This window comes from Desmodus rotundus, chromosome 6 (genome assembly GCF_022682495.2).
Source record: "Desmodus rotundus isolate HL8 chromosome 6, HLdesRot8A.1, whole genome shotgun sequence".
Classification (NCBI taxonomy): Eukaryota; Metazoa; Chordata; class Mammalia; order Chiroptera; family Phyllostomidae; genus Desmodus; species Desmodus rotundus.
Genome location: NC_071392.1, coordinates 29,532,513 through 29,604,601, shown reverse-complemented (window position 1 = coordinate 29,604,601; position 72,089 = coordinate 29,532,513). Strand labels below are relative to the sequence as shown.

Below are 72,089 nucleotides of genomic sequence, written 5' to 3'. Positions count from 1 at the left end.
AGAAGGAGAGAGAAGTAAAGGCTGACAGACAATCTGACTGCTCAAACAGGCAATGGGCCCAGATAGTCAACAGAATTAGACTAGGTCAATGGTTCTCACACTTGAGTGTGCTCCCGAATTGCTTGGAAGGCTTGTGAAAACAAACAGTTTGCCGGGCCCCACCCCTTGGGGCTCTGGTGTGTCAGAAGGTCTAGGAAGAGGAGCAGAATTTCTATTTCCAGCAGGGTTCCTAAGCGAGGCTGACTCTGCTGACTTAGGGACCACACTTCGGGATACTGGGCTAGGCTGTCCCGCTGCCGTGCTCTAGAGAATCCGGCCTCCAGTCCGACTTTTTAAAGATCTTTTCTTTTTTAAGGTTGGCTACTAGCAAAACACAGGGTCTAACTTTGCTTCTGAACGTGTTTTGGCCTGAAATAGTCAAGCTATTAAATACACAAGAGTGAAATACACAAGAGTGCCAACTCAATGCTAATTGATCACGTAAACCTCTGTCTTCTTTCAGGCCACATTAACCAGGAATTGGAAGCCTCAGAACCGAAAACTAAGAGGAAGGATCATGAACTTGTGTCCTAAAATCAGTCTTCTTTAAGTTGAAAACCTAGGTGGCTCCCACTCCTATTCCTCCAGCTTCCCCATCAGAGTGGAGAAGCACTGACTTATAATTTGCAAAACCTTTCCACTTGATTTTTCAAGAGCAATTGGTGAATTTACAAATAATGGTTCCGTTCATCAATCTGTCTATGGAGGCTGAGAAAATATTACCCTCAATGTACAGATAAAAGAAGAGCCTCGAAAAGACTCTTGTCTCATTTCTGTTCCTACCAAGATTTTAATAATTTTCAAAAAAAGATTAATGTTCCAGCTCCAGAAGTTTCCCTTAACACATATGATACAAACAATATTAAACTGAACATTAAATTCACACAAATAATTTAAAACAAACAGCCACATAATTGAAGTCTGTTAAAAACAGCCTGTCAGCTCAGTTTACTTCTCTATTGGTAAATTACGGATTCTGCTTGAATATTCATCTTATACAACTGATTAAATTTCTCTTTTTTTTATCTGTGTTCTTAGAATGAACTTTATATGAAGTGGCTTCCAGCTACAGATTCAGCAAATGAAGAGAAAATAAACTCCATTTTTCTGGTTTCCTTCAAGTGCAGGAAGAGAAAATCCCAAGAACTGTACTTTCTATTGAATTGAGAAGAGATGTGTAATAAGGAAAGAATTTTGCTCGACAATAGCATCAGTGCCACATAGCTGACCTGCTGGAGCCCAGCCCGGCTGCGCCCACAGCCCTCCCCTCCAGACAGAAGCCAGCGTGGCCAAATGGAGGGGCCTGAGAGAGCGTTTGCGCAGCCTCTGTCTGAGAAACCAGCCATTCCCTTCTAGAGCAGAATTTATGTGTTTATAAAACTTTGGCTGGTGTGCTCTCTCTCTCTCTCCTTTTCTCTCTCTCTGTTGCTCTCTCTCCCCCTCCCCAAATCCTATCTTTTAAATCAGTTTTGTGGCTATCACGTGAGCAATTTAATGTATTGGGTCCACCCAGGCTATACTTGGATTCAAATGAAAAATAAGTTGTTTTTATTTCCATGGGGACTTAATTTTACTCCAGAGATGAGGGTTATACACTCATACTATCTTCATGAGAGGGAGAGAGCAAGAAGGAGAGAGACGGAGACCAAGACACCAAGAGAGAGACAGAGAGAAAGAGAGAGAGAGGCCATTCTGAGACCAACATTTCCACCGTTCCCTCCTGATTGCTGTTTAAAGCACTTATTCTGACTCGGAGAAAATGTAATAGATAGTTCCTTAATGTGTTTAAGTTAAGGACCTCATGAATCATGTGGATTTCTCCACAACCTAAGTGGTTATTATGCTGACCCAAGGGCGTGCCATTCTGTGGACACTTCATCTTTGTGTCCCTGTTTATTCGGAGCGAGCAAGCTCAGCTCTGTAAGACACTGATTAGAGGGACAATAGAAGCTGTTATCTACTGGACGTTGCATACAGCAAAAAGCTCCAACTAGAGTTCACATAATTGAAGATGCCGAGCTTTCAGGCTTGATTGAGATTTTGGTTTGCAGCTTCCAATTCTAGCTCAGGCTCTCAATAAAACCAAGACTGCTCTTTATCCCAAACTATTCCTTTCAGGAACAACGCTCTAACCATGAATCTTGGAGACTGCATACCAGTTGTTGCACTTAAAATCTCCTTTTTAACTACAACAATCTCATTTTTGGTCCTCTCCAAATAGAAGAACAAAATCTGCCTCCCTTGCTCACCACTGGATTTCAACTTTGCAAAGGTTTTGCTAAGTGGAGAGGCGGTGGGGGATGGTGATAGCTGTGAGTTAGTACTGCTGAGGGAAGGGCTGTGCTTCTGACCAGCTGTTATACATCAAGAACAGACAGGCAGAATTCTGTAACCCTTTCCTGGCCCGCTAGCACAAGACAAAAGCCAGACTTCGCGTTTGGATAAAGATTTTGCTGTGAAAACATGCACGCAGCGTACCATCTCTTTCCCACGGAGGTGGAGGTTAGGGAAACAACAATCTGAAATGGATAAAGGAAAAGGCTGCAGTTGGACCTGCCCTTGGTCAAGTCTCAGAAGACTATTCAGATGTGCTGCCCTTAAGGGTTAAGTACAGGGTGCCTCCCAGGAAATGACAAATGGTTCCACAAAGTTGAGCTCACTCCCCTGCCCCCAATATCCAGACTTCCAGACTTCAAATAGTTAGAAAGAGTGTTTGGTTTGAAATAATTCCTGAGGTTTAGTTTGCCTCACAAACCACATTCTTTTCACCCTCCTCCCCCAGCCCAGTTTAAAAAGGAAAAGAAAAAAAAATGAGGAAAAGGAAAATAGCTTGGAGTTCTGATGATAGACTTGCTTAAAATTGTCCACGTTGCTTGCTAAGGCAAAAAAAAAAATCTATCTAAAGTATATGATTTCTTCCATAGCTGCTAAAATGTTTGTCTTCATTTGGAGATATTTGTTTTCTATGTTTATTTTATTACATTGAATTCTTACTGTAGTTTTTATTTTACAATTTTCCATTTTAACAACTTCATTCCATTTTCGCCCTAACTCCATGAAGACACCAACTCTTTCATGAAACCCAAGTTCCCTGGATATACCAAAACCCTTCCCATCAGTGCCTGGGAGCTTTATCTATCCTGCAGACGCCTGAGGCCCACCGTTAAAAATTCTCATTCAGTAAGTGTGGTTTGGGGCCTTAGAAAGTATAATTACTCCGCCAGTGACTTTAATGCTGGGCTTGGCTTGAAAAACACTGCTACACGGTATATGCCCACCTGCCCCCACACACACATGCACACATTACTCCCACTTAATGACTACCATCAGAGAAGGACAGTCCTCATTAAGAGTTCTGTTTGTTACTCTCTTGCAAAGGATATCCTATTTTTTCTCTATTGCTAAACTTCTTGAAAAAGTGGCCAGTCTGCCCGCAGTACTCCTGCCTCCCACTTATACTGAGTACAAACCAGTTTTCCTCCTAGTGATTCATAGATCAGTGGCCAATGACCTCTTAATCATAAAATCCAATGGTTTTCTTTAGTCTTCTGCTTCTTATACATATTTCAAATCTTAATACTTGATTATATTTCCCTACTTGATGCCCCTCCTCCTTTAGATTAAGGAGCTCTGTACTCCCTCAGGTCTCTTCCCACTTCTTTGCTCTTTCTCTAGATTTTCACGTACTTTCTGCTACAAAAATTCCCCCCAAATCTGCCCTTGGCTCTTTCGTTCTTCATTTCCACAGATTCTCCTCTGGCAAGCTTATTTAACCCCACAACTTCCACTAGCACCTCCTCACCAGGAGATTGCCACATCCTTCTCCCAATCTCTATTCCTCTCCCTTTATTGTTTGCATGATTCCATCTGGCTCTTCCACTACACTCCAAAGTAATATGTTCAAAGGGAATTAATCTTTCCTCCCAAACCCACTGCTCATCTGGTGGTCTGTGATTCTGTAAATAGTAGCTCAATGTTGATTCTTGCATCCAAATATTTCGAATTCGGTCTCCTCCTTACTGGTCCTATTGCCACACTATAAAATGCTATTGTATTCTTAATACAGGAAAGATTTTTTTGGAGAACAAGAGTATTCAGAGAAAGATTCAAAACACTCCAGATGAGACTTGAACAATCTTCCAGAGGCAGGAAGGATTTAGGTAAGTCAAAGGAGAGGTGGGATGGAAACAACAACATTGGAGTGGTCCAGACGCAGGAATAAGCATGGCTTGTGTGTGCGCCATAAGAATGTGTTTAACTACAGCCCAATGTGTTTATTATTCTCCAAGGGTGACTCCCTAATCAACGACGCTTCTAGGTAACCATACCCTTGGGTAACCCCATCCTCTTGAATCCCTGTCACCACGGAAGCTCTCTCTATGATTATAGAACGTCGTGGGAGAGTCACTGCATGACTTCCGTGGCAAAGTCGGCAGAAGTCTTGCAGCTTCTGCTTTAGTCTCTTAGAACACCCTGCAGGAGCCAAATAAGAAATTCGATCATTGTGCTAGAGATGCCACATGGAGGCACTTCTGTCATCAGTCCTGGCTGAGCCCAGCCTTTCAGTCATCTCTGCTAAGGCAAGAAATATATGAACAAAACCACCTTGGGCCAGCTGGACAATACCAGCTGCCAGCTGAACCCAGAGTGACCTCAATTAATACAAAGGGGAACACAATCATCACCGATTTAAGCTCTACTTGAATTCCTCCTTATCCATATATCAAAAATTGATTGTTTTAAGCCAAGAAGTTCTGGGCTAGTTTGTTAGGCAGCAACTTATAACCAAAGCACAAAGGCAAATTTTGTTGCGGAGTAGAAAACAAGATTAAATGTGACTGATGGTTCCCGATTGTGGAGCCTTGAAAACATCAAGCAGAGAGGCTCTCCTTGCTGATACAGGGTAATAGGGAGCCAATGAAAGTTTTGGGGCAGTAGAATTATAACTATAGCATTGTATGAAAGATAGTTTGGAAGAAATACACAAAATTCATAGACAAATGCCAAGCTCTTGGCAATTTGATATAGATGATCTAGGGTCTAAACTTGGCTTTGTCAATATTGAGAAAGTTATTAACTTGAGCTTGCTGCTAACTCAAGGGATTGTTGTGATGGCTAAATGGGTCATGTGTATGACAACACTTTGAAAACATTGTAAATACCATATAAAATACAGTATTTAGACTAGAGGCACCAGAATACATGGACAACAGGGTGGTGATTGTAGTGGGGTAGGGGTGTACAAGGCGGACAAATGGTAATGGAAAAAAATACAATAAAAATAAATTTAAAAGATAGCTAGAAAGCTGGGACAGTAGTCTGGGTATAGTGTAACACACCCATTATTTAGGATCATTGATTTGGTTCCTCTCTACCCTCATTTCAGTCACATTCTGCTAACAAGAGAGGGTGACTGAAATATGCCATACCTTTCTGAGCCCCAACAGTTTTCATCTTGCTGTGACCCTTCTTCTAGATATCTCTGTTCTTATCTACTATGTCATCCCAATTTATCTTTCAAGATTCAGCTAGGGTTTTGCTTCTTTTGTAAACTTTTGTTGGTTCTACATTCTGAGCAACTTTGATTACCTGGGACACAGTAGGGTCTTGATAAATATTCTTATTTTCTTTTTATCAACTAGAACATTAAGGATAGCTACAGAAGAAGAATCGAAATAAGTGGCATCTTGATGGGAAAAAATAGGACTTTATGATTAACTAAATTTAAACAACAAAGATTCTGGGAGAGTCAGATAATCCTGAGGTTTCAGATGTGTATGACCAGGAGAATATTATTACACAAAGAGACTCAGGAAAAACCATAAGGATTCTGAATATGATGGAGGAGTTTTGGGAAGCCTAGATGTGAGCATGTTGAATTGAGAAAATGACAAAACATTCAAATAGAAGCATCCAGAATTAGTTGCCTATATAAGGCTATCACCGAGTTCATAGAACAAGAGTCAACATTTAGTGGTAGTGATATTCCATTATCTCTTTGATTAAAGGTCTTTTCAGAGGACTAGTGTACAGAGTGAAGAGGAGGCTCATCTTTAGGGACCAAGAGAAAGAAAGGAGTTATAGAGGGAACCTGTAGTAGGTCGTTATTAATAAGACTACCAATGGTGACGTCACAGAAGCCAGCAGCAGTTGCCCGCTAGTCAGCAACAAATGGATGTGCTCCATCATCCCCAACATACAATGTGTAAATCTGAGTTCAAGTTCACAGGTCTGCCTTTCCCCTGCTTTTTCCATCTCTGTTAATGACACCACCATCCACTCAGTGTTCCAGTGGATGCTTAGGAATCATTCACAATTTTTTCCTTAACCTGATATTCTCTCAACAAATTCTATAACCTCTGCTTGAAATATACAAGTGCCCTCCTCCTTTTCCTGTCCAACCCACCACCACTACGTTATGTGATGCAACTGCTTTTTAACTGCCTGCATCCAATCCTAACTCCTTGTGATCCATCCTTCTCACTGCCAGAATCAACGTTCTAAAACACAAAGTAAAGCACAGAAATGCACTACTGAGAATCCCTCAATGATTTTCTATCCCTTACCAGATAAACCTTTATCCTCCATGACATGGATGCTGCCTACTTCTTCACTTATATTCTGATTCTTTACCATTGGCAGCCCCCGTGTTCCAGCCATGGGAAATTATATGCAGGTATTTCAAACACAACATGCCTGAAAACGGAATTCGGTATTTTTTCAAACTCAAATATACTCTTCAGCCAGGATTCTCTATCTCAGAAATGTTACCACAATGTTCTAATTCCAAGTTCTACTAACTTCATCTCTCATCTGGAAAAGTTTCTTAAAGAGTCATGTTCCACCCTGGCCAGGTGGCTCAGTTGGTTGGGAGTCATCCTGTAGCCCAAAACGTTGCGGGTTTGATCCCTGCTTGGGGTGTGTGCAAGAAGCAACGGATCGATGTTTCTCTCTCCTTCTCTCTCTCTGTCTCTGTCTCTCTGTTTCTCCTTTCCTCTCTCTCTAAAATCAATAAACATATTCTTAGGTGAGGATTAAAACATTTTTTAAAAGGTCATGTTCCACTCACCCCTCTTCAATTCATTCTCTAGACCACAGAGTTATCTTTCTAAACAAAACCTGATTATGGTTAGAGTTAGAGTTAGATTTGGAGGGTTTGGGTTAATGTTTGGGTTAAGGTTCAACACTCTTTGGTGGTTCTCACCTCTGCTGTTTCTTAGGATTGCCTTTCAAGGGCCTTACCGATTGTCCTCTGGCTTACCTGAAACATACCTCCGTGGATTCAACCTCTACCTCACTGATTCCCCTTCCTTTGCCTAAATGGCACTATTTCTTATGGGCTGAATGTTTGTGTCCCCCTCCACACTCCAAATTCAAATGTGATAGTATTAGAGGTGGGTTTGGGGGAGATAATTAGGTTTAGATGACATCATGAGGGTGAGGCTTCCATGAAGGGATTCATGTCTTTCTAGGAAGAGAAAGAGAGACTGGAGCTCTCTGCCTCTCTCTCTTTTCCATGTGATGACACGACAAGAAGGCAGCGGTCTGTAAGCCAGGAGGAGGGATGCCACCAGGAACCAGATCTGTAGGTTCTGTTGGTCTTAGATTTCCTGGGCTCCAGAACTGTGAGAATTAAATGTCTGTTGTTTAAGCCACCCAGTCCATGGTACTATGTTATGAGAGCTCAAGCTGCCTGAGATACCATTCTAGTTCTGCGTTTGTCATTTCCTCAGAGTCCTTTCCTGTGTCCCATGGCTACAGTCCGTGCCATGGACTCCTGTAACACCCCACAGATTCCCTGTCAGATGATGCAGCACGGTTTATGGTGCAGACTTGTTTCATACTTGTCTCTTCTGCTAGACTTTAAGATCAAGAGAGCAGGAACACCATCGCGTTAGAATATCAATGCCTATCACCGTGCTTGAGACACAGTAGGCACAAAATAAATGTTTAATAAATAAATAACTACTCCACCCTGCTGCTATGCCTTTGGATATTCTGGTGTATTTTCTGCAGTGACAACCTAACAAGTCCTCAATCATCAAGACTCATCTTCTCTTGGAGACCCACCTTAATATTCTCAGGCAAAGTTAGAGACTTCTGTTTTGTTTTCCACAGAAAGACCTTATCGCATTGTTTTGCTTCTCTCACACACCTCCCCCACTAAATTATGAGCAACTTGAAGGCAATTGTCATCTAAAACATTCTTCTCTTCAATGGCCATGATTCAATACATGTTTGTTGAATAAATGGATAAACGATTCACTTGAAAAGGAGGGAAGTTAAAGTAATATTTCTTCCAATATTGAAAAATAGAACATCCTAACTGTTCAGTGATTTCAGTTGTTCATTACCATATTTGAATAGTATTATAAACATACCAGAAACAATATGCTATTTTTAAAAAGAGGTATAGAAAATGAAGGTGTAAATATAGTCATTTTATATTTTACATTAGGAAAATATCTTCATTTAAGTGTGGAACCATTCTTAACAGGAATTCTTCTTGTTTACTGCAGTACATATTTTAGCCCATTTTTTATTTTTACAAACAATTTTTAAACAGTGCAGATTTTTTAATGCTCTTTGGAAAATCCATGTAAAACATTAAAGGCCACACAAAGCTGTGTCATGAGTTTCCACTATTCTTTCTTAAACAATTATTTTCCCATCTGTAATTCTTTGAATTACTACTATCATCCCTGACTGTACTCTGTACAAGTATTTTGGGGATGAAATCTATAGAAGGAAAAGATTAAAGATCTAAGAATCAGTGAACTATACTATTTCAAACCTTTGCCATTGACTGGTTCACAAGACGTTGATGGAACCACTTTGTGTCTCTGGAATGAATCCCATGAAGTGAAACTAAGGATACACTAAGTGAAATAAAGACAAATGTACAGGGATCAACAGTAGAGTGGATGAAGCCAAGAATCAAATCAATGATTTGGGACATAAGGAAACAAAAAACAATCAAGCAGAGGAACAAGAAGAAAAAAATCCTCCAAAAATTAGGATAGAGTTAAGGAGCCTCTGGGACAACTTCAAATGAACGATTCACTTCATAGCAGTGGCAGAAGGAGAAAAAAAAGAGCAAGAAATCGCAACTCTATTTGGTAAAATAATGAAAGAAAACTTCCCTGAGTTGGTGAAAGAAATAGACATGCAAGTCCAGGAAGCACACAGTCCCAAACAAGATGGATATAAAGATGTCCACACCGAGGCACATCATAATTAAAATGCCAAAGGTTAAAAATAAAGAGAGAATCTTAAAAGCAGCTAGAGAAATGCGGTTAGTTACCTACAGGGTCATTCCTGTAAGACTGTCAGCTGATTTCTCGAAAGAAACTTTGCAGGCTAGAAGGGATCGGCAAGAAATATTCAAAGCCATGACCAGCAGGAACCTATAACCAAGATTGCTCTACTCGGCAAAGACCAAAGGGTAGATAAAGAGTGTCCCAGACAAGAAAAAACTAAAGGAGTTCATTTTCACCAAACCATTATTATATGAAATGTTAAAGGGATTTATTTAAGTAAAAGAAGGGGATCAAAACTATGAATAATAAAATGGCAATAAACAGATACTTATCAACAATTGAATCTAAAAGACAAACTAAGCAAACAAGAAGAACAGAGACAGAATCATGGATACGGAGAGCATTTGATGGTTACCAGATGGCAAGGGGGTGTTGGAGAATGGGTGAAGAGGTGAGGGGATTAAGAAGTACAAATAGGTAGTTACAGAATAGCCATGGGGATGTAAAGTACAGCATAGGAAATGGAGTAGCCAAAGAATTTATATGCATGACCCATGGACATGAACAAAGGTGGGAGGATGTCCAGAGAAGAGTAGGGGGTGCTGGGGACAGGTAGCAAAGGGATAAAAGTTGGTACAACTGTAACAGCACAATCAAAACAATATTTTTAAAAAAAAGGTTTTTAACAAAGCAGTCCTTGAGACAGGGAACCACAGAATTGGTGTAGACATATTCTCAGCAAATATATATATATATATATATATATGTATATATATATGAATTCCCTAATATAAAATTATAAAGTGTAATATTGTGTCATTTAGTACATCCATGGTGTTGGTACAACTGCTACCTGATATAGAGTTCAGAACGTTTTTATTATCGTCAAAGACCCCATACCCATTAAGCAGTCAAAATCTATTGCCCCTTCCCCCCTGCCCTTTGGCCACCACAAATATATTTTCTGCCTCTGTGGATTGATCTATTCTGAGTATTTCAAATAAATGGAATGATATATTATGTGACCTTTTATGTCTGGCTTCCTTCACTTAACATACTACTGTTGAGGTTCATCCATGTTGAAACATGTATCAGTATTTAATTTCTTTCAATCACTGAATAAAATTTCATAGTATAGATATGCGGCATCACGTTTATCCATTCACTCATTTGAATTGTTTCCACCTTTTGGCCACTGGGAATAGTGCCGCTTTGAATATATCAGCTTCTTAAGGACCAGAGTTATATATCTTGATATCCTCAGTACCTGTATAAACTGGCTAATCAAAAGTCTTGAATATAGTGATATATGTTCGAGTTTTAATGAATATACAAAAACAAGCTCACACACACACAAACATCTTGCTTCTCCTATCTTTCTCATCTCAAGCAATGACATCAACATCCATTTAGTAGTCCAAGGCAGAAACTTCTCCATTTCCCATATTTAATTGATCACCAACTTCTATCCATTCTAAGTCTCAAACAGCTCTCAGATCAGCCCTCTTCCCTTTATCTTTACTGCTTTAGCCCTACATTAGGCCCTCATCATCCCTGTACTATTATGATACTTTCTACATGACTGCTCAGCCTCCAGGTCTTGGCACCGCTGCTTGGTTATCTTACTAAAATATGATTCAGATGGGGTCATTCTCCTGCGTGAAGCCATCCAGTGGTTCTGTCCATGGACTATATATTAAAGGAAGACTCCTTAAAATAGCACAAGATACCCTTCATAACTTCTCTTTAACTACCAATAGCCTTATTTCCCCACTGCTTTTTAATTATAGCCTAACTTCTAACTCTGAATACGTATTGTAAGTTCTCACTTAAAGTCTTTGATAGGTTCTTGGAAATTGCAACTTTTAAGTGAAAAGATGTAAAACAAAAGCAATTTTACCATAGACTGACTGATATAAATTAGAGTTAATCTCCTAGGGCATATTTCTGGTCACAAAAATACCAAACTTCTAAATAAAGTCCTGAAAAAAACCACAAACAAAACAAAAACTACTAATATTAAATGTTGAAGTAAATGTGAGCTATACACACATTTAAGAAAGATGAATAAAAAAAAGTACATAAATGAATTATTTTCCAACCTGTTTATTGTGGCTTCAGGGTCTCCTTTCCACTTATCTCCAATGGAACTCCTTCTGGGTTCCATTTCCATGTGAATCTGAAAAAAGCCCACAAAACAAACAAAACAAAAACAGACTCAGGGAAACAGGGAGATCAGAATGCCTTTGTTTTAATGAGCTAATGCACCATTTTCTCCTGTGAGGTAAAGGAACCCTTCCCCATTAGTGAATTGCCCCTACTTCAAATTTTGGTAAACAAGAGATTCCAGTATAGACAGATTTAGTTTTATATACCTTTTTTCCAACCACAAGAATCTTAATTTCAATATATAAGAATTATGAGTCACTCCTATTGGGAGTAATTAGAAGAAAAAAATGGGTTTTAGGAATATAAAAGTAAAGTAAAGCAGATGGCATGGCAGTAACAGAGGTTTTCGCCTTGAGGCTTTAGGCATAAGGGAATTTGAGGAGACATAAGCCAGGACCTTAAAATGGCACTCCTGCAGCTGCAAGGGCAGAGGGAAGTGACACTTGTGTAAGAGGTGCCTAATGGCATGTGCTCTGGGGAGTAATGTCTGAGACTCAGCATGCAGGAGTCAACAATTCCAAGTCATGAAGTCAGAAAGGCATTGCAAAGCTGGATGGAGAACCAGATAGAGGGGCAGAAATCCTTTCGTATGTATATGATCTTCAGCAAAGCAAATTTATGGGCACTTCACGGAAATGGCAGGGGAGAAAGGCCCTGAGATATGTCTATTGAGCAAAAGATGGTAAATGGAAAGCAATTGAACCATAACCATTATTAGTCATTTAAGACATGAAAAATGTCACTGATGCTCCCCTTATTTAGCATGCTGTCTTGACAGTTCTGCTTTAGAGATTATACAGAGGTTTAGAAGGGTTTCATTTAGTCCCTCTATCACCTTATTTTCCCCCTGAAATCTTAAGTACCTCGAACTGAAATATCTCCTTATCCTCACAATTGGGAAAGATCTACTATATTTGTGAGGCCTTCTGAGCTTGGATTCTATATCTTATCCCTCAATCTACCCCTGCATGTGCACCTGGCACATAATAGGAACACCACCATTGTTCATTGAGCATGCAATCCAATTGAGTACACAAGATATGGCTAAAAAATAAAATAAAATAAAAATAAAAATAAAAATAAAAAGATGTGGCTAGAGGAACTGGCAACACCCATCCTCTTCTCGCAGACAGAGACTCTGACAGAAAAGTGGAGACTGGGAGCAGGTACGGCAGAGATGAACGCAGCTGTAGGCAATAGCTGGAAGACAGAAGCAGGGCAAGCATGGAGCTAACCAGTGTGTGCTGGGCTGAGCCAGGACCGGCATCAGTTAGGTCCCACAAGAAGGAATGCAGGTGTTAACAACAGGTGCTGGAATACAGAGCCCCAGGGAAGTGCTACTGCAGATCCGAGCAGGCAGGTCTGCAACAGTGTCAGACAAGAACAAGGTGACATGGTGCTGAAGTTTAGCGGCAGGGCTCTGGTCTCCCTGGCATCCAGAAAGGGTGGTAAAGGGAAGCTTGCCAAGATCATGTTTCAGGCCTAGTTTCCAACATTGCACTTTGCATAGGCAGTAGTAGATTTGTTGAGTGAATGAAGGACTGAGTGAGTGCGTAAAGCCAATCATAGAGGAAAGAGGCACATGATCAAAAAAGGAACTCAGGTGCAAGAATACAGAAGTTATACTGTAAGTCTGGACACAATATTTAGATTGGATTTCAGAGATACAAAGCCCAGAAAAACAGCAGTGGCACAGAGTGAAATCCAATGAATGGCAATTAGGAAATGTTACGACTGGAGCGTCTTAAATTTATCACATACAAGGGCAGCACTGCTTCCAGGGTCTGTGCAGGACCGGGTATGCAGGCGTGCCTAGGAGGCCACAGTGGTAAAACAAGGACCCTGTAAGAAACCCAGGCAGGGACTCATGGGCGGAAACAATGACATCTCTGACTGTTTGAATCAGAGTCTCTGAATCTTGCACATTCTGAAATAGGAAGATCTGTTCTCTTACTTAGCCTCTTGGGTGCTTCAGGAGCAAAGGCCATTTTTTAGGGTTCCAGAGGCCATTTTTATTCAAGTATCAAAACGTGACATGGGAACTACAGGGAATAGAAGCATACGTCTGTAGTGCCGATATATAAATAAAGCATCCTCTGAGCTTTGGGGGCAGAGGGCAATTTCTAGGATGAGTAATGAATGGATTTGCAGTAAACCATGAATCTTTCCTGTCTCACCTGAACTGGGGAATTATATATCGGGTCCACAGAGTGGTGAATTCTGAAGTACTGTAACAGGGAGAAGTTAATTGGTCCATAGAGGAACTGAGGCTACAAGCCAGACCTCCTTAGCACTGACTTCTAACGACTGGGCCAATCACACTTTGCTTTCTTGAAAAGTTACTGTATGTCCTTTGGAACACATTTTCCTACTGTAAATGTTATGTTACCCAAATAACCTTAAATAGGTTTGGATCAACAAAAACAGATTAAAAGTCTTCCTTTGCTGTTACAAATACTGTAAATAATGACCAATGAATAGTCTTTCAGAATAGTCAGCTACCTATCCCCTTGAACAAAGGAGAATCAAGAAAAGAAGTCAACATACACATTGGAGAGAGAGCAGAAAGGGATGTAAAGGGGGCTTTTTGGAGTGAAGAATAAAGAAGGGCAGTCACTATTTTCTTACCTGGACTCTCCCACTTTTTCATATTATCGTGCTCACATCTACTCTCCATGATGTTAAATTTAGATCTATCTCAAGTTTAACCATTCCTCAATCTAAATCACCTGGAGGGCTATTAAAACACAGACTGGTGCTAACCCACAGAGAGTCTGATTTAGTTAGTCTGAGACGGGCATATGGTTTGTATTTTGAGCAAGTTCCAAAATGATGCTAGTATTACAGTTCCAGGGACCACACTTTGAGAACCACTGATCTGGAGAAAACCTTTAACTTTTCTGAGCCTCAATTTTCTCCTCTGGTAAATAATAACTAATCTTCAGAATGTTATACAGGTTAAATATTGCAAAGTATTCCCAACAAATGTTAGATGTTATTTTAATTTAAAGGAAAAAGCAAGATACTGGGAATCAGGAGATCCCCTGGTTACAGGTCTACCATAAGTTAGTTCATTACATAACTTCCTAGGGGTGTTTACTCATTTATGAAGCATATTAATTAATGAACTAAAATTTATTGAATATCTGCTGTGTACCTGACATTAGCCAGGCATAAAAAATATGACAGAAAAACAAATTGTGATTCCACACATTTACAATGATGATTTGGATGATATCTATATTGTCTTCCAACTCTAAAATTTTGTGACTCTATAATAATAAAATTAGCTTCTTCTAACTCTTTAATCACTTCATTCTTCATAAGTCTGACTTCATTAAATAAAATGTTTTTGATATATCAAGGAACAACTACGCTACTATTAGGCGAGTTGGCTAAAATACATTCACATATTATTTAAGTAAATTTCATGTATTCGTTGCCACTCTTACCTATCCATAAAAAGAAAATTCAAAGTATGTGGGTGAAATGAAAAAAATAACCAGAATTTACATTTAAGCTCCATAGTCTCCAGTGATGCCATCACAAATCAGTCTTCATTCATTTGGTAAATTCTTGTGAAGTATCTATTGTTTGGCAGGCCCTTCCCCAGCTCAGGGGTTGGAAGTGTGCATAAAATTGGTGTCATCTCTAGTATTAGAAACCTTACACTCAAGTAAAGACAGTCACTGAACAAGTGACTCCTTTAATTAATTAATCGATTACCATTGTGATAGATACTAGATATTGGGAGTACTAGGCATTTTGAAAATGCACAACAGGTGGACTTGAGCCGTTCTAGCATATCTAGGAACCGTGAGACAAATCACTTCGTCTCTCAAAGCCTCAGATTTTTACTTGCAAAACAAAACACATTGGGAATAATAAAACACACCCCACTAAAGTCCAGATGACTGTTGGAGGTTTGAGGCAATTTATGTAAAATTCCTGGCACAGTGCTTAGCATACTATGTAATAAGTAGTTATGCTGTCACACTAACTAACTGGATGATTTTTCATGCAGGTAGAGAATTGTAAAGGTCAACGTTAAATTTTTAATTATAAAGAGTTCATCAGTAATACCATTAACTTAATGTGTCAGTTTTTTTAAAAAGACAAAATACAAACTGTGTAAATTATATAAATTTGAAATATGATATCATATATAATTTCATCTTTATAATTCTTTTTCTATTGTAACCAAAGAGACTGTATCTTGATTCAACTTAATGGGTAAATCAATAAATTATTAACACCCAGAAGATTTTTTTGCAACTGAAGTAAAGTCTTCTTATTTCTTCCAGCCACTTAAAAAGAACTGAAAAATATGAGCCTAGAACCAAGCCTACCAAACTTCTAATAAGCCAGAGCAGACTTTTGGAATACATCAGGATTCTGGCGCTCACAGTTTAAGGATGGATTTGGAAGTAGCTTTTTCATCTCACAGAAAAAGCTGGATTTAATTTAAAGATGGAATTTGTTTGCTCTAATAGATCCCTCTGAAATATGGACTTTTCACAATGGAATAGTCAATTACAAGATACCACAAAGCAACTATATCCATACAATCGATATGAGTACAAGAATGCTCAAGTGGTTATTTCATATTTTTAAACTTGAAAAATGGGGCACTAAATCCCAAATTAATTCCCCAGATTAAACTGGGATTCATAAAGTAGGAGATAAATTGACTTTGTCTACACATTTTAAAGGACCTCCAAAAAAATTGATCATTCATTACCAAGTCAAAAAAAAAAAGTTGCAAGCAGTTAAGTGTTCCTTGCTTTAACACTTGAAAGCAAATGAGGAGGGGTATGATGAAAGAAACTTCAAGAAGGAAAACATTGCAATGGAAGTCTTTAAAATAAGGTAAGATTAAACATCTGCTTTGGATGGTCTCATTCTAACATGCAAAATTCTCTTCCACAGAAATCCTAACATCATCCTTAAAATAAATGCCAGCTCTCTCTTGACTTCTGTTATAGGGCCATGTGCCGAATAACAATGTTTTGGTCCACAACTGATGTTAAGCACAACATGGTCCCACGAGAGCATAATAGAAACTAGATTTAGGGTGGTGAGCATACAACAGAATGTACAGATATTAAATTATATTGTTGTACACTTGAAATTCATACATTATTCACCAATGTTACCTGAATACGTTTAATTTAAGCATAAAGGTTGTACTGGAGCTAAAAATTTCCTATCACCTAGTGACGTAGCTGTTGCAACATGTAGCACACTGCATCATGTAACATGCTTGTGGGGATGCCAGTGGAAGCAACCCTACTGCGCTGCCTGTCATAAGAAAGGACAGCGCGTGCAATCACAGCGGTAGCCTCTGTCACGGAGGTTTGTGCAAGTGCTCTCCATGACGTGCACACACAATGAAGTCGCCTAACAATGCATTTCATGGATTTGTTCGTTACTTCCCTCTTCCACCTTCTCTCAGCTGGGTTCCATTCCACTGAAACCATGCTGGCCAAGGTCACCAGTGACCTCCACGTTGATAATTTATGCCATCTTTTTAGTCTTCACTTGACCTCTCAGAAACACACAACACTATGCTTTCCTCCCCCAAACAACCTTTTCCTTGATGTGATGGCAACACATTGGTTTTCTTCCATCCACGTGGCTGCTGCTTCTTAATCGCCTTTATGAATTTTCTTCTTCTAGTCATTGCTGACAGGACAGAGGTTTTCAGGGTTTTGTTCTAGGTTTTATTGTTGTCTATTTCCATATGCACATAAAACCTAGAGGATTTCTTCCACTCGAATGACTTCAGTAATCTGATGACTCCCTTATCCATAAATCTAGGCCAAATATAAGTTTGGGGCTTCAAGCTTAAATAGCTAATGATTTATGAGGCCTATCCACTTAATTGTCTGCAAGCACCCAAAATTGAGGATACCCAGATTTGATCTGTTTTTCCTCCCCTCCCTCACCCCAAGACTTCTCCTCCTCAAACATTTCCCAGCTGGACGGACACCAATCCCTGCCACCAGCCAGTCGCTATGGCCAGAAACCTGGCCATGCTCCTCTAGTCTCTCTCTGTCAATTACCACAACCCAACTGCAGAGTCTTTTACTTCTACTTCAAAAATACCTCTAAAGCCCACCCACCTTTCTCCAACTCCACCAGCACTGCCCTAGTTCAGACCACCAAGCCACCATCGTCTGCCTTCTGAATTACTGCTGCAGTCTCTTACCTGGTTTCTGACTGCTGGGTTCCCCTTCTGATCATTTCTGTACACTGAAGCTGAAGGCATCTTTTCAAAAGCACTCACTCATTACATAACATCTGTGCTTAAAATCATCCAGACGCTCCCCATAGAATAGTTAAGAAAACAGAAACACCAGGATACAGCTTAAAAGGTGCTGTTTGATCTGGCCTCTATTAAGCCCACCAATCTCATCTCTAGTTCCTTTCTCTACTCTCCTCCATCCCTCCATAATGTCACATGCTGAAAGACTTCCATTCCTCAGAACTGCCAAATCTTCTCATGCCTCTGTGCCCAAGTCTGTCCCCATCTCTTCTAAATCCTGTTCACATGTAAGGCTTGAGCTTGTTGCATCCTCCAGGAAGCCCTTCTTGATTCCACTCACCTAAATCTAGATTAGTTGTTCACCTTGATTACTCCCATAAACACATAAGCTCTCTGTGCTCCCCATCACAGTATTCCCCACACTCTTCTCTATCCTCCAATAGGCTCTAAGCCCCCTGAGGGCAATGACCATGCCATTCACAATATGTGGTCTCATTTAAATTATTAGCAAGGACTGAATAACCTAACTGGTATAATGTAAGGCAGAAATTTCAGTGGTTTTCAAAACACTATCACAGTCAGGTCAGCCCTCAAAACTTTTCAGCTACCATCTTAATTGCCAGTGTATACCTACTTAGCAGTTGTTTGACAACCAACTCAGCTAGGGCCAGCACTAGAATGAGAGAGTAGTCATAATGCTTTTCACAGAGTTGATCCTTGGTAAGTGTTTGAAAGGAGATGTCAGTCAGATGCTTACTCTGATCAAAGAGAAGAATCAAAGCATGAGGCAATATGGCCTCTCAGTCTGTTCTGAATTCCCTTAGCAGTCAGGTACCCTGCTATTCTCTTACCAAACTTTAAAGTGTGTCCCACTTTGTCATCTGTAGGTCACAGGGAGTTGAAGAAATCATCTTTTTTGCAACAGAGAGTGATTTAGAAATAGGAACTCAGGTGTCAACTGTCTAGCAGCAAAATGTAGAAGTCTTTGATCTCTGCTTCCCTTCTTCCATCCCCCACTCTCAATCTCGACTCCCCACCCCCTCCCTGCTGCTTGCTCCTCCCACTCAGTCACCAGGCTTCCCCTACACTGACACACACCGTCACAGCCACCCAGGACACTCCCTTTAGGCTTTGGGTCAACTCTCTTCCCAGCTCCATCCCCATCCATACAAAAAGCCTCTGGCTGTTTGGAGGCACAAAATATTAAAGAGTTAATATTTAACTCTTAATAGTTGTTATAACACAAACACTTGATTTACTATCTTTCCTATAGAGTGAGGAGGAAAAGAAAGGGTCAAAAATAATGTGTAAAAACTGCTAGAACTGGGATCTGTCTCCCACTTTAAAAAGAAAAATTCCCCTTCAGTTTTCTCCATTTTCATTGTTCCCTCCAGAGCCAGCGCCTCCCACCAGGCGCTGAGGACGGCCTGCTTCAAACCCTGCCACATCAGCAGGGAGGGCGTTTGGTATTTGCATCAGTGTTTCCAGGAATGCTTTGCAAGTTACCAGTTCACTGTGCAGACCAGCTTTCCTTTAAGTTTACACATGGGCGTTTGAACTCATAGTTCTCTAATTCTCAAAAACTAGCTGAGTATTTGTATGCACTTCCAGAAACTGTTCTACAATTTAAATGATCAGATTGACTGTGCATTTATTCTTCTTTGTAAACATCTTCCTAGAACAGACCCGCCACCTTTCAAATTCCTTCACACCAAGTTATTTTAAAAGTCTTCCAAACTTATCTCCCAAGTCAAAGCCCTTACTTAAAATAAAAGAAGCATTTAATATAGTTTTTTGGTTGTTCTCTTTTATGTCCATTAACCATTTAGGGAAGCAAACAGTTTAAGAATATTCAATCCTCCGCTTTATAAGGGGCTGCTGATGAATTAGGTAGAAATTCTTCCTTAAAGGGCAGCCCAAAAAAGGGAGGAGGGCAGAGAAAAGGGGATGAAAGGAAAAAAAGATCAGAAAGGAACTGTAGCCCACTCCATTTCTCTTTCGTGCAGATGGAATCGACCTAAAAATGCCCCTTGTGGGATGACGTTGACTTCTGGAAGAGGACGGCACCCTCAGGAATCCGCAGCTGCCTCCCTGGGCAGGCGGGGGCACATTCCTCCGGGCCTGGAACGACGTCCAAGGGGGTCGGGGAAGGGGCCACCCACTGAAGTTGACTGCACTCAGTATTTCATAATTCTCAGGAGCTCTGGCCTCCAACCCCAGTAAGTGTCTCAAGGTCAAGACCCCAAATTCGAATTAGAAGCCCCTGAAGATAGGCTAGGCGGTTTCCCCAGGCTGTGGAAGGAGCTGGGCCGAAGGTAGGTGCGTGGCCATTGATTGCCCGTAAGAGTGGGGTCAGCGAATGGACATCGAGGTCAAGAGGGATTGGGAGGGTCTCACTAGAAGGTTATCTGGGTCCAGACTCAGGATGGAGCTAGTAAATGCAGACAAGGAGTCTGCGAAAAAGAGGAGGGGGAGAATGGAAACCTAAACGGGAGGGCGTGGATTCTCCAACACAACCTCAGAAAGGAGACTGTAAGAGAGGTGTCCCGGTCCATCTGCTGCAGTCATTTCTCAGGGCCAGATAATCCCCGAAGCCTCGGTTTAAAATTAGCCTCAGCAGAGGGAAGCGAGGTGTAAGGACTTCCCGACGGCTTGGTCTAGTATGGTGTGTTCAAAGCTTGTGTGAAAAGCACATCCTCCCCCCGCCCCCACCCCAGTGCTGGGTGCCACGCTGCCCTAGCCTGCTCCCCACCCCACCCCCAACAGTAGGCGTCCTCGGGCTCCAGCCCAATCCTCCACTAACAGAACCCCCTCTCACCCTCTCCTGGAGCCAGAAGTGAGGGAGAGAGAGAGAGAGACACACACACACACACAGAAAGTGAGTTACTGCTGGAAAAGTGGGTGTATACACTCCCCAAAGCGGGAGAAAACCTGGGCGGGGGCTGGGGAGGGGCGGGGGACCGCCTGGAGGGGGTGGGGAAGGGCGGCCCCTAGGCTGTGCCACGTTGCGGGGTCCTGACTTCCTCCTCCCCTGCCTGGTACGCGTCCTCCGGGCCCCCTCCACCCTGCAGGTGCCCCGCAGGGCACAAGGTGAGGCCGGGCTGGACAGCTCCCGCTTTGATCTACCGCCTCCCGTCCCCTGTACTGCTGCCCCAGTGCCCGGAGATCTGCAAACTCTGCCCACGTCTGTGTCTACAGAGCGCTCCGACTTGTCCAAAAGTGTTTCCAAACTTGGAAAGGGCGGGGGAGGGCGGGGGGATGGGGAGGGCGGAGGTATGCAGACTGCGAGTCAGAGTTTCCCCTTGAAAGCCTCAAAAGTGTCCACGTCCTCAAAAAGAATGGAACCAATTTAAGAAGCCAGCCCCGTGGCCACGTCCCTCCCCCCTTTGCTCCCTCCTCTGCGCCCCCGCAGTCTCCTCCCAGCTGTGGCTGCCCGGGCCCCCAGCCCCAGCCTTCCCATTGGTGGAAGCGCTTTTGGAGGCACCCTCGGGCCAGGGAAACTTTGGCCGTATAAATAGGGCAGATCCGGGCTTTATTATTTTAGCACCAAGGCGGCAGGAGGTTTCTGCTAAGTTGGAGGTACTGGCTACGACTGCATGCCTGCGCCCGCCAGGTGATACCTCCGCCGGTGACCCAGGGGCTCTGCGACACAAGGAGTCTGCATGTCTAAGTGGTAGACATGCTCAGCTTTGTGGATACGCGGACTTTGTTGCTGCTTGCAGTAACTTCGTGCCTAGCAACATGCCAATGTAAGTGCCTTCAGCTTGTTTGGGGCAGGGGTGGAGAGAGGTCAGCCGGCTGGGCAGAAAGGAGAAGGAAATCCCGAGCTAAGTTCGAGGTGCAGCTTGGAGGGAAGGCCCCCTGGCATTTGGAGAAACGCCGGCATTGATAAGAAACATTTAACTTATCTTAGACATGAAAACGTAAAAGGCCCGACTCACCAAAAGTTAGGCAACTTTTCCCTGAACTCAGAGTGACACCGATAAGTTGGTCTGAATCCTCAGGTTAGTGAAGCTCAAAGGAAACAGGTCTTCTCCCTGAGGATGGGGTATTAACCACTGGTGTGACGGAGGAAGTCAAGGCCCCAACAGGCCCATTACTGCCCTACGCCCACCTTGTAAAACTCGAGGCCTGCTTTAGAAAGCCCTCCGATTTGGTACTATAAAAGTAACCCTCTACGGGCTTTTCTCTTCCGGTGTTTTAACTTTTGTCTGGATGTTGATGAGGAGGCGGCAGAGAAAGAGGCGCCCTCTGGAGGGAGGACCGTGAAAGTGCACGGGACCAGGCCTTAGGCTAAGGGAAGACTCTTCAGGTTTACACAGAGAGGTTATCTGCCTTTCTGATGGAAGCCATTCCCAATACAGCCAGTCAGTGGATTCTGGGAAGGAACGTGGTTGCTGCTTGGAATGGATACATTCTGAAAAGTAATATTAGCTTCTCCATTCATTATCTGGTCATGGAAATGGTAACATTATTTAACCATAATCTGCTCTGTCTTTTGTTGAGCCTGAGTTACCTCTTCAACATATTTCCAGTAACAAGCAGACATTCTCAACACAGAAAGTTGGGAAACATCAACATTGATCTGAGGCTCAAGAGACTGGGGATTTTCCCATGACTCTGCCCCTAATTACCATGTGACCTTGGGCAAATCAGACTTTTCTGAAATGCAGGAGAGAGATTAGGTGGACCCCAAGGCCACTTTCCAGCTGTAGGTTTTATGGCCAGACTGCCATGTCAAGATAGAGTGAAGAAGATCAGTCCGTTTCTGTCTCGAAAATGGCCGCCCAATTAGCAAAGACATTGACTTGGTGGAATTTGAGGGGTGTGTGCTCACACCCAACACTCCAAAAAGTTGGTCCATCCACCTGCCACCATGCCTGTAACTGCATCATTACTGATGCAGGTCTTTTCTGTTCTCTCCCTCCATCCACTTTCACTATACATACTGTGGATACTAAGAGTAATTGCACTGAACAAATTCGCATTGCCCATTCTTTTTTATGAGATCTTGCCGGGGCGGGTGGGAGGAGGGAGTTCGATCCCAGAGAAAAGATGAAAACAGACCTAGGGAAGTTTGAAGATACAAAAGGCCACTCACCTTCTGAACCACAGCTGACCACGGTCTAGATAAATGTTACCAAACACACATGCTTTAAAATGGTGTATTCTGGGTAATTCAAAGTCAAATTTCCAAAATCATAAGGACTTCTGTTAATCAAGTCCAGGCATAATTATTCTTCCTGCTGATGGGCTTAATAAAATAAACATATCGTTTATCTAATTTAAAAGTAATTTTTATAAATTGTCCTTAAATGTCAGTGCTGGATGTGGCCCACCCCCCTGAATTGTGACTATCACAACAGATGTTCTCACTCCAAATGACACACTTCTTGGCCACCTAATTAAAGCAATTTTAGGGGTGATTCATCTTATTGCCAGCTTGGCCACACTTATATCCTGTGTTAACCTATAATTTTTATACTGTAAGGGAGGGATCCAGTCTTAAGAATTTATAGCAATTATGGTTAAGGAGGGGATATTTAGTTTAGTGTATTTTCCCCATTATTTTTCCAGATTTTTAATCCACACCTTTCCCACTTATACAGAGTAATTCCTTCTAAGGGGAAAAAAGTGACAGTTATTGGTAAAATGAACTTAGCTAATTTAAGTGAACGAAGTTAAAGCAAAATTCCAGAAGTCTGAATGAACCCATTTTCGTAGTGACTAATTTGCCAGTTAGAGCTTTTGAAAAAGGACATTAAGAATGGTATAAACTCAGTGAAACACGAAGTAACTTTAGCGTTTTTTAAAAACCAGAGTCTACTTAGGTAACATACTTTCCTAAATTTTTATTTTTTTAAATATTTTTCTGTATCAAAAATGATCTAAACCATAAATTATTTCCTCATCAACCTACTGGTCTTGTTACCTGTGCAATATACTAGCTTAATTACTAAGCATTAGAAATATCCTTCAGACATTATTATTTCACAGATTAATAAATCAGTAAATAATTAACTATTTAATTCAAAATAGTTACATGTTAATATTGCAGGCAAATCACCCTGCTAGTCTCTGCCGTGCTTTTGACCTGCATAATTTCCAAGTCATTAGAATATGCTTAATAAAAAATACACTTGGGTCTTTCATTAGGTAAGTGAATTTTATAGACTAATATATCTGGTTGGTAATCACTGCTATTGGTCAATGAAATAATACTAATAATTGTTTCCTATTTTTCCCTTTCTTCTACAGCTTTACAAGAGGTATGTAAAATTGTTTTGAAAATCTGTTTTTTTATACTTTGCCTTAGCCACAGTAATGTCCTCTGTGGGGCAGGAAGGGGAGGCCACACTGGTATTGACTAACCTGGATTCCCAAGAAAATCATCAGGCGTTATATGTAGTCAAACCTTTCTGGCTGCCTTAGAAAGTACCCACCCCAATTTCTAAAATGGGCAGGGCTACCGAATAAGACCAGTCTCATAAGAACACCCGTAAGAAACAGAGAGTAAATAATCCAGTGGAAGTTTGGGTTTTAGCATCACCTACTACAGAGCAGAAGACTTCACAGCTAGAGAATCTTAGCATTCCCCTGGAATCATTTGCAAGAGAATTATGGACAAATTCTTAGTTCATGAATTGAATTTGAGGCCTAATTTTAGATAAGTATATACTTTGGTTCTTTACATATTTTATTTATTTGTAAAATTTATAGTTGTACTTTGAGATATTAAGATAATAGTAATGCACAATATATATACTCTGTAACTATATATTTGTATACTACATTCAAATGAGATCCATTTTTAAATACATGTATGCAATTTTCCTCGTAATGATCTTGTACTTATTCTTTTCTAGGGAGCTGCAAGAAAGGTAAGAGTCCAGTACTTCTCCATAATATCTGAAATGATCAGTGATAACTTTCAGTTTTTCCAAATTTATAGTAGACTATAGAAGAAAAATACTTTGTCAAGATTGGCCCACATAAATATATACTAGCTAAACCATAAAATAAAGTAGCTTTGATGTTCAAGATAAACTTCGATCTTCCAGAATCATCCCTAATTACACTTTTATTATACAAATGGGTGATCTTCATACTGAAGGAAAATAGACTTGTTTGTATTCTGGAGATGAAATGACTATTATGTTAAAAATGAGTAATAGATGAAAGTTTATTGTAAAAGGCTTTAACTATAAAAATATCCTGTTAATGATGGAACAAAATGGTAATTTTATGCACAGACATCATCTTTCTAAAAACAGTAGTTATCATATTGGCCTAATGACTGGAGACTGTTGCCTCCAATATCCCAGTCTGAAAAAATTGCATGTAATTACAATAAAGACAATATACTCTTATCTACTGTATTATGCTACTTTTATAGCTATTATCTAGTAAACACTGTGGTTAGATCAGTCTAACCAAGTAATTTTTATCAAGACCGCTTTGCTTGTTCACTGGAAATTGCTTAGACATGTAGAATGGTGCTATTCATGTCTTCCTCGTAGGGTCCAACTGGAGATAGAGGACCACGTGGAGAAAGGGTATGTAATTTTTGAATTATTAAACGTCTTTGTCTGTAATTGAATAATTACATATTAGAACTACAGGAGACTGACAATTTATAAAAGTATTATATATCCAGATCATTGTACCACCTTTTAAGCAGATAATGCCCTACAGAAGAAGAGGCGAATGAGCATTATTATATATAATCAATACTCTTTTCAGGTCAAGATTATCCCTCAAAAAAGCAAAAACTATTACAGACAGCCATATTTTTTGCACGGTCTATCTTTCTTTGTTTTTAGTTGACCTGTTCAACGCAGACGTAATGGAAGTGTATCTCCCTACCACTACATAGTCCTTATCTTTTTAATGCATTTGTTTGCTTTTCAAGTAAGATATATTATGTAGCCTGGGAATAATAGTGAACTAGCAGTCAGACTGCCATAAATGTGCAATTTAGGCTTCATGGTTTGCTTAGATCTCCCTGCCGTGCTTATTTGGCACACACGGTTTTGCATTATATGACACTTTTGCCAATAGAAGTACCTGTATCTTATATCTGTTATAAGTGCAGGCTTAAATGCATTGTAACTTATTAGAGGTAGCATTATGTCAGTAAATTACTTTACCAACATAAATAGTGTTAATGGTGGGAAATCTGCAGGATTTTCTATGCTGTGATAAAATTACTTTATTAATTACCATATTAACTAATCTACTATTCACACATAACATACCAAAACAAATGAATAAGTTCATCACAGTCAAAAACTGACAGTCAATATACACAGCTCATCACTGTGCACTGTTACCCACATGAAATGTACAGAATCATACATTTTAGCTACAGTTTCTGTCTTTATTTGAATACTAGAGCTCCATTATGAATTAATGTTCAGCGGCCGAGTTCCTCCTCATAGAGAAACTACCCTGTGTTGTGTCTCCTTCATGTATGTTCCTAAAACTCCTTCTAAAATAGACCCATCTTATAAGTCAATTTCTTTTTTTTCTAATAAGTCCATTTTAATCAGTGGCAAATATGGCATATGAAATGTCCATACCACTTGCACGTTGAAAGATCTGAACAGCTGATTTTACTACGTGTGTTCTTAGGTATCCTTTTTTACGTATAAGTTCTCATGGGGTCTATCTAATCCCAGACTAATTCACTTTCTACATAACAGGGTCCACCAGGCCCACCAGGCAAAGATGGTGACGATGGTATCCCAGGCCCTCCTGGTCCCCCTGGTCCTCCTGGTCCCCCTGGGCTTGGCGGGGTAAGGTGTCTTAAGTATTGCTAACTTTTAACTAGCTTTGATTTCTTACACCTCTATGGGAAGAAGGCTCATTGTGGGATTTATTTTTAGCAGTTAAATTTGCTATGTAGCTATGAGTATATGTCCCTGCATTTCTTCAGTTTCTGCACTCAAGATTCTGCTGCGCCCATTCTCTTTGTGAGCTCTTGCCAATTACAGGGCTGGTCTTTGTGTGCACTGAAGGTAGCTGCAGCCCTCACGACCATTATTTAATTTGAGAATTTAATATCTTTTATCAGTAGGGCACAAATAAGAGGTGTTGCATTATTAAAGAGTTTGATTAGACTGAATTATAACTGAAATTCTTGCTCTTAAGCAATTTCGCAAACATCCTACTCTTTTTATTCTCCTTGGCTTGAAGTCTGCTGAACCAATATTCAAGCATTTTTAGGTTTAATTTGCTTGAAACTAACTTGAGAAAAGTACATTTTCCTTTTTCATTAATATCTTCTTTTAGCTTTATGTCTTTAACAATGGAATGAGACCCAAATGGCCACACTGCAGGAAGGAAAACATATTTGCTTAATTGGTTAGCAATATGAATCAGAAGCCTGATTCCAATACTCAACTGTATGCCAGTAAAATAAGACCTTTCTCCCCCAAAGATCTTATTATGATTGCTTATCTATTGAGTGTATTAAAAAGCACCTTCTTTAATAGATCTACCACTATAAGAGAGATCTTTAACAGTAAAGTTATTACTGTGACCTATTTTTTAAAAGTTTGATCTTTAAGGGGCATTTTAATTTCATTTTCTTCTCAACTTGAGAACTCTTTATATATTTCTTGAAAGTCAAGCAAGAAAAAGTTCTCTTTGTTATATTATGTAGTTCTGGAGAAGTGGGGCAACAAGTGGAAAATGCAGAGTTGGTCTCTGCCTAATTGATCAGGGTCCTTCAGTGACTTTTAAAGCTCCGCAAGCTCCCCTTCCTCAGTGTAGAGGGTAGGGGTGGGAGTGGAGAGAGAGGGGGTTAACAGGTTAGGAAAGGGTTTGAAAAATAAGGTAAAGAAGCTCCCATTTCAAACTAAGTACAGACTAAATTTTTAACTTGTATTTCCCTGACTTTTCAGGAGTGTAGAGTTCTTAATATAGAATTCTTTTTCTGGGGGGGGGGTAACCAGAAAATTTTATTAAACAATGTTAAATAAATACAGATCTTGTGTTCATGGATGAAGGCCCAGCATAATAAAAAAAACTAATTCTCACAAAATAACCTACGAACTTAATATATTTCCAGTAAAATCCTAGACTTTCTCCCTCATCATGATGGACTAGATAATTTGAACCTATCCTCCCGTTTAACTTAAAAAGTTAAAAATAAGTGAACAGAATATTTTCTGAAAGTTTCTTAAAGCTTCTAAACTAACTATAGCAAAAATATTGCTCTCTTTTAAACAACAACAGAAAAACCTTTACCAGTAAAATAAGAAAATGAACTACATGGCTAGTAATCATATTATTTATATGCTTATGTTTAATGTTATTTATGTGTTTCCTTCCCTCTAGAACTTTGCTGCTCAGTTTGATGGGAAAGGAGTTGGAGGTGGCCCTGGGCCAATGGTATGCTTCTTCCTTTTCATTTTAGCAAAAAAAATTACTGAATAGAGAATGTCTTTCCTGTTAAATTTCACATTGCCATTTATTTAGCTACTTAGGTTAGCAGTCAATACTTAGATCAGATAAAAGAAGCAACTTTTTCTTGTATTCAAAACTATAAAAATTTAAGCCTAGTTTAAGGGGGTTCAATTTTCTCTACAAACTTGCCTCCTTAAAATAGATCAGATACTTATATCTAAGAAATAATCTCTGGACACAGATATCATAACTCAGGTAAATTAATTTAATTCAAGAGAGTGATCACTCTGAGTAATTTTTTTTACATCCTTTAACATTGTTTACAATTTTAAGCAACACTTAGAGACATAGGACTATTTGGTTTTATAACTAGAGAATTTAAGTCCTTTCCCAAGGTCACACAAGACAGACTAGGAATAACCTCCAGCCAATGCCTCCAGGCATTGGATGGTATCATGTATCTACTAGTACTTGAATAAAATATTAATTTATTCAACAAGTAGTTATCAGATGCTTTCGATGAACCCCAAAATGTATCACCCATTGGGGATAGAAAAGTGAATATGATAGATTCTCACCCTCCCTCAAGGAAATGGAAATATGGAAAGTCTTTCTTTTTATTCATCTTGATAAAAATTCCTTTTTTAGTCTATTAATTACAAATCAGTATAGGAGAGAAAGTGAGAAAAATTTAGCACTTACATCACTCAGCACAAATATTTAATATATCCTATAATTTGAGTAACATTGAGAAAAGTTTCCTATATGATCATGAAAATGATGGTTTATCTTTAACACGTGAGCCACATAGCAAGCATGAGTGAGAGGGGTTAAGGAAAAGAACTGAGGTGAACATGCAAAATGTACACTAGTATGTATAAAATCGAAGGAAAATATGTTGACGTAAAAACATTACATTGATTAACACTATAGCTTAAGACACACATACAACTTAGTGATTTTAATTAATTGTTTCCAAACAAAGGTATTTATCTGCCCAAAGTGAACATGGTCTTTGAAAAATAAATCTTACTGGACAATGTATTTGGTACTCTATCTTCGAAAGGAGATGTTTCACTGGAGGTAATGGGCCATAATAAACTAATATACTATAAGGGCAAGATAATATTTTCTGTAAATTAAAAATCTCACTTGAAAGTAATGTGCCTTTAATTGATGATTTGCAATTTCCTGGCTTTTCCTGGTAATTTAAAATATTCATATAGGAAATGAAGAATTAGAGATTTTCTTTGGCTTTGTTTATATTGAATATTTGAAATTAGCCATTTCAGTTAAGGCTGGACATTAGTCAGTTTTAAATCATTACCTATCAAGAAGCTAAAAGGGAAAAATAAAACACTAATTTAAAAAAAGGCTAAATAAACCTAGAAAATTAATATGGATTTCAGTTCCCCTGACTTTGGAACACCTCTCTGGGGGGCATAAAGCAGATTGTTTTACTTTTAAACATCAATAAAATATAATTTAGGCTTGCACATCCACACACATTCACAGACATATGTAATCAGCAGACATGTGTTTCACAAATAGGAAATATAGGCAGCAATAGAGTATTAAAATAATTTTCCATGTTGGAAAATCAATAACTGTAAAACCCCACAGGGTTCTCCTCTGAATTAATGAGTAAGCATCGTCTGTCTCACAGCCTCTACCAAATAAACTTTTTATGTAAATGAAATTGTTGCAAATACAAGGAAAAAGGAATAAATATAATTAAAAATTCATGCTGTCAGAGAAAATTATTTTTTAATGTATACCTAAAAATTATTTGGATTGAAAAGTGACAGTTTCTTTTAATGTCAATGCAATTTCCAAAACCAAATAAATAATTCTTATAATTAGGATGATGTGCCTTTTAATCAAATTCATGTCATTTCACTCTGGGCACTAATACAGTGGGGCAGGCTGACAGCAGAGTGCCCCTGTGTCAGGAACAAATTGCCCGAGATGTGTCTGTGTGACGTTCTCAGCGGCAGAGAGGGCCCTGCAGGAGAGCTTGCCTGGGCATTGATTCCTACAACGGGGAGTCCAGAGTGGAGAGTTAGCTTGCAAACTAGGAACACTCTGCTTTACTCTCTGTGCTACGGAGTAAAGAACAAAGGGGAGAACAACTGGCTGTCATTTGGGCCATATTTTCAATAATGGTAGGATGCTTCAGTAATATTTTACTGTTCCTTTACCCCTCATTACATCCACTTTTGTTTGACATTTTCATCCATCACCAAAATCCCTTAAAGGAGCTATACTCTCATAAGGTTATAACAAACCTCCTTCTAATCATTAAGAAGGGTTTGTTTTTTTTTATCCTTTTCAATTTATGGCCCCGTGGCAATAAAAATACCAACTTACTAGCTAAGGATCACATGGGGAGATGACATGATCAAGAGAATCCAGAGGGAAATATGTGGTCAACTGCATGGAAGGCAGCTGTGTATCCCGACTGTGCAGAGACTGATTCACTTTACTGCATTCGAACCATCTCAGGATGCCCACTGAGCGCAACCTCAAGAACCCTGGGGCCACGCCATCTGATTCGCATTGAGTCCTACTGATTTGGGTTGGTAGAAAACAAAAGGCAAAGACAGAGTAATAGTGGAGGACACTTCGGTCCTGAAATGCTTCCTTTGGGAAGGACAAAAACTATGAAATAAAACCAGGACAATTCTGTTCAACTGTCCATCACAAGATGTCTACAGCACTGCTAAGCTAGTTCCATCTACCCCTAACCAAGGGCATGACACCTTACCAGTGCTAACTCTATCTGTCCTCTCCACAGGGTTTGATGGGTCCCAGAGGCCCTCCTGGTGCAGCTGGAGCCCCTGTAAGTACTGAAAGCTTGTAATTGCTCTTATGTAAAAAGATCAAATTAAATAAAGGCTTGGACTATGACATACTGTTTGCTCTTAGGGCCCTCAAGGGTTCCAAGGACCTGCTGGTGAGCCTGGCGAACCTGGTCAAACTGTGAGTACATTCTCCCTGTTTGTGATAAGTATTTTTTTCTCAAAAACTGTATTAACATATCCTTAACAAAATGATGGGCCTCCCATTCTCTAGGGTCCTGCGGGTGCTCGTGGTCCAGCTGGCCCTCCTGGCAAAGCTGGAGAGGATGTAAGTATTTACCTTTAAGCATTTCCAAATGACATTTAAACCCTCCTGCCTAAAACGAGTTTTCTAGATTCAAATTAAGTATTCTGCCAAGTGCCAGATATGCCCAACATAACTGTTCCCATATGGAAAACAGTATTTTAATGAAATATTGATTAATTGGACTGTATTTAAGAAAATGTAATCATTAATTAAATATATATATTTAGATCCACATTTTGATGGGATGGCTTTCCCCCCTATTGTAAAAAACCAAGATGCCCCACTTTCATTTGACAGTTTGACAAGGAAAGATTAACCCTGTGATGCTCTCATGTTTTAGGGTCACCCTGGCAAACCTGGACGGCCTGGTGAGAGAGGAGTTGTTGGTCCACAGGTAAGACTTTTTATAACAGTTATGTAGTCCAAACATCAGAGGCATCTCACATATAAGGTGGATGCTAACACTAAAAGCAGTCTACACAACTTAAGTGGCTGCATACTTGTAACGCTTATTGAAAGCGTCTGCCAAATAAGAATGTATAGAGTTTTTAGTAATGCAAATAATGTAATATCAATGACAGCAAGCATACTATAAATAACTGAGTGGTATTTTCCACAAACACCACAGTATTAGTTACTCAAATGAGGAAGTTAATTTACTGTTCTGTGCTTTAAAATATATTAGTCTTTGATTCCAAGCTTGGATTTTGATAAGAAGAAATATTTTGGAGGGAAGAAATAATTGCCTTTTGATTTGAAACAGAAATGTTATTTATCTTCTTTGTTTTTTTTCCAAGGGTGCTCGTGGTTTCCCTGGAACTCCTGGACTTCCGGGCTTCAAGGGCATTAGGGTGAGCGCTTTATTTTCCCATGGAGAGAAAATGTTGATTTTTTTTTTTTTAAGGAAAAACCTCAACTATATGTAAACTCCTGGGTGACACGTATTTACATCCAAAGCCCTAGAGTTTGCCAGAGTGAAGAGAGAGTCAAAGAGTTAAGCATCTCTGAAAAGTAACATAGTGTGGAGGGTTTTTTTTTTCTCAGTCTGTTCATAGCTTCCAAGAAACAAGGATCCCTGCAGAGAAAATTGTATAAAATGGCTTAAGAGGTATTTACAACAATCTGAAGACAGTAAAATTATTAAAGATGGAAAGGATAAAAGAGAGCAGCATCTAGTGCTATATCCTTCCCTTTCCAAGGCAGGGAGCTTTCCTGGGGCCATGGAGGGAGTTTGCCAGGGACCTGGAGCCCCGGGACTGCATTCCACGGAGGCTGTCCCAGGGCTCCCCCAGGAGAAAGTAACTGCAAGGACAGCAGATGTTGGATTCGACCAAGCACTGTAATGGAATGACATTTTAATAATCTGCATTTGCTTTTCAGGGACATAATGGTCTGGATGGATTGAAGGGACAGCCTGGCGCTCCAGGTATTAAGGTAAATACCAGATCAGAAAAGTTGTTTTTAAAGCAATTGATTGTAATTTCCCATCACCACCAGAAAGTGTATTTTAAATGAAGGCTGCTCATTATCCAAAGACTATCTTATTCCCTCTTCTATACTTTAAATCCCTCAATGGTGGAGACTATGGGATTCTGTGACAAAAGTGCAATTACTAAAAATATTTATTTAATTCAATATCTATTACACAACTGATATAAAAATGTCGATAGTTTTTCCTCCATTTCCTTTCAGTCAATCTCTGCAGCCAAAATAAAAATAAATAAACACATAGTCAGATATTAGGACGCTATATGTTATTTTAAACTGTGAATCTCCTTTGTCATGCACTAATTAGATAGGTACATTCATGTCACAATACACTTTTCAACCTCTTTCCTCTGATTTATCTGTGCACACTCAAAAATGTTTTAATTAGGTAATTAAAGTCTCAGAAGTGTGTTATCTCTTGGCTAGGCTCTTCTCTGACAGTGTTTTCAACTACAAAATGTTCTCTCTCCTATTAAAGAGATAATGTGATATTAAAGTGAATACCAACGTAATTACAAATTAATGAGTAATGAATACTAGCGGGACCAGAAATGAACATGAATATGGAGACTCTGTTCTAACTTTCCAGCTGCCACACAAAGGGATAAGGTCAAACTCATTCTCCCTAGAGCCTAATATAATAGCTCAAACTACTAATCACAGCATCATAAAATGTTAAAGCTTGCAAGCAGCCCTGGAGACTTCCTCATTTTGCAGATGAGGGAAACTGAGGCTTAAAGAGAATGAATGACTTGCCCAGAGTCACATCTAATGGTTAGAAGCACATAGGCTAGAATTCCTGACTCCCACTCTACGGCCTATTTCCGAAGAATGTGACATCATGTAGAATCCTAGAAATGAAGGGTCCTTAACTAACCTCTCAAACCCTGTTTCTTCCATATCTAAGTCAGATCATCTTGAAGGAAATTTCTTTTTGCATGCACCATGGTATCAAGTTAAACCACCAGTACCATCACCACCGTGGTTTTTTTCAAGATAAGAATATAGATTGGAAATAAATAAGACAGCTCCAAAGGAATCTAATGAAGTTCAAGTTTTCATGTATATTTTACAAAAATGAAAATATTGAGTGTTACAATAACTTTAGAGAGGGTAAATATGGTGGTATTGAAAGCCAATGTATCTGCTACTATCTCTTTTTTATGACATAATTCCAAGTATATAAGCCCAGTCTAAATGATATCCAAGATCTAAGGGGAAAATTGGGGAGGGGGAGTAACACGCAAGCACATCTCCCTAGTTCTGTGATATTTGGTATCATCCAAATAAAAACCCATACTTTAGAAATGGTTAAAACGTGTTTGTCATAATTAAGAAAGTCTAAGTATGTGTATAAAATGTTGCAGAATATATGAATGGTTCAAATGGAAATGATAGGATAAAATTGGCATACATGTGGAAATGTATATGAAATTTAATATATTTATATATATAATTTAATATATATTTATAGATACAATTTTTATATATGTAACTTTCAATATATATAAATTATAAAACAAAACCTCAATCATTTTCCACATAGGGTGAACCCGGTGCCCCTGGTGAAAACGGAACTCCAGGCCAAGCAGTAAGTACTAATTACTTGGTTGTAAATATAAATCTGTACACTCTGCAAGCTGGAACTTCTTTAATGTTTCCGCTAATTACTATTTCCCCCAGCATTGTATTCTTTGGTAATTTTCTAACAGCCATAATAGCCTTCTGCCTACTTAATTGAAATCTATTACGTTGTAGTTGGAATTAGAATGAGACCTATTTATTTCTGGTGGATTCTTGCACACCTTAGAAATTGTCTGGACAGAGAAGATGATGCTTATGACTTTTTTCAAGTTAGCATTCTGGATTCCACTGAAAATGTTTCTGCTTTTAGGGAGCCCGTGGGCTGCCCGGCGAGCGAGGACGAGTTGGTGCCCCTGGCCCAGTTGTGAGTGCTTCCCTTTTTCCTCATTTTTATCCGTTTAAAAGATCTTCCAATCATTGCTTCTTAACTTTCCACTGACTTTTCCTCTTTATTTTCTTCCTAGGGTGCCCGTGGAAGTGACGGAAGTGTGGGTCCTGTGGGTCCTGCTGTAAGTCTTGACGCTGGAGAGCGTGTGGTGGGAGCTGTCTTCTTGCTTGATTCCCTAGGAACTCTGTTCGGTAGCTCGCCAGGCATTTCGTGGGTCTTTTGAAGATTCTAATCATACATACTCTCCCTGGGGCTTTTGAATGATATATAAAGCAAAATCCACCCTACTTTGGATACCTTCAATGTCTTCCCTTTGCCAACATACCAATGACAGCAGACTAGCTGTCAGTTTCTTCTTTGCCAATATTAAATAAGATTGAGCCGCTCTAAACTCTCCCATATTCTGTTGTTGTTGTGCTGCTAATTTACTGAAAGGAAATGTCTTACCACCCTCTACTTTGATTTCAGGGTCCCATTGGGTCTGCTGGCCCTCCAGGCTTCCCAGGTGCCCCTGGCCCCAAGGTAAAAACCGGGTGATCACTGTCATTACCTTGATAAACTCTTTAGTGTGATGAGTAAGATAGACCCTGCGTTTGCAGACAGATCATTTCAGAACAAATACCTTGACGAGATATGTCAGCTCCAACTTGGAAGTACATCATCTCTCTGCACTTGAGCACTGCGAGCACAGGTGGAGATAGCAACATAGAAAGGGGTTCCGTGGGGCCCTCTGAGACATCCTCCCAAACCAGCTGGGATGGACTAGCAGAGAGCCAGAGTCTCCACCATCAGGAGACAGAGGTCGGCGAAGGCAGCAGCGGTAGCCAGGATGAGACCCAGGCCAGGAAAATGAGAGCCCAACCCCAAATCTTATGCTAACAGACCCGATAAGAAAAATGATTGCAATTCTGAAGACAATTCATAAAATTGGTGTCCTAAAAATGGAGAGGTGCTGTTTCACTTTTTGCTGGCTAATGCCCCAGTGTCATTCCCTCTTTTAGGGTGAACTCGGACCTGTTGGTAACCCTGGTCCTTCTGGTCCTGCGGGTCCCCGTGGTGAAGCGGGTCTCCCAGGTCTTTCCGGCCCCGTTGGACCTCCCGTAAGTGGCCGTCGTCATTAACCTCATTGAGTGGGAGTAAAAAGGGGTGAAGGTGGGGTCGAAACAGAAAAGAAATATGCCTATTAACTGACGTCTTTCTCTCTTCCTTTTTCTTGTAGGGCAACCCTGGGGCCAACGGCCTGACTGGCGCTAAGGGTGCTGCTGTGAGTATTTGGTAGGGATGGGGGGAGAGAGTAGGGGGAGGAGGATGGCCAAGGTTCGCTGCTGTGGCTTTAAAGGCATTTTAGGGAGTGCTGCCTCTCCTGTCAGTGGCCTCATGATTGACCACTCTGCATTTTCCTTCACAGGGCCTGCCTGGTGTCGCTGGGGCTCCTGGCCTCCCTGGACCCCGTGGTCTTCCTGGCCCTCCTGGTGCTTCTGGCGCTACCGGTGCTAGAGGACTCGTTGTAAGTGGTCAGGCTGCAGCTTCCATCTTCCTGAAATACTGTCTCTACCATCATTTCACCACCATCTGGACTTCCGCTTGTAGTGTTATGATTCTTATTTTTCTTCCTTAGAATTTTCAGTTTGTATTTCTTTTCTAAGTACATGTGCATGCATGCTCAGTCTCTCCCTCTCTCTCACACACACGCACAGACGCACCTCTCCTGCTCTCCTGGAGCGCTACCTAAAGGTCAGCGAGGCACATTTCTGCACGAGCAGTCTTGTCCTTCCGACTGTATTCCCCTGTGAGCCGTTTAAATACAGACCAGACACATTTCTTAGAGAATCTGAATTTCTCTTTACCTCAATCCAAAAGCATTCCAAAGTGTCTGTCTGCACAAGAGTTGTGACAAATGTTTGTCATTTGACCACTGTTTTGTCTTCAACCCTAGGGTGAGCCTGGTCCACCTGGTTCCAAAGGAGACAGTGGTAGCAAGGGTGAGCCCGTAAGTAGTTCTATAATCACAATTTTATGAAGTTATTACTTTTTCACTACAAATAGTCATACTTTAACTTTTTAAAAAAGTTACCACTTTTTAACTACCTGGATATAACATAAAAATTATTTTTCCTATTCCCCCCTCCTCTGTTATTTGTGTTGTTTGTTTTTTATTTATTTATTTTTTTCATTAAACAGGGCTCTGTTGGGGCTCAAGGTCCTCCTGGTCCCAGTGGTGAAGAAGGAAAGAGAGGCACCACTGGCGAAGCTGGTCCCGCTGGCCCCCCAGGACCTGCCGGGCTGAGAGTAGGTTCCAAATGCTCTTGACGCCCAGACACACCAGAGGCAGATGATGACACCCTTTCATTGGGAATTGGTCAGAATTATTGAGTGCATTTTCCAGGCGAAGGAAGCGTCTGCTTTCCATATGCTTTATTAAATCAGTGACTCTTGTTTTGGTATGTTATAAAATTGGTCTGGAAGCAGTATTGACCTACTTTTGCAAAATGCTTCCTCCATGCATTCCTTTGGGATTTGGGTAAAGGTTTTTGATGTGGTTTGTATTCCTATTTCCCCCTTAAGAGAATCTAGCTTTCTTGCATCATGCTGTGTTTTAATAAGCTCTACCCTATTAAATTCAAGGATTGTCTCCGATTCTCTTCCGTTTCGTGTATTTTCTCATAGGGAAATCCCGGTAGCCGTGGTCTTCCCGGAGCCGATGGCAGAGCCGGTGTCATGGTAGGCTGTCTATTACTCGTTTCCTGGGAGGGGACTTGAGACTTCTGTGGTAGGTGTGTTACTCACTTTAGCCCTGCCTGTGCCCCTCCTTTTTAATAGGGCCCTGCTGGTAGTCGTGGTCCATCTGGTCCTGCTGGTGCCCGAGGTCCCAATGGAGATTCCGGTCGCCCTGGAGAGCCTGGTCTCATGGGACCCCGAGTAAGTGTCACATTGATTCCAAGCAAATCACACATGGCACTATTTCCTTTTTTAAAGAGAAGAATATTTGAAGGAGACAATAAAAAAAGTCAAAAGTAAATTCATTAGGAAGCTTGCTGATGGTTGCCTTTTTTAATTTAACTTCATCAAAGCCTACTAGATGTTTTTTATGAACTTGGTTAGCTTATAAATTTCCTATTTATTACTTGATACAATGGCTATGAGGTTTGGGGAAGAATAGATATATTTTAATATATCCAAATTAGGTTGGTTCTCCTATCAGCATGAGTCTTTTATCTCAATTTGTGAGTTTTATATAAGGTGTTCATGAAATGTATTAGGATTATACATTATCATTTTATTTGATTCATAGTGAAATCATTTTTCCAGCAATCACAAAGTACTGTAATGTATTCAGTATCACACTTGCTATGAAGAAATGACCGTTAGATCTGTAGACATGCTAATCCATAGCAATAGAGTAATTTTTTGCCTCCATTATCTCATATGGATGAATATCAACTGTAATTATACCATAAACAAGTAATAAAGACACCAAGTACAGCAATAAAAAATTCATCTTGAAAATGGCTTACTAAAAGTATTTGTTTTCCTAGTATAGGTAAATAACACCATATATTTTGCCCATATAATATGTTGCTTAACAGTTTCTTGAGAGATCTACAAACAGATGAGTTGTACTAAAATTCAGTAAAAGGAAAGGCACAAAACAAATACAGAGAAAATGATTTCAGGGCTCTTTATATATTTCCCAGCTAGTGGCCAATACTCCTAATGATTTACCTTAGGCAACAAACAAAAAGTGGGGGGGAAGTGCTTTTGTGAGATTTCAATTAATTGCAGCCTTGTGCACATACTAATTGGAGTGTGTGCATAAAATCGTCAATATGAAAACATCTTCATTTGCTTCGTAGGGTTTTCCTGGTGCCCCTGGTAATGTTGGCCCACCTGGTAAAGAAGGTCCCGTGGTAAGTGTTGTTCATTTTCCATTATATTTTCAAGGACACTTATTATACTCTCATCAGTCTGTTCTGTGGCTTGTTTATACATGAACACGTCGGAAATAAATATCAGCCACATACATCATCTGGGAACACACAGTAATGGATTATAATTACGGAATCCAAATGAATGCAGGGCTGAAAGGAGAGAAGGAAAAGAAAAACATGGCAGAGAAAACTGAAGCAGGTGACAAGGGTTTGAAAAGAGAGGAGAGAGGGAATTATGTGTATATGAAATTGACTGGCTGTGTGTGTACTGCCTTCCTATTTAGAAAAGGAAAATGGATTCATAATTCATGAACACTTTATACAGGAAGGTCTATACATTCAGAAATTGAAACACTCAGAAATTGTTTCATCTCATAGCAGCATCACAAGCTTGAGGTCGTGAGACTCAGTTAATGGTGAGTAATGTATAAATAAACTCTGGTTTCAGGGCCTCCCTGGTATCGACGGCAGGCCTGGACCCATCGGCCCAGCTGGAGCTCGAGGAGAGCCTGGCAACATCGGGTTCCCTGGACCCAAAGGCCCCAGTGTAAGAATCACCACAACTTCCTCTCCCTTGGCACTTTTTTTCTGGCCACATTTTATCAAAACTCTAATATTTCTCTCTTGCCTCAGTTTACTCCACTTCATGGGGGTTCCTTCCAACATGGGAAAATTTCAGACCACTTACCACATTTAAAGCTGAACTCTGGTGTGTCACTGTACGTGGCTGAAAACCCATCTCTTGGGTCACACTTTGCAGACACAGGGGTACCTTGCTGTATTTGGAGCTGCAGAATGATGGTTCATACGTTAGATAGCAAAATTCAAGGACTAGGCATCTAAAAAAAAACCCCAAGAAACTAACATTTCAAAATTGTCATGATCAAACTGACATTAAATGTGTGATTTTTAAAATATTTATTGTAGGGTGAGCCTGGCAAAGTTGGCGAAAAAGGACATGCTGGTCTTCCTGGCGCTCGGGTAGGTGCTAACTTCTGAGCGGACCTATCCACATAATATTCACCCAGGGGACACTCCCTGGGAGGCCACCGATACCATTTTATCACCTTCTTTCCACGGTGACAGCCCCTAGGCTGACGTTACCATTGAAAAGAATGTTTTTCTTTTCAAACCACAGTCAGCAGGAAGTGAGCTATAACAAAACAGAATATATTAAGTCTGAAAGATGATGCACTCGGATTTTATTTAATGCATTCCCTGGCCATCATTAATTGCCCTCCATCGATTGCCTTCCCTTGCACCACATCAAAAGTTAGTAGATGGTATTTGGGCCTTGGCAGGGGACCCACAGTAAGTTTGGTTCATGCCCAAGTGACAAGGTTTATTTCGAGCAAGTGGTGCAAGAGGTTTTGAAGCATCTTAAGCACCCAACTCGAGGGTAACCCTGAGCCCTTCTGTTAAACATTTTAGGGTGCTCCAGGTCCGGATGGAAACAATGGTGCTCAGGGGCCTCCTGGACCACAAGTGAGTATTTCTCCCACACTTGTTCTTTTCTTCCCTAAAATAAATCTAGTCCCGCAAAATAACCATCTTCTTTTTCCCGTCCAAAAGTGATGTCAATAGATAGTCATGGTGGCATGTACCATTATTTATGCTTCTTTCCTATCACTTCAGGGTGTCCAAGGTGGAAAAGGTGAACAGGGCCCAGCTGGTCCCCCAGGCTTCCAGGTAAGTCATCTAAGACCTGCAGAACACTGCCCCAGCATAAATCTCCACACTGCTCTTCACCACCACAGAGCACCTGATTTCAGAACTGAAGCGAAGAAACTGTATTTTTTTTCAAGGCCAGCTTTTGTGTAATGCTTTAATAGCACACAATAGTTAGTGATCGTATTGATATTAGATAGTTTCCCCGAAACCTAATTATCTGCACATCCCCTGAAGATAGCCATAAGAGTGACAGTGGTATTTCTTTCATCTAGGGACTGCCTGGCCCCTCAGGTACAGCTGGTGAACTTGGCAAACCAGGAGAAAGGGTAAGTAAACAAGCTATAGTAAATTCACCTAAACTTGGGACTTTCCCCTTGTTTAATACCCTACTGCAGGATAATTATAATATGTAATACGCAAAAGGAAGCTTCATATTTCATATGCTAATGATAGTGTTCTACATATGTCAGCACTGATAAAGAGAATGAGCCAACTTACCCAATTTTGATCAAATTACTTTGTTTTAAGGGTTGAATGAAACATCACACTACAGAAATAAAATGAATCGACGAACATTCCACTTAATAGCTTTATTTTTTGTGTTGCTCTTGGTAATGTTAAAATATAAATTATGTCCTTTTCTGTAGCGAAAAGGTAAATGCATTGATTTTTCACCAAAGTAGACCCTGAAAAATCCCGTTTAATGTTTTTCTTGGCATTCGCACGTGATGCTGCGATCCACAGTCAGAGCATGAGCTCTGAGTCATTTTCTCTGTAATTGTGATGGATGTTTCTCAATTCAGTTACATTATGTGGCCTGGTCTCCTCTGTCAACAGTGGGGCACATTAAGGAGACAGCTGGTCAGTAATAAAGGAGATACACTTGTGTATGCAATTTAACTAGGTAATGTGCATAATATGGTCGTTTCAATTACAAAAAACCAGTCCATTATATTGCTAAAAGTAGGCAATGTCTGACACTGTTCATCATTATGTATCATATTATCAAAGGAGATAGTCTGGTCACTGTTTTAAAAGCAATGAATTAAATAATGAGAAACTTAAATTTCCAGATACCAAGTTCTAAGATAAATAAAGCTTTGATCAATGAGAGTCTCACTTTTTCTAATAGCCCATGTACTGACACACTCATGGCGGTAGGGCCTATCTGGTTTTATTTTACTCTTTTAAGATGCGTCTAGATATCATATTCATAAGTAGATTTAGAGAACATACATAAATCTCATGCTTTATTTATTTTCCTGTTTTGCTAGGGTCTCCCTGGTGAATTTGGTCTCCCTGGTCCTGCTGGTCCGAGAGTAAGTATTACTTAACTAACCTTCATAAACATCTGGGTATGCTTCTTTAAAACAAGCACTGCCTTCTCCTACAAAGAACTGATGGCCTTGCAACAAGTTTCTGACACTCTTCTGTTGTCAAACATAATCTGTAGACAGCATTTGATTTTGAAATTGACAATCAATTTTTTTATTTAATTGATCATATTTCTTACTGAAAAACCACACCGTTATAAGAAACATAAATGAACATGTATTATATTCAGTGATTTATATAGACAAGCACAATGTATTTATGACAGTGGCTCACACTTAGCCAAGGGAAAGTAGTGTCTTACTAAAATTTAAAATCAATTTTTGCAATGTGTGCTGATGTTCAAAGTCTAAAGCTGAAATCATGAGTTTAGTTTGCCTATGATCATTAGAATAACTGGAATGATTAGCTTGCCCCTAAAGTGACCTGTTATGTGTCTAGTTACCACATATCTAGGATGCCCAAACAAATTTAATATCATAGAACCAAAGTAGCATAGGACCAAGTTAGAATAAGGGGCTTTGAAACAATTGCAATGTGGACTTATTTGTTAAATATTCCAGACCATAGACTATTATGTCATAATGATATTTACATGCAAATTGAGAGATATTTAAATAGACAGACACACAAATACATATGCATGTACATATGTGTGTCTCCTCTGTTAAATATTATAACTATTACACCTTCATTGCATGCAATTGCAAAAAGGGAGCACAGACATGATACTATCTAATCTTATTTACACCTGGCATTGCTATTCATCTAAAATGACACAATATTTCCTTTTGAGTACTATGCATACCTAGCATCTCTTTTTGCCTATGGGTCTATCATCAGGAAGAAAAAAAAAGGGAACAAACAGAAAAAGGAAATGAATTGCAAAGGTTGAATGCTGTACTCTAGGAGCAACAAACTTTGGAGTTGTAGTCCCAGGCTGTTAGAGCGGAATGAGACTTTCGAGATTACCTCATCCCATCCCTTCATTTTACTAGTGGAGAAATTAAAGAACAATAGTTCTAATTTGCTCATCAGGGGCAGGATCAGGATTCAAACGCTAAGCAAGCGTGAACTCTGGCATGCACAACAGTGTCTCTGGAACTCACGAGCAGTGCGACTCCTCTCTCATCCCTCTCACAGGGGGAGCGCGGCCCTCCTGGTGAAAGTGGCGCTGTCGGCCCCTCCGGTCCTATTGGAAACCGAGGTCCCTCTGGACCCCCAGGGCCTGAGGGCAACAAGGTAAACTTTGTGTTCTGTATTGCTGGTTGGGCCCCTATACTCTAGAATATGTAGACCCTTTAAATAGTAAATGGACTGTTTTTTCAGAGTACTTACTTATTTCCAGTTCTATGGTGATGACCATCTCGGCGTCTGACAGCCCGATTCCAGGGGACCTGAATTATCCTAAAACGTGGAATCCCAGTGGTTTACACACACAAACGAATTAGTGTGGGTTTTCACTCTCTCTTCATCACACTGTTTATACTTCTGTCTTAATCCAGAAACATCAGATACACTTGGACACTATTTTTGGAGAACAAACTCTTACCTTGTCAATATCCTGCTTATAAAGTAAAATTTCAAACAGTAGTCTAAATTTTAATAAGAGAATTTATAATGATAAAAGTTAATTGGACAGTACACTCGCCCCACAAACATGAGCCTGAAAATTTGTATTTCAAAGTAGAATCTGTGGATTAGATTTTAAAATACGTGAAATGATACACTTCTGAAAAACAGATCACTTCAACCACAATAAAGGGAAAGTAACTGGTAGTACTTTTGATTCTTACCTCTAAGGGAAAAAATGTAAAGATTTACTGCAAAATCTACTTTGGTATGTGGAAGGATTTTGCAAAAAAAAATAAACGGCAGCTAAGAGAAAGAGTCGAAAACAGAAAGTACGCTTGGTTCTGTGAGGTAGTGCTTTCCGAGAATTTCATCTCGGTAGTTAGTCAACAGGTTGTAAGTATGTGGAATTGTAAAGCTTTCTGTTAAAAATGGAAGCTACAGTGCCCACTCTTAAGGAGATAAAATGTAAACATCTCCTCAGTTCCTAAGTTCTCTTTCCATATTTCCTGCCCGGGCTAAGAGACATTCTTGAAAATCAGTGGGCAAGTATTTTTCACTGTCTGCCTTCCACTACCCTGTCCTTTCCCTTCCCCTGCCTGCCTCCTTTAAGAGGACGGGGTGCAGGTGACAGAAAAATCACAGCACCCATTCTCACTATCTTCTTCTCCCAGTGATGGTGTCATAGCAGCACCTTCCTCCACGACCTCCTCTCTACTTTCAGAGCCCTCCTTGTGTCTCTGAGTAGGCAATGATGCTTTCTAATAAATGTTCCAATAAGTGTCTAATACATTGGAATCCTTCAAGAGTTTTCTTCTCTTGCCACTGAAGTAATTGATCTCACATGTGTTTGATTCAAGGGTGAACCCGGTGCCGTCGGGGCTCCAGGCACCGCTGGCGCACCTGGTCCCGGTGGCCTCCCAGGAGAGAGGGGCGCTGCTGGCATGCCTGGTGGCAAAGGAGAAAAGGTATGCCCTTTCAGTGTTGAACTTTAACGCATATTGCTGAGGAGCTCTGGCAAGAAGATGGCATAGGGTTGCCCAGTTTTCACACTCCTTGGCACGCGGTCTGGTAGCACTTTGATAGTATGTCTGTAGGTCTCCCCCTGCCCCCTAGCCCCTACGCATTTCTAAACGCACGGATCTGGCAACATTCCTTGCTACCATGGAACTTCACACACACAGATGGTGTTGAGTAATACATGAGGCTCATTTTAATGCCACTAACAATAATGCCTCATCCCGCCCTAATTAATGGCAAGAAGCTACACTGAACAGCTGTCAGCCGTGCTGCCGCATTACTTATGCCACAGGAGTGATTGGGCACCGCGGCCGCTGTGGCATTGCCTTAGAGTCCTCTCCACATGCGTTTGTACTTTGCTCGATTATGCGTCAGCAGGGTTATAAAAATTAGAAAAGGATTTTTAATGATAATCTAGAAAAGTCCTTGATTATGTTTCCTTTTTAAAAACTTCCTCATTCAACATCCTGTAGAATGGTAGAGAATCAAGGCATTACTAAAGACTTTAAATGACCGAAGTATTATGTAGCATCTTCTGTGAAAACACTCCTGATTCAAAAATTTGGTCAGAAAACAAAAAGTTGCTCCTGCTTCATATTTTCAGGGTGAAACTGGCCTCAGAGGTGAAGTTGGGAGCACAGGCAGAGACGGTGCTCGTGTGAGTACAGTTTTGTGTGTTTGTTTGTACTTAGATTATCTCCCTTTTACCTTTTTACCTCTCAATCAGAGTTGAGAAGCTTTCCAAAATAGAACTGCCAAAAGGATTCAAGTTTGGTACAAGTATTGCATGGCTTCCTGGATCTATGATTAATGACATTTTACATATGCCAGAAGAAAAATTCAACCGGACTTTCCCCTTTAAAAATCATAGCCCAAATTTCCTATCTTCTTCATTGTTAACTATACCAAGTAAAAACTACAAACCGAAAACTCTGGGGTTGAAGGAACTTTACAGGATTGCTGAAGTTATTATAGTGCTTTAGGAAAAAACAATACATTTTAAGAAACCAGAACCCCTAACAAGATCCTGTTTATCTAAATGTATGTCCTAAAAAGTTATCACTCAAAGAGCAAGCCCCAAAGATCAGCTGTCAGTACCCTGGAGATGCCAAGGATAATCCCAGAGAGATGCAATAACCACACCCACAGTGTTGGCACTGTGGCTCTTCCAGGCCATAAGCTGCCTTGGTCCCTTCTTCGCTCTCTCTCGGAGCTGGTGACTCACTGTGGCATGTTCATAATAGTCCCTTCTCTGAATCACACGGTGCTGACAGTTCCAAACAAGGCTACCCACTGCTCTCCAGGGAATTTGACAAGAGCAGAGAGTTCAGATCTCCCCAGTTCCTAACCTGCCCATGCCTTACACGCCTCCATAGCCTTTACCACTGCGGTACTCTCCTCCTGAGAGCGGCTTCTCATAGTCTTGGTGATTAGAACTGAAATGCGTCAAAGGCTTTGGTGATATGCCCCTAGAGTGTGCAGTAAAAGTGCTTAGTCACTGTTTAAGCACAGCGAGAGGGAATAGCGAGGGTCACTTTTGATGGTATGGGAGTGTTGTTACTAAGACTTGCTTCCTTGTTGGTATTAGGGTGCTCCTGGTGCTGTGGGTGCCCCTGGTCCTTCTGGAGCCACTGGTGACCGGGTAAGCATGCATTTCCCACTAAGTTGCAACTCCTAGAGCCAACAGCAGTATCTAAAATTCCCTGCCTGCCTTAGCCCCCAAGGTCCCAGCAATTCTTTTTTACAGCTTGGTTTTAAACCCACCTATTTAAAAACTTATGTGTTGTGACAGGACAGCAAGAAACACACACTGTGTGTTTCAAGTTCTCGTTCCTTTCCTACAGACAGGCTAGCTCTCTGATCTACACTTTAATCCCTAGGATTTGTTTTAAAGCCTCACTCTGTACCCATTCAAAGTATCCTAATGCACTGAGCCTTCTCAAAGCCTTCAATTGTTTTTAAAAAATCAATAAAATACATAGTGTGCTCATTTCACATCAAACTCTTAAAATACTCTATTGTATTGCGCAGACGGCGGCAAATGGATCAGCCCTGTGTTGATCTAAAAATTATGATGTCCTCCTCCTGGTATTGTAGGCACTGATCGGTAGAGGTTTTGCAAGTGTATGACCCATTCCACTTCAACCCCCAAAGTGAACACGAACATTAACAAGAGGAAGAATCCACTTCATTTCACTCTGTGAGAGACATATACATTAGTTATCTCTCCCGATGCAACTGCAGGCTCTGACAGGGGACAGCTGTCTACCACTGTTACTCTCCTTCTACATCTGTGAGCATTTGTGGGGGCACATTAACTAACTCATCTTCGGTCCATCACAGGGAGAGGCTGGTGCTGCTGGTCCTGCCGGTCCTGCTGGTCCTCGTGGCAGCCCTGTAAGTAGAAACCTGGGTCATTTTGGATACTCATAACTTGTAGACATTGATGAACCTGAGATTGGTAAGACATTTTTAAATCCCTTCTCCCACCTAGGGTGAACGTGGAGAGGTCGGTCCTGCCGGTCCCAATGGATTCGCTGGTCCTGCTGTGAGTATCATATAATGAAGGTTAATCTGAAAACATCCCAGCTTGACAAGAGAGTGAGTTGGAATACCTGAGCGATAAACCTGTTCCTTTCCCACAGGGTGCTGCTGGTCAACCTGGTGCTAAAGGAGAGAGAGGAACCAGAGGGCCCAAGGGTGAAAATGGTCCTGTTGGTCCCACAGGCCCCGCTGGAGCTGCTGGACCATCCGTAAGTTGAATTCCCTGGTGGTCAATATAGCCTGGGTAGCTGCCCATGAAATATTCTAATTCCACATACATCTATCAAGTGCCTACTGTACATGCCAGGGAATATGCCAGATAGAAGACGATTCTAAAAGTGAGAATTAACATTTGCAAGCTGGCTTTACAGTTTGTAAAAGTCTCATTTTATTACCTTACTTTTTCAATAATCCCATAGGGTGGTAATATTGAAGCAAGAACATTTAGATAATTTTATTTGATGCAGATAATTAGTTTTAATTCCTGGATTTGCTTCTAATGATGTGGGAATGATCCCTTTGAAGAAAAGAATGACATTTGTAAGAATTGTTTTGTGATTTAACCCCATCTTTTTGTTGGTTTCCATTTAGGGTCCAAATGGTCCCCCTGGTCCTGCTGGGGGTCGCGGTGATGGTGGCCCCCCTGTGAGTATTTAAAATGGACTCTGATAACTTTTCTTTCTTTAAAATCTAATAGGGACAACTTGAAAGTTTGGAAATTTTTGGTACATTTGGACTAAAATAAGGAGACACTTGAGATTCAAGTGAACTCATTCAGAGACATTCTGATATTGAAGTTAAGGTCAGGTTCATGGGATGTGAGCTCAATCCCAGTGTCGTGTATGTGGCTACCAGTTCACTTGAGGTAATAACCAAAATTAGGCCCTGGTAGTTCAGTTGTGAAATGGGTAAAAGATTTTTGGTACCCTTTATCCCCTTATTGATGCCTCCCCTTCTCTGCCTGACCAAGTCCTTTCCCTTGGCATCCAGTGCTAGCCCATCCCACTCCCCAGAGACCCAGAGCCCCCCAAGAAAGACCTCCATCAACTCCCTTTTTTCACCAGACAACAATTAATACTCAGTCTTTTGTTGTATCATCCTCTGTAAACAAAATTACTTATTCGGTGTCCATCCCCCAAGCACCCAGCCAGGCGGTTAAGTGACATTAATATATACACATCATTGTGTGACAATTGACATACAATGTGGCATAGTGTCTTAACTTCTTGCTCTTACAATCATCAGATAATATGTTAACATTTGGAAAAGGACCCTCAGAATTTTAATGCAAAATATGGGTGTTGCAATTGGGGTCACACCGGTGAGGAAGATGGCAGAGATGGTGGGTCTTGGGACCCTGATTAAATAACACCCTATGTGACACTGCCACTGCCTCGCCCTTGGTCCACCCCTTGTCACATGTTTTGGGGATTTGTCAGAGGAGAAATTTCCATTTTTACCCAAATCTCTGAAGTTGGTATTGATTGTAGAATTTTAACATGGAATTTTAATGCACTTGGTCCTCAGGGTATGACTGGTTTCCCTGGTGCTGCTGGACGCACTGGCCCTCCTGGACCCTCCGTAAGTAAATCACTACAAAGGATGTTTCCCTTTAGTCTGGCCTCGGCTGGGGGGCGGTGAGAAACTCCGTAAAAATATGCTACAAAGATTTAGCTACTACCTTCCTAGTCTGAAATCAGTTTTTCTGAGCCATTAAAGCAAAATCTTCACGTTATATTTTATAATAACAGTTTTGGAGGATTTTATTCATGTGAACACAAGTCTCCTTTTAGGGGTGTGGGGGGGGGGTTTTTGTTAAAAATTAAAAAAACAGAACAGTTTTACTCACATAGCAGGTAGTTCTGTATCTAATTACCCTTTATGGCCAACATTCTGCCTCCATTGTTAAGGTATAATTGTTCCGGAATTTAAAGGTGGTTTGGCCTCTAATTTAATTCGGATTCAGACTCTTCTGTCAGGACTCAAGAGAATTTAATTAATTACCAAGGCTTAAGTCTTCCGGTTAAGGTTTCAGGGGGAAAAATAGCAAAGATGTTGATTTCTTGGAATCCTTTTATAAGTTCATAACAGAAAAACCTTCGTTCCCTGTAGGCATTTAATTAAAGCTAGTTGAGAACTTATGTGATTCCTCATTTATGAACAAAATGCCAGTATCGGGTTCCTTCAAAAAGAAATGTCTGGAGTCTTCCGAAGTCCTGTTCATTTACAACTTTCAAAACTACACACAGTTCCAATCGGCCAGGTTGCCGGTGCTACAGCAGCGCTTTCCCTCGCAGCCATTTGCCACAGCCTCTGCCTGGTTCACCCTGTTACAGCCGCAGGAGAAGGAAGTTGGGAGTCGCTTCTTTCCACAAGAAAGAATGTTAAAAAGTCTAAACCTTTCCCCCACATAGCCAGGATACTATTTTGTTGCTTCACCCTGCATCTTAACATCAAGAACCTCAGCTGCTCTCTTCCAGGCCCATGATGATGAACAAAAGTTAAATGACCTTGTACATTTGCCCACAGGGTATCACTGGCCCTCCTGGTCCCACTGGTGCTGCTGGTAAAGAAGGAATTCGTGGGCCTCGTGGTGACCAAGGTCCAGTTGGCCGAACTGGAGAAACAGGTGCAGGCGGCCCCCCTGGCTTTGCTGGTGAAAAGGGTCCTTCTGGAGAGACTGGTGCTGCTGTAAGTGATTTTAAACTCCTCTTTCTTATTGCCTTGTGCTGAATTAAAGGCAAGCCCTTGCATAAATCACTAAATAGTGTGTGTTTGTTGATGAGTGCTGCAGGCTCTCAAGTAGAGCTCAGTTGAGCCAGGAAATCATCTAACAGATACTGAGGTGTCATAGCTGCAGCAGATGCTTCTAAGGCACTAGATGGGCGTGACAATAAGTGAGAAAACTCACTGTTTTACCAAAACAGCCCTTTAAGCTGTTGAGAGCACCTTACTGGTATGGGGATTCGAACAGCATCCCATTGCAGTGGTCATCCTACCGTACATTAATTGATCTCAGTAAGCCGCCAGTTCTTTAAACATGCATTGTCCAGTGTTGTTGCTACTCTGAAATGTGCCTTTGTTAGGCCTGGTTCAAGTTAGACACCACGGTCAAAATTTGCTTCCTGGCATAGATTCTACATAAATTCTATTCCATAATCACAGATGGCTTCATTAATTTCAACCACATATTTCTAAATGTTGTTCCATTGGTCTCAAGAGGGAACTAGGCACAAAAATACACGTGCCAAGATGGAAACTCACCATCATCACAGGGAAAAGACATCCCAAGCTGTGTCCTGCCGATAGGAGGACTTCTGTTTGCACGGAGTACAGCTCGTTTTCACAGTCCTCGGGCCAACCTGTGTTTCCACCCACGGTCTTTACCAGTAACACTCAGTATTTTTCATCTTGTTCAGGGCCCTCCTGGCACCCCGGGTCCTCAGGGCCTTCTCGGTGCTCCTGGTATCCTGGGTCTCCCAGGCTCTCGAGGTGAACGTGGTCTACCAGGTGCTTCTGGAGCAGTGGTGAGTGTTTGACACCTTTCTTCTCCTCAACATAACAGAGAACTTAGAAAGCTGCCATTCCAAATGTGACAGATTGATCACTGAGTAACTCCGCTTAAGATTTTTTATTCATGGCATTGTCTTTGTACAGATCTCATGTCACTTCTCAAAGAAGCTTTGGTATCCCCTTACGTAGACACATGCAATAGGCACAGTTAACATTATGCAGAATGATTTTTGTTCTTTTACATGCTTAAAAATGATAAAGCTCTAATAGCATTTACTCCTCTGCATTATGAAATGCTGGCATCATTGCCTGTAGGAAGACTGAAACTGCAAGTTCCGAATCATTCCTTTACACCTTATACATGACGGCACCCTGAAACCATTTCATCTCCAAAAACTCTCTCAGCTTTAGGAATTTGTTTCATTTGGGCTAGCGGACTAAACCAGGCTCCCCCGATACAGAGAACATCCCAATGCAGGAACTCCCAGGGTCGTGCACAGAGCTGACCACCCTATGTGTGTACGGGCGGGTGGGGGTGACACCAACGACAGTACTTAGGCACTTTGTGGCCTCTTCGTTTTCATTCTTTCTTCAAACCGAAAACTGACTAGGTTTGTTCTGGGAAGGTGAGATTGGCACGCAGTTCAGTGAGAGCAATGCTGTTCTGTCTTCTCTGTCTTTTTAGGGTGAACCTGGTCCCCTCGGCATTTCGGGTCCGGCCGGGGCCCGTGGTCCCCCTGGTGGTGTGGGTAACCCTGGAGTCAACGGCGCTCCTGGCGAAGCCGGTCGTGATGTGAGTCCAGCACTCAGTTTGTAAAACCGGAACTAGCCGTAGTTCGTTTGGGCAACCTTATATCCTGAGTTGAGGTTCACTTATTCCAAGTTTCTGAACATGGTGTCTGTTTCTCTATAATAACTACAAAGCGTGACTATGCCTAGTATTAAAAAGAAGAAAAAAATTAACCTGGGATGGGGGATAGGTCTTTAAATAGCATACTTCAAAGTTGGCCAAAATATTAAAAACATCTCTAAAATTATCTAGGTTGGCAAGTTCTTATTTTTAACAGTCTGAAAGGGGATTCATTATTGAGCTCTGGGAGTGACGAAGGCAGAACAGCGGAACTGTGGGGGCTGTGGGCTATGGAGCCTCACAGTGTCTTTCCTGGCATGGTGTCTTCACAGGGCAACCCTGGGAACGATGGTCCCCCAGGCCGTGATGGTCAACCTGGACACAAGGTCGGTATACCTCTTCATCTTCCTCTCATTTAAAAGTGACTGAACTACAGGCCAGATTAATGCTAAGCTTCATTTTGCCTTTGACAGGGAGAGCGTGGTTACCCTGGCAACGCTGGTCCCGTTGGCGCTGTTGGTGCCCCTGGTCCTCATGGCTCCGTGGGTCCCACTGGCAAACATGGAAACCGTGGTGAACCTGTAAGTCATAAATACAAGTCCCTTAACATTGTCATCCCCGTATGCTTCACTTCTGACTTACCCACACTTGAGAACTTGTGGACGCCTGGGAGGAAGACCTTGTCTGTGCTGATGACTTGCGTTTTTCTCTTCCAATGCACAGGGTCCTGCTGGTGCTGCTGGTCCCACCGGTCCTGTTGGTCCAAGAGGTCCTAGTGTATGTACATGATGAAAATTTTTTTTACAAATTGACATTTAGGAATAGTCTAGACTGTCCATTAAGAAAAATAAATATGACATAGGCTAGACTTTATAGATATATTTTTTAAAATGTAGCCCACATTGAGAATTGCTAAAAATAGCTTTTAAGTCTCTTTTATTTCAAATCTCTTCTGCCTGATTGTATTAGACAATCAAGAAGATCTAGCCAACATTACAGACAGCTCAGCTAAAGCAGATCGAGAGGAGAGTAGCCTGTACACAGCTTTTAGAGTTTTGCGTGTCTTGGGTTACCTTTGTAAACTGGTTACACAATATTTGTTGAAAAGGGAGTATCACTTGTCTAAAAAGGTAAACATCCTATATGTCCTTCTCTTTCTTTGCAGGGCCCACAAGGCACTCGAGGTGATAAGGGAGAGCCTGGTGACAAGGGGCCCAGAGGTCTTCCTGGCTTAAAGGGACATAATGGATTGCAAGGTCTTCCTGGTCTTGCTGTAAGTAAAAAGTGGACACCCAGCACATACGCAGATCTTAAAGGCCTTCACCTCAAAATGATCTTCCTCAGATTTTCACTGCTATTGTTCTAAAATGTCCTATAGCTTATTCATTTCCCATTTTCTGACTAACTTCATCTCTTAGAGAGAACGCTATTTCATCTCAACAAGAAAAGGTGAGGGTTAAGGGAGACAAAAAATATACATATATTAAAATCTCCTGGTAGCAATGCCCTTCAACCCCACTTAAAATAAATATAATTAGAGGAATGACTAATACTGCATTGCTGAAGTAGCTTGCAGGAAAAAACATAATTGAATATAATAGACATAATAGGACAAAAGAGCCTCATTTTAGTTTCAATTTTCTCAATCCAGAGTTATTGAAGCTAAAGTTTTCCATCCAATTTTTAAAAATCTACTTTTTGACACATGTTCTGAAAATGTGATTTTTCCCATTTTCTCTTTGAAGGGTCATCACGGCGATCAAGGTGCTTCTGGCCCCGTGGGTCCCGCTGGCCCTAGGGTAGGTTGGCCCAAGAGACACTGGTCTCCAAAATGGACCCCATGGCAGGCAGTGAGCCCCCGGCCTCTGCTCTCTTATGAGACTTCCTCTGGTTCACACAGTCCTTCTTCCCCAGGGCCCTGCTGGTCCTAGTGGCCCTCCCGGCAAAGATGGTCGCACCGGACATCCTGGTACAGTTGGACCTGCTGGCATTCGTGGCTCTCAGGGTAGCCAAGGCCCTGCTGTAAGTATTATTCGGAGGATGAATAAAGAGCCTCACTGACCTAAGGAATGTTTTCTTCAGACTAAACCAAGGGAATCATGTCAATGCATTAAAGTAGTCCCCCACTTCCACGTGCTTTCTACAATATGTAAATGTGGTCTCTATTTAATGAGTTGTTTAAGCCCATCCCTGCAAGTATGCCTGGGAGCAAGTTGTTTATTTGTATAAGCTTGATCCTTTTTTACTTATTAAACTATGCTTTTGTGTGATGCCCATCTGAACACCTGCTGTCATTGATGTCACCCAGTGTCACCAAATACAAAACTTTCTCTTTCTCACTTTCACCTTTGCAGGGCCCTCCTGGTCCCCCTGGCCCCCCTGGACCTCCTGGCATAAGTGGTGGTGGTTATGACTTCGGTTTTGATGGAGACTTCTACCGGGCTGACCAGCCTCGTTCACCACCTTCTCTCAGACCCAAGGATTATGAAGTTGATGCTACTCTGAAATCTCTCAACAACCAGATTGAGACCCTTCTTACTCCTGAAGGCTCTAGGAAGAACCCAGCTCGCACATGCCGTGACTTGAGACTCAGCCACCCAGAGTGGAGCAGTGGTACGTCAAGATGTCCAAGCTGGTCTGATGATCTCACAAGTTGAGCTTTTCAAAATCAGTTCCCACTCACAGTTGGAGTGAAAAGTATTTGGGTAAAATCTGCACTATGTGAAGCCATACACAATTAATGAAGCATTTTTTTTCCTCCCAGCCATCACCCATTCTCAAACTTCTCTTTATATGTGTATGTGTGTGTGTGTGTATTTCCCTTTTCATGTTAATATATACTCTGATTTGATTTTTCATGGAGGAGAGGGAAGGAGGAATTGTGTAATCTTCAAAATAGCCTCCTTCTGCCTGTTAAATATGGGGTAGCTAATACAACACTACAATCAAAAGTGATACTTACAAGAATCAAAATCATTGACTAAGAATTATTAGAACTTATGGTCTACTCAATGAGAGGTTTTTATGGTCGGGATCTTGTTTTCATAAAAGGTTACTACTGGATTGACCCTAACCAAGGATGCACTATGGATGCTATCAAAGTATACTGTGATTTCTCTACTGGCGAAACCTGCATCCGGGCTCAACCTGAAAACATCCCAGTCAAGAACTTGTACAGAAGTTCCAAGGCCAAGAAGCATGTCTGGTTAGGAGAAACTATCAATGGTGGTACCCAGGTAAGGAATCCTACAAACATTGCCCCCCTTAATAGACAATATTTTGTTAGGATTGTTGTTTTTTTAAGCCTTTATCAAAACAGGCTTATTAAAAGAACCTGCTCTTTTAATGGGTTTTGGTTCTTTATGGGATTATACATTAAAGATGGATCGATTGGACATATCCATATGACTCAAAGTTGTTGTTCAAATTTGACTTAACTGGTAACCACTGGAGAAACTGACTAATGCCATTAGGATGAAGGAGCATTGCCCTGTATATGTATTTTCAGAACATGAGCTTCTCTATATTTGTAGTCAACCTTCTCACCAACTTCATTGAATGCCTACTGGTGGGAATTACAAATAAAGAAATAGGTCCCAATTTCTATCTCCTTGCTCTCTTATTCTAAATACGAAACATACACAAAAGGGCTTACCTGAAAGAGGCATCTTTTTGAGATGACCTCGCCTCAGCCTGGTTCTTCTTATGTCCCCTCTAGGTAACTAATACTTCAAAGACAAGTGAATTTTGTTTCCTTTAAAAGTGCTCTCTTCTTAAGGTTCAGATCTGACTCCATTATTTTTCCCTATACCAGATTTTTTCTTTTAATTTGACTCAGTGTCTGAGTTCTTTTCCACTGAACTGGAATGTCTATCTCATTCTCTGTAGTTTGAATATAATGTTGAAGGAGTAACTACCAAGGAAATGGCTACCCAGCTTGCCTTCATGCGCCTGCTGGCCAACCATGCCTCTCAAAACATCACCTACCACTGCAAGAACAGCATTGCATACATGGATGATGAAACTGGCAACCTGAAAAAGTCTGTCATCCTGCAAGGTTCCAATGATGTTGAACTTGTTTCCGAGGGCAACAGCAGGTTCACTTACAGTGTTCTGGTAGACGGCTGCTCTGTAAGTAATAGTGAAATATGGAAATAGCATGTACTCGGGGGCAGGGTGTCCTAGTTTAGACCAGTAAATGAAAAGATAAATGAGTAACCTAACTTATCCAATCTTTTTTCATGAATGTATTTATTTAAATTCAGATGGTAAATTCAGAGTATTCTTATCAGATCTTGCCTTCTAAAGTACTGAAATATATACTGTCCATATATTAGTTGTTTTTCTTTTAACAGCTCTTTTTCTTTTATATTAGTTTCATTTCTCTTCTTAAATGATAATAGATGCCCATAACTTAAAACGACTTGAGGTTAAAAGGACCAAACCTATAGTTTATAATTATATGTATTTTATTTTACTTATTAGTATGGCCTACCTTTAATTTTTCTTCATGCTTTCTCTACAACATGCTATAAATGGAAGGAAAATTTAAATGCACTGGTAGCCATTGAGCATACCCTCCAACTCTCCCCCTCCCCCTCAGACATACACACATACACATCCTGAAAATGATAATGGAGCTATACATCACTTGGAACATGTATTGCAGTGTTCTTTTTCATCATACTGGTAGGAAGCCTCTCCCCCTAAAGATACCCTGGGTGCTGCGCTTTCAAAGATGAACTTGCTGATCCGGGACACATGTCTTTCCAATGGCATGAGCCAAAGAGCGGTTCTTACAACATCTAAGGTTCAGATGACATTAGATTCCAAAATAGTCATGCTTTATGTATATTTCTTCTTCTCTTTTTTAAACAGAAAAAGACAAATGAATGGGGAAAGACAATCATTGAGTACAAAACAAACAAGCCATCTCGCCTGCCTTTCCTTGATATTGCAATTTTGGACATCGGTGGTGCTGACCAAGAAATCAGTTTGGACATTGGCCCGGTCTGTTTCAAATAAATGAACTCAACCTAAATTAAAAGAAAGGAAATCTAAAAAAAAAACTTTCTCTCTTTGCCATTTCTTTTTCTTCTTTTTAACTAAAAGCTGAATCCTTCCATTTCTTCTGCACATCTCCTTGCTTAAATTTTGGGCAAAAGAGAAGGGTTGATCAGAGCATTGTGCAATAGGGTTCAATTAACTCCCTCTCCCTCCTCCCCTCCCCGAAAGATTTGGAATTTTTTCCAACACTCTTACACCTGTTGTGGAAAATGTCAACCTCTGTAAGAAAACCAAAATAAAAATTGAAAAATAAAAACCGTGAACACTTGCACCACTTGTGGCTTTTGAATATCTTCCACAGAGGGAAGTTTAAAACCCAAACTTCCGATGGTTTAAACTACCTCAAAACACTTTCTAGTGAGTGTGACCCATTCCATTAGGTGCTGAACCAGACAGAGATGAGCTGAGGTACTTATTTCGTTTTGTTCAAAATACAAAGGTGCTAATTAATAGTATTTCAGATACTTGAAGAATGTTGATGGTGCTAGAAGAATTTGAAAAGAGATGCTCCTCTTTATTGAGTTGTATTGTTTTTTTAATTTGACTTTGAATCAGTATTTACATCTTAACCCTGAATAAAGTATGCAGACCCTTTGCCCAGCATTGTCGTCTTCTTTAAATTCAGCATTTGTTCTTTGCCAGTCTCGTTTTCATCCTCTCCCATGGTTCCAAAGAAGCCTTGTTTCTCAGACAAGCAGAAAAATTAAATTGTACCTATTTTGTATATGTGAGATGTTTAAATAAATTGTGAAAAAATGAAATAAAGCATGTTTGGTTTTCCAAAAGAAAATATTGAGTAAAATTCCTTGCTTCAATGCTCTTTGCAGTATGAATATAGATTATGCCATCTCTACCAGCCATTAGACCTGGTGTTTCCCATTAGAGAGACTGTGCAAAATGGGAGATTTGGTTTGGTAGAAAGAACAGAGAACAAGGACCCAGGAGACCGGAGTGCCAATGCTGGCTCTGCTCCTTTTGGCTGACCTTGAGCACGTCGCCTTTCTGAGTTTCAGTTTCTGTATCTGTAACATGGGGAAGACTCCCCTGAACTATTAAACATTTGCTCTATTCAAAATGCATAATTCCTAAGCAACATGGCATTGTTGACTGAAGTTCCAAGCAGAGAGCCATAGAATCTTTTAGTTTATTCTCCATTAAGCACTTGGAAACAGGGGCTGAAATCTATGCACAATTAATCCTATTAACTAAAACAGTTTCAAATATTCAGTAAAATTGCCATACACTTAAACCTGATGCAATTGAGTACAATGCCTGCGAAGAGGTAATGTGTGTGCTGTCAATCATCATAGACAGCTGTGGGTAATAGTACCATGAACACCTGCCTGCCAAGTCAATTTCCTCTTCCCTCCCTGTACCTTTCCATGACATCTTCAATACACTGAAACATAGTGATGTGTCAAGTAAAATGTTAAGATTCATTTAGAGCTTATTTCCTGTTGCAGAACATAATTGTGATTGTAATATTTGCCTCCTGTTATAAGTCATCTCAAGATTCAATTAGTTTTAAAGGCAAAAGACTGAACATGATGGAAATCTAACATTAACTCTAACAAGTTAGCAAGGTCTACTAACCAAATTGGAACTTCAAATGACGGTCCTTCTGCTACCTGAATCAAATGCTGTGATGTTGAGTAAAATGTAGATTCTCGGTCCTCATCCACCAAAGTAAGTCCTGTAAAGGAATCGGTATCCTAAGAGCACCTTACAAAATTCTGATGTGCACTAATTGGGAAACCACTGGCTGAGGTGATTTCCACAATCTTCTAGCTGTCATGCTCTGTGTCTGGAAAGACCGAATACCTGACGAAACAATATAAAGAAAATGGAACCTCTGAGATCAGAATACTACTAACTCCCCACAAATTAGTCTTTGAAAATAGCCAAGGCAAACTTATATGATAACCAGTTAGAAATCTCTGGATTAAACATATGCTATGCCCCCAAGTTCATAGTACAGGATTCAACCATAAGGTTAGTATACAGAGGGGAGAGAGATAAGAAGGAAGAAAACCAACATTTATTGAATACCAACTATGAGACAAACACTGTACTAGAAGATCATAATAATAACATTTGTCAAACTGAATCCAAATAGGTAGACTTCTCAAGCCACTTAATCATTGGTATGAGACTGCAAGAAAATAGTTAAGTGAATAACAGTGTATCTGAGAGGTAACAAAGAGGAGACAAGGGATGGTATACCCAATAAATATACCAATGAGAATAGGCAATGGCATATCTAGTAGACAATAATAGAAAAATAGTGAAATACATTTTGGTACCCCAATTACATTTGTGAGGATGATTAAACTAAAGAAAAATTCCTGTAATGGAATGTTACAATCTTTAAAATATAATATCCAAGTGTACTTTCAGAAATATATTAAAACACATATAAAAATGCTAAAGAGTAGGTAATATGAATAATTTTCATGCCTAAATTTTCCAAATATGCTATAATGTAGTCATACTGCTTTTATCATTTACAACAAATTGACTCTTAAAATATTATGAAAAGAAATAAGCAGTCAACAAATTAAAACAATTCTGGTGGAGGAGCGGCAGCTCCAGGTAACGGCTCATCAACCCCCCACCTGCCCATTTTCTGAAATAGAAGGAAAACCCCAGCCAAAGATTCACCATGTCCAGCCACTCTGGGGACTCTGGGGAGGGGTGTGCAAAGCCATACCTCCTCAGGGACAGCAGCATCCGCGGGGACCTCACAGTTCTGCAGCAGAGAGAATAAAATAATGTGTGTGCACAACTTTAAACAAGGTGTTGTCTAAGGATGGCAGAGGACACTGTTGAATAATGTGAGGGAAGCTCAGGAAATTAGCCTGAGCCTCATGCAGCAACAGTGATATTCGGATGGAGCTGGCCAGCTCTTGCCAGAGACCTCATTTCAACTTCAAGCCCTCTGCCTGGCTAAATGCTTTTCCTCTGGAAGCCACATATTAGAAGTCTGGTGCTTATCAAGCCAGGAGGTCCCACGGGAGTGTTCCTAGGGCCTGGGCAATGTACTGAAGGCTTGATCCTTGCATGGCCAGCCCCCTCTTTAGGGGCTACTCACCAGGCCTGAGAGACCCTCCTCACAACCTCTCCTGACCCTTGATTATGTGAAGGTTAGCCATCTCTAAGTTGTGCTGGTATGATGTGGAAGATCATGCCTGAGAAAGGGAAGCAGCAAGGTAGACAAGAAGAAAGGAGGAGATATTAATCAAATCTGGTAAAAGGGTCATTTAAAATTCTAAAATCAATACAGCTAATGCACGGGCAAAGAGCAAAGACACCTGAGCAATGTGGAACACATTTGTTATCGTTAATGCCAAAAGTCTTTTTTATGCTATTCCACTTAATATCACTGAAAAGGAAGTTCAGAAATTGGATTACATATAAGAAAAGTTGGAAATGTCATTTTGGGTCAGAACAACAATTCATCTAGATGAGTACTCCGCCTTTGACAGTGGCACCGGGGGAAATTTGAGAGAAAGAGTGGTTGGCACTTCCCATGAAGCTAGCCTCAAAACTCCCATTTAATAACCCATTATAAATCTTTTCAGTACATAGATGTATCTAAACCCTTCCAGAGACCTCTATCTGTTTTGAAATATGTTGGTATTACAGTACCAACAGGAGGGAGCTAATGCTGAATTGTTAGCTCAGCTTCCTGGCCCTCTGATCAAGTAGCTAAAATATGTTTTCTATCCTGGCGGCTGGGTCAGCCAGGGATTCGACAACTCAGTGTCCTCAGGGAGCACCAGTAACTGCAGCAAAGGGGCCATAGACAGCCTGTTACGACTGACTTATCCCTGCGGTTCAGTGAAACGAGCACATAATTTGTGGTCAGCGGCCCATGTTATGGGCACCAGCTCTACCGCTGGCTAGCCAAGGGCCCTTGGGAAAGTGGTGTAAGGTATCTGAGAATTTGGTCGACATACCTGCTCTCAGAGATTTCCCTTAGCATGCCTACTCTACCTATCTCACAGTGGAAGGGTTGAATGGGACAGGCGTGAAAGCGCCCAGTGAGGTGTGGATGGATGTTACTTGTTACCAGAAGGTCAAAAATTCCCAGCGCTGGTAGTCACCTCTTGATTGGTTCTCCTATGCCTGTCCTCCAATGTAAGAAAAGAGGAGACTATAAATTAAATTTAATTAACATCACTCTCTAAATTGGTAGTCTATCAGTTTTGAGTTGTGCTCTCCTATCAGTAAAAATGGGAGCTCTTACAACTAATTTTGTTGATCTATATATAAATGTGTGTGTGTAACTATGGTACTAACACTCTGTGCACTATAAAGCCTACATAGAATAAAACCTTTACAAGGCAGAAAGTAAATACAAATAGAAAATTCCATACTCCAGTGGATCATTTTGCACACACCCTGGGGTGCATGCACCTTCCCACCCCCCATTTTAGAGACTACTGCTTTACAGAACGACTCTCGAGGGACTTCTGGGGAGGGCAGAACATCAACGAAGTCCTGAAACAGAGTGTTAAGTGTTGTGTATATGTGCACTTTTCTTGGAAAAGGGCCCACAACTTTCTTCAGATATTCCAAGTGGTCCATGACGAAAAAAACAAATTTATGAGCTACTAACCAAAAAAAGTATTACCCACTTCATTAAGCTCTGGATTTTTCTGAACTATGACCTTCGTATTTCATCTGAACATGCTGTTTCTCCTAGTCTAAGACCTGGGAGAACCGAGCAGCGCCTGCCCGAATTGAGGAAGTTTGTCTTTCGTTTTCTCGCTTCCCTGCCGTGGGGCCTCTGTCCTGTCCTGGAACATGGCAGCGCAGATGCTGTGCGAGCCAGCCTTGCACTCGCATGACCAGACCAACGCGCACCCGCCCACAGAGGCTTTCCAAATAAGAACCAACGTACCAGCGGAGATCGATTCATGAGTTGGTCCTGTTAGGCAAAATACACATATTTTAGTGTTATATATATATATTTTTTTAAAGAAGCTTTAACATAAAAGGATTGCAATTCCTGTCACCATAAAAGGGCCTAAGGACAAAAATTGGAACATGTTTTTTCAGGGACCCTCAAATCACCTCATAGGACCAAATGTCTCCTCCTCCAACTGCTTCCAAGCAGAGCTATTATTCTGGGCCCAAGATATAAAATTATTTTGGCCAGAATTAACAATCCTAATGGACTCTAGAAAGGTATCCTTAAAACTGTGATTCACTACATATTTAAAGAAATTCATAAACACAATGCACTTTGCCACTAAGGTGAATATATTTTCCCAGTGCATCATTGTTCTTGGTACCCAATGTCTTAATTAACTGTAAACAGCATGGAAAAAAAGAAATAAGTTTTGTAAGTGGAATGTATTAATGCCAGGCAGGATACAAGCACCTACTCATAAACCACTGTGCAGAGTGGATGGCCCTTCTCTCCCTACGGGATGTCACTTCGAGTTCAGGGCTCCCCCTGCTGACTGGATAATAGAACACCCCACTCTTAAAACACTGCCACCTTCCACACCATCAAAGAGTGAAAATTCAATTTTAGGAGGAGAAAATAGAACAGCTTCCTGTGCTTATTTCCTGTCTGTGTCACACACACAGCCTCTCTTCGGCTTCCATGGTGGCCTGCTGTCACATGGCCAATGCTCCCATTTCTTCTTACCATTCTTAATATCTCCCTCGTAAGCAGAAGTCACAGGAGGCAAATGTAAATTCAAAATAAGAAAGGACTTTTGGGTGAGTAGGACTGTCCAATGCTGTAAAATGTTGTCCCAAAATGCAGTGAGTCACCTTTTACGATTTAAACAAGGAGTTTTAGGGATTATATGAAACAGACAAGAGGACGGTGACAGAAAGGACAGAAACTTAGGAAGCAGAGCCATCTCGATTTGACCATGACACAGTTCACAGGACTGTTAGGATCAGAAATAGGAATGCAGAACAGCTTGTAAACTGGGGGGAGAGCTGGTACCTAGCACCACTGCTACCATCCCCACAAGACTGGATCTTCCCTGAAAGCCATTAACTCCATGGCTAAGAAAAGTAATCACCTTCCCACAAGTCCTATCTTCTCCGACAGCAGTAGCCTAAAATGACAGCACATCTACAACTCAATTACACTTCAATTTCTCCTACCACAAATAGATTCCAGCAAAGCTCCAAACCCTCACAATTTTGATGAGTCCTCCACAATACAATAAAAAGGCCCCAAGCTTTTGTTACAAGTTTGAAAATGTTTTCATCTTTCTTTACAAAAACCAAAACAACAATTTCACCTTAACAGTTGAAAAATAAGTAAAGTTTCTGATATGAGTATTGCTACCCCGGTTCTTTTTCCTGTCTGTTTGCCTGGAATATTTTTTTCCAACCCTTCACTTTCAATCTGTGCAGGTTTTTGTTCTGAAGTGGGTCTCTTGTAGGCAGCATATGTGCAGGTCATGTTTTCTTATCCATTCAGCTACCTTATCTCTTTTGACTGGAGCATTTAATCCATTTACATTTAAGGTTATTATTGATAGGTACTTATTCATTGCCATTTTACCCCCTTTGTACCTCAGATATTTCTTGCAGCAATATTTCCACTGATATGTCTCCTAGAACAAGGGACATAAAGGAAAGAATAAACAAATGGGACTTCACCAAAATAAAAAGCTTCTGCATGGCTAAAGAAAACATCAGCAAAATGAAAAGGGAACCAACTACATGGGAAAATATATTTGCCAATGATGCCTCGGACAAGGGTTTGATCTCCAAAATATGTAAAGAATTCATACAACTCCACTCCAGGAAGACAAACAACCCAATTAAAAAATGGGCAAAGGACCTGAACGGACACGTCTCCAAGAAGAACATACAGAGGGCCCAGAGACATATGAAAAGATGCTCAGCATCACTAGCCATCAGAGAGATGCAAATTAAAACCACAATGAGGTAGCACTTCACACGGGTCAGAATGGCCATCATAAATAAATCAGCAAACAACAAGTGCTAGCAAGGTTGTGGAGGAAAGGGAACCCTAGTACATTGTTGGTGGGAATGCAGACTGGTGGCAGCCACTGTGGAAAACATTATGGAATTTCCTCAAAAAACTCAAAATGGAACTGCCTTTTGATCCTGCAATTCCACTGCTGGGATTATGTCCTAAGAATCCTGAAACACCAATTCAAAAGAACCTATGCACCCCAATGTTCATAGCAGCACAATTTACAATAGCCAAGTGCTGGAAGCAACCTAAGTGCCCATTAGTAAATGAGTGGATCAAAAAACTATAGTGCATTCACACAATGGAATTCTACACAGCAGAAAGAAAGAAGGAGCTCCTACCCTTAGCAACAGCATGGATGGAACTGGAGAGCGTTATGCTAAGTGAAATAAGCCAGGCAGTGAAAGATAAATACCATATGATGTCACCTATTAGTGGAAACTAATCAACAAAAGAAACAAGCAAGCAAAATATAACTAGAGACACTGAAATAAAGAACAAACTGACAGTAACCAGAAGGGATGGAGGAGGGGGATTGCAGGGAAAGAATAGGAAGGGTCAAGTCAAGGAACATGTATAAAGGACCCACGGACAAAAAGCCAAAGGGGGAAAGGAGTGGGGGTGGGAGGTAGAGGGGTGGTGTGGGAAAGTGGTGAGGGGAAAATGGAAACAACTGTACTTAAACGACAATAAAAATAATTGTTACATAGAAAAAACAAGAAGTGAAGTTTCTGACAAAAAGAACAAATTTGCATTCAACTGATCTCTTGCCCTGTGCCATTAGGTGCATCCAATTTTAGAGAGAAAGTTTTCTGAGCTTAGATATGGTCCTTTTACTTATTTGGAAGCCAGCTCTACACAGACAAACTATAACTCATACATATTAAATTAGCCAAACTTCTGACACTTAATTTTCACGATTTGATTTTCTAAAACTTTGTCTCTGGTAGTGGAAATCCTAATTCAACAGCTATCAGCACAAGAAATGATCATAATTATTAAATTCATGTCCTCGGGGAAATTTCTTAGCCTATTACATCTACTCAAGGGCTTTAAACATCATTAAATCACCTATTATTGCCAGTGCTCTGAATGCCTATGTGAGTAATATTAAAGTGGAGCCACTTCAAAGAAACATAGAAGCAGCTTTGATTACAGCTATTTCCCACATAGTGTTTCTGTCACTGATTACAGGTCTCTTTCTCCCTACAATACAGAAGTCTAAAATAATTTCAAAAAACTTTTATCACTATAACTAAATTAAAGTTTCCATCTTCTTGTTTGCTCATCATGATGTGTTCCTAATCAAAGAATTTTTAAAAAGCTGCCTCAGATAACATCTATAAAATTAGTCATTTAACCATTTCTCTGGGTTATTCACAATGCATGTTTACTTTCAGTTCTTTTTAGGCATGCCACTAAACTATAGGGAACTTAGGGATAATTTGAAGTTCCACATGTTTTCTTTGATTTTCTTCAACTAAAATGCCACTATAAACACTCACCTTGCCACAAGAAATTATAAAAAGAGTGTTGCTTTTCTCTCAAGCTGGGGAGAGCCATCTATCAAACAGAGTAAATCCTTTGAACCTTTGGAGAGAGAAAGACAAATCAATGCCCAAAATGATGTGCCTTCTCAGCAATACACAAATTTAAACTGTGTATTTTATAAGATTTATAGGGTAACTGGGCTTCTTTTCATTATCACTTTTGCTAGGTTTCTGACAAGTGAGTCTAATTCAATAAAATGGATTGATACATTGGGAAAAATCTCTAGCCCCTATTCTGGGTTGGAGGAAATAGCATGCAGAAAGATTAATCACCCTGTACCACGCATATTATGATTTAATTGGTCTCAGATAGTGTTTTAAAAATCCCTTGGTGATGGTAATATGCAATCAGTCTTGAGAAAAATTGTACTAGACTAAAGCCATAGGGTGGTGGAGCTCTGCATGCAAGTCACTGTAAAGTCGGAAGTACGTGCACAGGTACCTTTTTCTGGGAAGACAGTGTGCAATATTTCTCCAAGTTTACAAGACCCTGCACAATGTCTGCCCAGCCAGAACTGCCAAGGTTTCTGCACTTCAGTGAACACGCTGAGTTGATTATCATGTACTCCTCAAGTGCGGGAACCGCTCGTTTGTTGCTGCGATCATCTTATTGCCATATTCTTGCCCTGATTCTTGCCATGATTCTGTGGCCTTCTCTCCAAAATCCTTAGGACCACAGCTCTGAAGTCATGGGCTCTCTAAGCTGCTTAAATGAAAACATGGAATGGCTCATTGAACACGTAAGCAATTAATTTGGGAACAGTTGCAGTATTATAAATGTGATTACTTATTGCAGACCTAATTAATCCAGTCAGGAGGAATGTTAATTACAAAGGAATATGAAAATTAGCATGAGTGCATGACTAAATGCCTAAATTCTGACCTATTAGATTGTCTTTCGGGTAATTTCCTTTAGAAACACTTCCACGGGAAGTCTCAAGTATAGATGTGTATGTGGGTAATAAGGGAACATTAACCCACACCTTGGGGCTGACTAAGTAACCTTGGAAATAGCTTAATTAAGAAAACCTACACCTTAGATGTGGTTACTCTGGTGTTTCAAATAGCATTACTGAAATCTATACCAAAGGATATATTAACTAGCATAAAAGATGTCAAAAATAAATTTTCATTGTTGAAGTCATGGTCTCGAAGATATATGACTAGCAAACAAATATTTAATATTAACACAGTTTGGTCTAAGTCTTGCTCTACTTGTAGCATACTATTTAACAGCAAAATTGACAATAAAAAAACATACAGTCCAATCTATTTTCTTTTATTTTTTAATTTAATCTTTATTGTGTTTTTTTCCATTACCATTTAGTCCCCTCATACCCCCTCCCCCCCAGCAATCACCACACTGTTGTCCATGTCCATGAGTCCTTTTTCCTTATCTATTTTCAATCACCACAGGCTGGCTATATTTACCTAAAACCCTTGCCTCACTAAATTGGCTTAGATCAGTACACACAATGACTTCATGGGAAGAAAAACAAATTGAGAAATGGCCAAAGATGGCCAAAAAAAAAAAGACAGAGAAAGCAAAACTGTATTCAATTTATTTTTTTAAGAAATGGAATAATGCTCAAAACAATAACTGTAGTTCTTTTATGAGCTTGAAATATCAGTCCAACAAATCCAGATGCAGTAGAAAGCAATTGAGAAGGCTTCCAAAGCTCCCAAGAATCTCCTAATTTGGGAACAGCCAATATAGATGAGGTCCGTGCATGCACAGCCCTTCCTGTTGGGCATACTGAAGAGAAAGAGGCAGAGCCTTAGCCACGCTGGGCCATTCAACAACCCTCTTCTGAGAATTTAAAACTTGGAGGGGGAAATTACAGAGACTGGGGGGCCACTGAACTTGAAGTTTGCTGGCAATGTTAAACTTCTGAGAAGGTCCCAGCAATGCATTATGGTTTTGGTCCATTAATTTTCTTTTTTTGCTCACAGAAAGTTGGTTTCTGTTACATAAAATAAAAAAAGTTGTAATATATCTATAAACAGGAGATGGCAACAACGAAGTAGTATAGGACAATCTTCGATTACGTAGATACTTAGTGTTAGTAGAAATCAGAACATAAAGCTTGAGTGGTTTAAAAAACTACCCAGTGAAAGAACCTTGTTAAGACACAATTCCCCATGGGTTGTGGGCATTGCTGCAAAATGCCCTACTAGCAAAGGCACTGGAGACGTTTGTTCTGGACCATGTTTTCGAGAATGTTTGTAGTAATGGTGACGAATAGTCTTGGGAGAGAGGGAGTGTGTCCCTGCAGAGGGGAGTGCAGGTTACTGCCCACTATAATAAAGCCAGTGTTTCACAGGGCAAATGTCTGGCCGGTTTTTCCTGCATCCCATTGTAAAAGACCTGGGTTCCCTGTGCTTGGTGACCCTCAGCTGTGACACAGCCACAGGGTCATTCTGCATTGCCCCATGGGCAAGGGAACCAGAACCAGGCATAAAACTTATGTCGCTTGCTTTGCTGTGAGTAATAAAGTCCTTTGTCTCTGACTCAGAAGTCACATGTCTTCTGCCAGCATCTATTAAATTGTGACAGGCTAACAGCTTTAAAGCAGAGAAAATTTCAGACCCTTCACACATCTTGACAAACATTTCAAAGGATTCACATCAGAATGAAGCTGCATCCGCTCTGTATTCCTGTCTTTCAAAGTTGCCTAGCAACTAGTTGGTCACCATTGATCTGACAATCTGCAGTAATGAAAGACCACGCAATGTATAAAGGTGTGATTGAACTATATGCTTCTAGATGACAGAGATGGTCTGATTCATCGCTGTATTTCATTTACCACCTAACCCAATTCCTAATATAGACTGTATGCTCGATGATTTTATATTGAAGAAAGTGCTGAAAGAATGAACTGCAAAAATGACTGCTGAAATTTGATTAGAGTTACAGTAACTAAGATAGTTTTAAGTCTGTATCATAGGTACTTTTCCTAAGAATCATTCTGATCTTCAGGTTCACTTAAATCTAAATAATAGAGATCCACTGAAGGAAGCTCAAGAAACAGGAACATACACAGAGGAAGAAGAGTGGAAAAGGTACACAGCCTTGCTGAGATGGAGCTGGGGTGTGTCTCTGGTGAAGGTGGTTTTAGAGTTCTCAGGAGCAGGAATATGGACTCCTTTCTCTAGGGCTCCACCATGAATCTAGTTAAATCATATTCTACATATTTGTCCTTTCAGATCTGCTATTAATTGGCAACCTTTTTTTTTCTTTCTTTCTTTTTTTCTGCTTGCTATTCTAAATCTCTCCTTGGGGAGAGATTCCGGTGCAGTTCATAAATCCCTTGGCAGCCTATTAACTGGTGACCTTTGAGAAGGTATCCCATCAACCATGATCATTAAAGTCATGTGGTATAACATGTGCTACCCAGGCACCACAGCCATAGGTGGGGCAATTTTGAAAGGGGGAGAGGGTGTGAAAGGCCATAGTAACATCGCTACTTGAATGGCTGCTGCCTAGCTATCCTTCTCACTCCCTTTCTATTCCTACTTTCTCCTGGAAAACATGAACCTTATTACACAGGGTTTGAGTATTTTGTCTATAGGTAAGAACATAAAATACAAAGAGTTCGTGGACATTAATTAAAACAAAAATTCTTACACCAAAACTTGTGGGAGGTGGGGATGAAGAACAAGAATAAAAATATAAAAGACAAAGGGTCATTAAGCATGCCAAAAAATGTTTGATTCTTTTAGTAATTAAAGAAATACAAAGTATAAGCTTGCCTGGCTATGCTTCTTTTAAAAATAATAGTGTTTTAGCCAAAAGATCAGTCTTATATAATATTGGTATGAGTATAAATTGGTACAAAATTTCTGGAGAGTAATGTATCGGTGTGTATCAAAAGCCTTACCAAAAAACCATACTGTTGACCACTTACTATTCCACACCTGGCATTGTATCCTAGGAAGTGAATCCTTGATTTTTCTAAAGATTTTTGAACAAAGAGAGCCCACCTGGAAGTTTCTCATAAAGCTGTGAGACCCTGGCTTTCTCTCCCCTGTCGAAGTCAGAACAACACACGGCTATCCCCCAGGGCAGCCGTCCAGAGCAACCCAAGTTCAGAGGGAGAGCTAGGCTAGTCTGAAGGACAAGCACACGGAGCACAGAAGTCTTCTCACTCTGAGAAACACTGTGGCTATTTGCAGCGTGAGGCCAGCAGAAGGAAGCAGAACTCTACACCTCTCAAAGAAAGCCGCAGCGAATACTCTCTTTGAACCGGCCCACACAAGTGCCGATCCACCCATCTACACAGGAGGCATCACAGCAAGAAGACTCCACAAAACACAAAAAGGTTGTATTAAGAATGTATGTTTTATTACCTCCTCTTGAGCTGAAGGCAATCTTCTATTGGTTATTGTGCAGTCAAATACTCTTATTTCCTATGTGCTATCAGCATGAAAGTGGTACAATAAAAAAATTTTAAAAAATTAAAAAAAAAAACACCTGAAGGAAAGACAGAAAGGCACGACAGTCGCCGTAAGTACACGCACAAGAATAATGGCTGACCCTCACATCATGGGCACGACAGTTGTTCACGGCCTTATTTATGGCAAAGCACTGGAAACTAACCGAGTGTCCAAACTTAGTGGAATGGTTACGGTAGATATGACACATCCATGTGATAGAGCTCAGTGAAGTTATTAAAAATGAAAAATGTTCTCAAAAATGCTTGATATGGGGAAAATTAATAACTATATGCTAAAACAAGTAAATTACAGTGAAGTTGTGTCTCAGGCAGGGGACAGGTTTTAAAATCAGCAAGAGATGAAAAAAATCTCATATAGTTAACATTACCATTAAAAAGCTCCTGGTTGGACACCAAATACGACAACTCCGACACAGACTTTTTTCTTTTTGGTAGTAGAATAGACAATGGTTTCTGGGGTTGAGTGTGGATACCGTTGGCTCGAGTTTGGGTCACGTTGTAGGAAAAATGTGCATTTTCACCATGAGAATCACAGTCATCGCAACAAGAGGTATCCATGCTGTGAAAGACAGCAAGACTGAGACTGATTTGGGAAACGCAAAGCCCGGTCCCAGGTCTCCAGGGGCGTCACCCTCATTATCACAGGGCACACCCTCGTGAACCAACTGAAGGGGACGTTTTAAAAATCTGTTTAAATGGTTGTCTCTTTCACACACACAGAGGAAACTCTCATAGGTTACATGTGTGTAGTGATTATCTATATAAATCGTTATATACAATGTAAATCCAAGTTTATTTAAAATTTTCCATTGTATACAGAAACCCATGAAAAATCCAGAAAGAATGTATACAAAATTTTTCACAGCCATCACCTCTGGTGATGTAGGATTGTTGCATCACCTCTGAGATTGTAGGATTGTTGGGATTTTTCTTTTATCTACCTATATTTTTCATAAATTTTAAATAAACTTTTATTACTTTCATCATCAGAAAAATAGTGCTCGTTTTAAAATGGCATTCACAAAACAGAGAAGATATCTTTAAAACAAAGTCTTATTTGATTACAAATGCTTCACAATACACAGTGTTTTGGTGTGCACTTTCTGCCTCAAAAGAACAAGCATCTGGTTAAACCACCGGTAAACAAGCCAGAAACATGAGAATACACCTATAATGCAGGAAGTTCTAATCAACAGAAATCTCTTTCTCTCGCTCGCTAAAGCAGTGCTATTAGGGACTATTGAACAGGACATGGAAACAGCCTGTTTCTATGGAACTGGATATTAAAAATACTTGTCAAAAGAAAAAGAAGAGGTTCTGTTCAGATGTGTATTATATATACATGCAAAGTCTATAGCAAATTACCTTAGGAGGTGCCTCCTCAGCTTCCATGAATTCCTACCATTTATGTACTTCCCTAAAATATCATTAAAATACCTATTACCACAATACTTTCTCTGCTTCATTCATAAAAGATGCATAGATGCATTTGTGTAATAAAGGCAATTTCTTACTGAAACACATATATAACTCCAGCAAGTCCGACTGAAAAAAATAAATGTCTCACACGAGAAAGATTTAAAAGACAGGTCATTTAAAATAGTTCTTTGATTACATAAAATTGCTGGTGGTTGATCCATTGTGTCAGATGTGAAGTGAGATCAAACTGGCAGAGTAAGTTTTAAATTCTCAGTGTTTAACTGAATTAATACATCGAGCAAAGACGTGGTTTGAGTAGGATTGAAAGGTTCTGCTAAACCCAGACTGCCCAGACCCATTAGCAGCACAGTTACAAAGAAAGACTCTCTTATCAGAAAGCAGTGTGGGCTGTGGAAAATTAATAAAGAGTGCTAGACCCAATCTTGGTGTCGAGTTACATGGAAGGGATTAGGAAGTGAGGGGAAGGTAATTAAGTAGAGAGAACAGCCGGAAAGAACTGAAAAGCAAAAGATCAGATGGTCTGAGGTTAAGCCCCTCACCATCTGTTGGCAATCATCAAAATTTATTTGATCTTATTATGTATTTACTTTGTAAAAGGGGGAAAAAAACCTCATTCTAATGAATAGGTGATATACAAGGTGAATGCCCATTATAACAGAGCTCATTATTATAGCAAGTAAATTCATTCCCATTGCAACATAACAAGTACAATCAATGCAATAATTGTTCTGTCTTCGTAAAAACGTTCGTATGTGTGTCCTGGCCTTTTGTGATTTAGTCGGAGGGCTTTGTCTGTAATTTTCCTGTCATTGTTTGTGTATCTGTCTATACAATTTGCTCTTGTAAAATTTCTGAGTAATAAAATAGAAACAGACGCAGAGACACAGAGAGCAGACTAAGGGCTGCCAGAGAGGAGGGGAATTGGGGGATTGAGTGAAAAAGGTGAAGAGATTAAGAAACAAAGTCCTCAAAAACCTCAGGCAGAGACAACAGTAAGGTGATTACTAAAAGGAAGGGAGAGTGGGGGAGGAAGAGGAGGGTAAAGGGGGCAATAAATGACTCAGGGTGGTAAACACACAACACAATATACAAGATGGTGTATTAAAGAAGTATACACCTGAACCATGTATAATTTTATTAACCAATGTCACCCTAATAAATTCAATAAAAATTTTAAAAATTTCTGGGTAACTGCATGTACCCATTAGGAAAGTAGGCCAGCCAGCCTCTTATGTTCCCCTTCTAATGGCCATTAGCACCTGTGCTTTCAATAGCAGTGCAGGGAGCTGCTATCTACCCAGTTAAATAAAGAGGAAAACTCAACTCTCTCCTCTGCTTTATCTCTGGCACCCATAGTCACTCAACTTCCAATGTTTTTCCTACCTGCTTCCCCTTTTAAATACTTCTGTCCTCCCTCCTCTCTTTGGACTTGGACTGCAACTCTT

The 72,089-nt window shown here is 40.4% G+C and overlaps 1 protein-coding gene across 1 annotated transcript; it reads left to right on the top strand.

Moving 5' to 3' along the window:
• Positions 1 to 21,066: 21,066 nt before the first annotated feature.
• Positions 21,067 to 56,552, top strand: COL1A2 (collagen type I alpha 2 chain). Its single transcript, XM_053926725.2, has 51 exons — positions 21,067 to 21,502; positions 24,603 to 24,617; positions 25,257 to 25,292; positions 26,442 to 26,534; positions 28,081 to 28,134; positions 30,947 to 30,991; positions 31,078 to 31,131; positions 31,225 to 31,278; positions 31,598 to 31,651; positions 32,055 to 32,108; positions 32,638 to 32,691; positions 34,292 to 34,336; positions 34,640 to 34,693; positions 34,794 to 34,838; positions 35,186 to 35,239; positions 35,719 to 35,817; positions 35,937 to 35,981; positions 36,126 to 36,224; positions 36,654 to 36,707; positions 36,899 to 37,006; positions 37,385 to 37,438; positions 37,538 to 37,636; positions 38,572 to 38,625; positions 39,095 to 39,193; positions 39,574 to 39,627; positions 40,078 to 40,131; positions 40,282 to 40,335; positions 40,590 to 40,643; positions 41,592 to 41,636; positions 42,793 to 42,891; positions 44,082 to 44,189; positions 44,846 to 44,899; positions 45,830 to 45,883; positions 46,585 to 46,638; positions 46,736 to 46,789; positions 46,887 to 46,994; positions 47,377 to 47,430; positions 48,313 to 48,366; positions 49,315 to 49,476; positions 50,205 to 50,312; positions 50,984 to 51,091; positions 51,481 to 51,534; positions 51,622 to 51,729; positions 51,872 to 51,925; positions 52,314 to 52,421; positions 52,894 to 52,947; positions 53,063 to 53,170; positions 53,503 to 53,761; positions 54,200 to 54,384; positions 55,037 to 55,279; positions 56,027 to 56,552. The coding sequence occupies exons 1-51, from the start codon at positions 21,416 to 21,418 to the stop codon at positions 56,171 to 56,173; spliced, it is 4,107 nt and encodes a 1,368-aa protein (XP_053782700.1). The 5' UTR covers positions 21,067 to 21,415; the 3' UTR covers positions 56,174 to 56,552.
• The last annotated feature ends 15,537 nt before the right edge of the window (positions 56,553 to 72,089 follow it).

Excerpts from the sequence above, each read along its gene's own strand:
- COL1A2 (XM_053926725.2), top strand. The coding sequence starts at position 21,416 with ATGCTCAGCTTTGTGGATACGCGGACTTTGTTGCTGCTTGCAGTAACT. Across the intron at positions 30,992-31,077 it reads CTGGTGCAGCTGGAGCCCCT|GGCCCTCAAGGGTTCCAAGG; the intron begins GTAAGTACTGAA and ends GTTTGCTCTTAG. Across the intron at positions 35,818-35,936 it reads CCGGCCCCGTTGGACCTCCC|GGCAACCCTGGGGCCAACGG; the intron begins GTAAGTGGCCGT and ends TTTTTCTTGTAG.